Source organism: Sceloporus occidentalis, unplaced genomic scaffold, assembly GCF_023333645.1.
Source record: "Sceloporus occidentalis isolate IW3139 unplaced genomic scaffold, rSceOcc1.0.p SCAF_6, whole genome shotgun sequence".
NCBI lineage: Eukaryota > Metazoa > Chordata > Lepidosauria > Squamata > Phrynosomatidae > Sceloporus > Sceloporus occidentalis.
This window is the reverse complement of record NW_028316986.1, coordinates 7,378,642-7,450,730: the sequence shown is the minus strand read 5'-3', so window position 1 is coordinate 7,450,730 and position 72,089 is coordinate 7,378,642. Positions and strand designations below refer to the sequence as shown.

Here is a 72,089-nt window from a genome sequence, read left to right as displayed (position 1 = left end):
AGAACTTTGGGGGCATACTTATCAAATTTGCAGATGACACCAAATTAGGAGGAATAGCTAATACTCCAGAGGACAGGATCAAAATTCAAAATGACCTGAATAGACTAGAAAGCTGGGCCAAAGCTAACAAAATGAATTTCAACACGGAGATGAAATGCACAGATATAGGATGGGGGACAGTGTCATGGCCAGCCAAGAGCAGGACTCAGAGGATGAGGAGGAGGATGTGGCTCCTCTAGTGCAGGGGGAAATGGAGGCTCCACCAGGTCCTAATCCTGCCCTGCCAGATCCCAGCCCTGACCTCCCAGCCCCAGAGGAGGAAGCTCAGCCAGGTCCTAGCACTGGGGGGATTCCTCCTGAGGCTCAACAGCCTAGTGATGACTCTGGGGAAGAGCCAAGCCTGGAGGTGCTTTCCTTTAGGCAGCGGAGGGCTGAGAGGGCTTGCGTGCGTAGGTCCAGGAGAATTGCTGAGAGACAATTGGCAAACAAGCCTCAGCTGGCACTGGGGAGAGCATCTCCTATTTAACCACCTGGGAGATGCTAACTCAGTGCCAGAGTTTATTGCAATTTCCTTCTGAGTGATTACTGTCAGCACTGGCTTCTTGCTTCCCTGAACCCCTGTTTCCCTCGGACCCTCGACTTTGGAACAGACTGAACTTTTGTTACCTTCTGGCTGCCCTGACCCTGGACCTAACTGACTTCCATGGACTCCGGCATCCTGACCTTGGCTTTGTTTCTGGTGTGCTTCTTTTGGACTAACATAAAGGTCTGTAGACTGTCTTTCAGTTCCTTTCTTGCTGAAACACCCTTATCCGCGTTTGTTTGGATGTGTGCTGGCCGTAGTCCAGGACTGACACCTGGCTGAACAAGACTACATGTGAAAGGGATCTGGGAGTCCAAGTAGACCACAAGTTGAACATGAGTCAACAGTGTGATGCGGCAGCTAACAAGGCCAATGTGATTTTAGGCTGCATCAATAGAAGTATAGTGTCTAGATCAAAGGAAATAATAGTGCCACTCTATTCTGCTCTGGTCAGACTCCACCTGGAATATTGTGTCCAATTCTGGGCACCACAATTTAAAAAGGATGTTGAGAAACTGAAGCATGTTCAAAGGATCACAACTAAAATGGTGAAGGAAACCATGCCCTATGAGGAACGACTTAGGAAGCTGGAGATGTTCAGCCAGGAAAAGAGAAGGTTAAGAGGTGATATGACAATCCTGTTTAAATACCTTAAGGGATGTCATATTGAGGAGGGAGCCAGCTTGTTTTCTGCTGCTCCAGAGAACAGGACCCAGAACAGTGGATGCAAGCTACATGAAAAGAGATTCCACTTGAACATTAGAAGGAACTTCCTGACAGTAAGGGCTGTTTGACAGTGGAACACACTCCTTCCTCAGAGTGTAGTGGAGTCTCCTTGGATTCAAATTGACCTTGGAAAAAGATTTGTGAATTCGCTAGTTCACCGAATTCACCTACATCAGGAGTGACTTTGGACTGAATTAGGATCAGGCTTAGAATGACTCACCATAGAAAGCAATCATATGTGATAATCTGTCACGTAATAACGTGAATTTGCATGGTTGGGTCCGGAATGGCTTCGCATTGGAGTTGCAAAAATCGTCGTGTGATAAGGTCCTATGATTCTATGATTCATTTGCACACATAATTAGTTTTTTTAATACACAAAGAGGATCAATGTTGCAGCTTTTTGGCATTAGAAATAGCCTGATTCTAAGCAGAACTCATTGGTTTCTCATTGTCAACGTGTGTTACTTCTTGTTACTTATCTTCAGGGTGTAAGATGGCTTCAAAGGAGATTCTGTTCTAGTTGCAAGCCAAGAAGTCACTCTAGGCAGCATGTGAAACTACCTTATGCTGAGTCATTTACCACCCATCAGACCTATTGTTGAGCCAATAAAGCCCCTACCCATGACCTTTCATGCCTGGAAGAGAGCAGGAAGGGATAGGCAAAAGTTTCTGCCTCTTTCCCTGTAGCCATATATAAAGTGAATATTTCATCTGCTGAGATCTACAGCTGGGATCTATTAGGTCATCTGAAAGTCTCAGTGGGTGATGTAATTGCTTTGCTATGTCACCATAGCCAGACACACCTGCTCTCCTCCAGGCATGAAGGGATGGGGAGTGGATTCAGGAGCTGGGTGTAGATAAGAGGGAAGTAGGTTACTGTGGAAGGAGGAAAGAAATACTACCCTCTTCAGTGAACAAAGGCAGACATGTGCAGGTGGAGGGTTAACTTATATGTGTGTCTGCCACTAGGAGGATGCCAGGCTATGTGACAAAACATCTCACTTGCTAGGATGATCTGGGAATATGTGGTCCAAAAAAAGAAAGTTTTCCAACCTCTGGGTTGAATACTGCACACATGCTTGTGGACACCCACACAAACATACACACAGATCTACCAACAGATATACTCTGGGTTTTGGTTTCAAGATCCCCTGTGGATAACAAAATCCGTGTATGCTCAAGTCCCATTAAATATAATGACATAGCAAAATGGTGTCCCTTATAAAAAATGGAAAATCAAGGTTTGATATTTGAAATTTATACTTTTTTTAATATTTTCAAAATGTGGATGCTTGAATCCTTGTATAAAAAAAATCTGTGTATAAGAAGGGCCAACTGTACACACATTACATAGACTAGAAGCTTGTTGTTGATACACACAGGTGTAAACTCTGATTACCAGCATATTATTGGAAGGGGGACATTGAGGAAGGTGGTCATCAGGACCTCCTTTTGCAATGTCCCTATCCCCAGAGACTCAACAGCAGCTTGGGGTACCTCATGCAGTGCTATTTCCCTGGCCACTTATTAGTTACGAGGAGGCTCCCAGGTATAAAAGGAGAGTTGGGACAAACCCAGGTGCACCCCAAGCCCATCAATAGCTAGGGAATGGTGCAACACCAAGAGCCCCCTGCCTGATGCTGTTCACATGGGAGAGAAACCAAACAAAATGGTCAGCTTGTTTACATTGGCAGAGACTGATGTTCCACCAGCAGGCTACCCACATCTCCACCATACTCTTCCTCATCCTAATCCAGATCTCATTGTGAGCAGAAGGGGACATTCCATCCTTTCTACATTGCTTGCTGGGACAGGGAGATGGCATCATTGCACAGCCTTCAACATTTCACAGATGAAAACTGGGATGCATGTGGCCAAATAACATTAGTGTGTGGTCAAGATGGCATAAGCTATCAGTGAGGAAGAACACACAAGGTAGAAAGGTTTGCAGCAGTTTGGTTTTGCCTGAGCTGACTGGGAAGGGCAAGATTCTGTTCTCCTCTCCTCTTGCTGATTAAATTAAGGGCAAACTCTTTGAGTGCTTAAACTGAGAGCAAATTCTGAATATCCATTGCAACAATGGAAGCAAGAGTAGAATGAAAGGAGAAAGTAGGAGAAGGAGAGAGAAACTGGGACATTATAAAAGCAGCTGAAAGAGTGGGATGACAGAGGATTAATTGGGACTGTCCCTGCCAAATTGGGACCATTGGAGGGTATGATCTTGAGTCTTCACATCTTTGTCTCTCCAGACCCTTGCTGTTCCTGACAACTCCTATGAAAGATTTTTGTTCCCCATTGCCCAAATTCAACCAAATTTCCACACCCCTCATAACTGTAAATATTAGCAATGTAGTGGCCACTATCTGTAGGTCGTTCCTTTAAAGCATTTAAAACTGGGTATAGTTCCAGAGGTCTACAGCAGGGGTCGGCAACCCCCAGCCCATGGGCCACAAGCGGCCCGCCGAGGCCAGGGGACCGGCCCGAGCCCAGTCCTGCCACCGATTGCCAAAGGCCCCGCGCTGGCGGCAATTGGCGGCAGGACTGGGCCACTCGCGTGGGGCCGCTGGCCTCCTCCCTCTCACGTGAGTGGCCAAATGCCCCACGCCCTTGCGTGAGAGGCCAAAGGTCTCTCGCGCGAGCACACGAGGCCTTTGGGGGGGCGCTGGCCTCCTCCTTCTCGTGCAAGAGGCCACTCGCAAGACAGGTCAAAGGCCCCGCGCCCTCTCGCGAGAGGCCAAAGATATCTCGTGCGAGTGCGCAGGGCCTCTGGGGGGCCACCGGCCTCCTCCCTCTCGCACGAGCGGCCGCTCGCGCGAGAGGTCAATGGCCCCGTGCCCTCTCGCGAGAGGCCAAAGGTCTCTCGTGTGAGCGTGCGGGGCCTTTGGGGGGCCGCCAGCCTCCTCCCTCCTTCTCGGCCTCCGCGGAGGCTGGAAGGAGCCCGTGGGGCCAAGAAAGAGGGTGAGGCCTCCAGCGCTGGCAGCCCCCGCCGGCTCCTTTGCCGGCCTCTGACAGGGCCTGGGGCCCCATCAGGGGCTGGCAAACAGGGGGAGGCCTCCAGCGCTGGCGGCCTTTGCTGGCCTCTGACGGGACCTGGGGCCTGTCAGGGGCCGGCAAAGAGGGGGAGGCCTCCAGTGCTGGCCCCGCCTCTGGAGGGTTGAAGCTCCACCCCTGGCATGCGGCTCCGCCCCCGGAGGGTGGAAGTATGTGGCCCCGCCCCAGAGGGTGGAAGCTCAACCCCCCGGCTTTGGCCCCCCAGTTGTCTGAGGGACAGCAACCCGGCCCCTGGCTCAAAAAGGTTGCCTACCCCTGGTCTACAGCCTTTACTGAGTTCTGTATGTAGAGATGGCATTCACAAATGTGATTGCCTAGTAAGAGTGGCCAAATAAGCAATGACTGATGAAATGCTATGGGCACAAAAGTGTCACAGGATGACCCAACCAGGACCCTAGCCAAAAGAGGTAAGGTATTCATTAGTCCTATATTGTGAATGGCAGTTCAGAAAAAGACAATTTGAAGTGCATATATTTAATCTCCATTTAATTTGCTGATCATTGGTCACTTCTGATATCCTTCTTGTCTGCCTTGGGTTTGCTCTACTTCATTTCCACATGCAAGGAGCCATATCTTAGATTACAAAACTGGTTTGCAGCATTTCCCATTAATGCCACAGTTGGCTGGTAGACTTTTGCCAGAGGGACAGTTTTCACGCTGTGGAACATGGCAGTAGCCTCCCAGGTTTTTACAAGCATTTGTTGTTGGTGGTTTCCCTGGAAAGAAAAGAACCCAAAGATTCTGTTATCGATAGAAAAGAACCTGAATTTTTGGGTTGTTGATCTATTTATGTTTTGTTTAATGTTACTGTGATAGAGCAATCGTCCAGATTTGTTCTGTCCAGGAGTCCTTGCAGCAGGGCTTTCTCGTTGGAGGGAGAATGAAGGCATTGCCCCCATAAAGAATTTTGCTTTCCAAGGACATTTCACTTCAATCCCCAATTTTTAGGCATTGTAGTAATTTAAAGCTTCGGTTGAGCATTTCAAAATACAGTTTAGGCATCCCAAGAAAAGAAGCAGGCAAATTTACCAAGGAAATGTAGACACAGCAAATAGATGGGTTCTAGTTATGAGAGATTTTCAGTGTCATGGTTTCTGCAAGGGTAGAAATTTGGGGACTAAGGGGAAATTGCATTGGGGGAGGGCAGAACTGTTATTTAGGGGGGGCTCATTTTACCACCTCCATCTACACCCCTGCTTTGGAGAGACCTGCACGATGTTTCTGATGCTGAGGGTTTTTTGTTTTTTTTACTTAGCCCTGCTCCAGGGGGCACTTTTGATTAGCCAAGCAAGCCAGATATTTCACAGAAAGTTGCAAAAGAGAGCAAAAAAGTAAGTCTTGTCATTGAATCAGGCTCTTTACAACTGATCTGAAGCATGTCCAAACAATATTGCACAAGTAGGAATTAAATCCAAATTCATCTGGACCAAGTCAGTTGTCTGGGCAGTAAAAGAACACCATCTATCATTTCTCCAAAATGTTGCAGGACAACACCTGCAGCCAGGCTCGTGACATCAACATAGTGGTGACACCTCACACCACAATGACCACTTCCATTGGATACGTGTAGACTAGGATGGAAAATGTGCAGTATATGGGCTCCGGGCAGCATCCAAGTGCTGTATGTACTCACTCTCAAACCTCACTGGGATAGCAATTGGGAGCTACAATCCGAAAACAATTAAAGACATGTGCTAATTTGGAGGCAATGTTTCACTCCAATACTGGCCCAAACAGCCCTAAAACATCTGCAAAGATGGCAGCTTAAGGTGCCCACCCTACCCCCATAATCCCCCCAAAACACCCCTAAAGCAAAACAACCTGTTTTCTTTGGCCAAAAAGCTCATCTGTGCTCCCCCCTGCGCTCCGCCCTGATGTCACAAAAGTCAACAATTTATCCCAAAAATGTGGATTTTACACAAATTGCTTTTTCTGCACAAAGTATGTAGTTTCTTTTTTGTTTTTTTGCACTAAGGAAATCTATAATTTTAGGCAAATTATAAATATAAAATATGAAAATATTTGCAGCAGTTGACCATGTTGACAACTGGATGACTCAATGTGCTGAGACACCATTGATCAGTGTGGATGAAAAAACTGCCAAAAAATCTGGGGAGCAACCCTGTGAGAGAGAGGTGGATGGAGAGGCCCCCTTCTATGTGACAAGTAGTACCTCAATACATACATGTTGGCTCCCATCCTGTTACTGAAATGTAGTATTGCAATATTAGTAAGGCTTGCATGTGTGTGTGTGTGTGTGTGTGTGTGTCCTCAAGTTGCCCATTGACTTATGGCAACTCTATGAATTTCATAGGGTATGCTTAGGCAAGGGATCCTCAGGGGTGGTTGTGCCTGTTCCTTCTTCTGAAATATAGCCTACAGCACCTGGTATACTTTGGTGGTCTCTCATCCAAGTACTAGCCAGTGTGGACCCTGATAAGCTTGCAATACCAGACAGGACTTCATGCCTTTAGGTTAGTCAGACCTACACCATTACAATTCATTTTCATGGTCTTTGCATAGGTCAGAATTCTGTCCCAACCACACAACTACTGAAAACCCACTCCTTCAATAAAACATAGCATGGCCAGTTCTGTGTTGTTGGAGACAGGTGGATGAATGGGTATGTGTCCAGCTATCTTCTTGCAGCTCAATGCACTACAAGGATGTCATCTAGAGAGAGCTCACCCTAGAGGTTTCTGCAGATGCCTGTCACAATGTGTTCAGCTACATGAAGATAGCTGGATGTGTCCCCACTCATCCCCCTGCTCTCCAGCAACACGGAGAAAGCCATGTGGGAGCTGCTGCATTGCTTTGCAAGATGAGTTTTCTTAGTTATAGATGGATTTTTTTTGCTGCTTTTTCAGAAGGCACATACCACACCAACTGAGAAATCTTTAATAATTCTACTGCAAGAACTTAGGAGACTCTTTTGGTTGAATGGAGTCTCCATTTTAAAAGAAACCACAGAATTCAATGCTGTGTTGTCTGCATTTGAATGATTATCAGTCCAAGCTGTTTAATGGCCTCACTTACTTTTACAGCATCTGGCATTAATGCCACAGTTGGCTGGAAGAGATCCATATGGGCATAGTCTACGGAGTGAAGTCTGGCAGAAGCCTCCCAGTGCACGGCAGGACTGAGTGCGCCCTGTACAAAAGGAACAGCAATGGAAAAGGTTTTTATTTGAAAAGGTGCCCATCATGTCAAAAGGGACTGGCAGAACAGACTGCTTGTCATGAAAGAAAGGAAGAGCAGCAGGGTTAGACAGATGGAAAGAGACTAGAAGACAGCAATTGTCTCATTACTGATCTTCATTAGCTATTGTGGGAGCATTTGGTTTTGCATCATTCTTTTTTTAATCGCAGTGTATATCTCCCTCCCTCCCTCCCTCCCTCCCCCCCCCCCTCTCTCTCTCTCTCTCTCTCACACACACACACAGTCCACACACTTTATTTGGATATTTAAATAAATAAATACATGAATATTTCCCTCTTACCTAGAGCAACATGGAAGACAAGTACAGCCACAGCAAAGAAAAAATAAAGCAGTCTCATGGCTCTCACTTTCTCTAAGATCTCTGCAAGTTCTGGTGGGACACTGTGGGAAGGTGATGTTGGATATGGCCTGGAAGCTTCCTCTATTTATAGAGTTGCAGTGTGAAAGGGATGTTGCAATATACATTTGCACAAACATTGCAAGCAGCTTTTTAGCATGCCTTTCCTTTAAAATTTCTTAACTTTCTCACCATCCTTCTGCCAACCGTTTCTTCTAGATCACGGCGTAGTCAAAGTATAGCACCTGGGCAGAGTATGGTTCCCAAGATGTTTTTGTGGCTATAAGAAATCAAAAAATTTAAAAATTGCAACAAAAAAACCAACTCTTTTTGTTGCTTCAGCATGTCCCCAAATGTATTCTGGGCGTTTGGAGACCCCACCCCCCATGGACCCCAAAAGGATTTTAAAATGTCCACTAAGGGTGTGGGTTCCATTTCCACTATAATTTGCTGGGTCCTTAAGCAAATTTAGGTCCAGGAAAGGCATTTTTTGAAACCCAAAGCATGGTGAAACTGTTCCCATCCCTAACCCCAGAGGCATTTTGGGGCGAACAACTACATGAGAATAGGTGTGGTCCTCCAAGTTCACCAAAGGGTCTAGTGTAGCCACCTATCCTTTCACAGTTGCTCACCCTTGTTCTAGATGCAGGGTTGTGCCAATTGAGCTAAAGATGCATAAGTGCATGAATTCTTAAACTTTCTTCTCCAGGCTAAACATACCCAGCTCCCTAAGTCACTCTTCATAGCGCATGGTTTCCAGACACTTCACCATTTTAGTTGCTCTCCTCTGGACATGCTCCAATAATTGAATCCGAGTTCCTTCAGGATCCTGGGGTGGCATGGGTGATCTCAGACCTCAGTAAAACTGCTGTCTACGCCACAGAATTAATGCAATTTGACACTGCTTTATCTTTTTTTTTTAAATAAATTTTATTGAATTAAAAAAAAACAATTTACATACCATACAAACCGTAAATTACACATAATACACACGTACAGTACAAATGATACAAATATTTATACATAAATCCCTAAATAACAAACAGTACACTTGTTCCTTAGACAACAATTTAAAATCAAACAACAATTAACATAAAAATTGACTTCCTAGAGTTTACCAATATACTCATTCTTATCAGTTTGCAGGTATTTAAAGATAATTCAATTTGACACTGCTTTATCTGTCATAGCTCCATCCTTGCACTGACAAGAAAGGCTAAATATCTAAAACTACAAATCCTAGAATTCCATACCATTGAGCCATGGCAGCTAAAAGTAGTATCAAACTGTATTAATTCAGCAGTGTAGCTGCAGCCCCATGCATAACATCATAAACATGATTTGCAGGTTGTTAGGAAGGATCGAATTCGGAGAATTTTAATTAGCTCAAATTTACGAGAGACCTGTCCTAACAACGCACGCAGCGGATCATGTCCCTATGTGTATACCAGAGGTCATCTAGTCCAACCCCAAGAAACAGAGACTCTAATGCCAATGAGTTGCAATTAAAATATAAACATTTATTAAAGCCACACAACAAAAGGGATCACACACGCACACACACACAATCAATGCTAAAGCAAGGGAGGGGGAGAGTTTGGGGGGTAAAGGAGAAAGGATAGAGGCACCATTGAAATAATTACCAAAGCGATGGATGTGAGTGATGGGGGAATGATGAGACACGGCTGCGGAGAACAGGGAAAGCAAGCAGCGACCGCGGTGGCTAGGAGCTGAGTTCCAGCAGGCAAAGCTAACCTAGAGGCCCGAAAGAGACAGTGAGCATTGGCTTAGCTCAAGTGATTTCAGCGGAGCCCAAGGCTCAGAAAACTCAAGCCTGGAGCAGCAGCTCTGACAAGCAAGGTTTTGAAGTTTGGAACTTCAGCTCAACAAGCCCAAAGAAGTCAGAAACCTAGGTCCTATTTATACTGCGAAACGTATCCTCAGGCTATAGCTACCTGATGAACAAATGTCTTGATGGCTATCTATTTGTAACAGAAATTTCAGGAAACTTAAATTTCTAGGATTGGCATAGCAATAGAATGGCAAGAGGACCTAGTAATTGAAAATCTATAAGTTTATTTCCAATTGTCGACAAAGGAAAACAATGAACTCAGTGGAATTCAAGTTCCAAAAGCTGAGGCCCCGAACAAGACAAAATGGCTCTTTTTATATTATTCAAGACAAAGAAGCTTCTTCTATACACCTGATTGGCTAATTACAATTTAAACATACAGAATTCTTACAATCAGAACAGAAATACATGCATACATTAAAACTGCATCATCACTCCTTATCCCCTCCTGTAGAAATTCAGTGGCTTTCCTCCTAACCTTGCTTCTGAATGTCAACTATGTGTCCTTATCTCAGTAGTTTATGTTATGTCTTTTTACTGGTGCCAGCTTCCATCCAGGTCAAGATGCACTCCTTATTCCTTTGCTCTAGTTTTCTAAACTGCAAGCCTTTATTTCAAAAACCATCTCTCTGGCTGACAAAGGTGACTCCATCTTTCTATAGCTTTTTATTTCAACAAGGAATATTTCCACCACATGGAAAGCAGTGAGGTTCAAGTGCAGGTACCATGCACTGCTAACAAACAATATGTGATAGATTTTGCAGCAATCACATATTGCACATCAAACTATCTAACAGATCCCTTAACTCAGTATGCTGATGTTCTCCTGGGTTTGTTCCTCATGGGAATTTCCATGTTGCTTCTTGGCTGTCTTGTTGGATTTGGGTGGTGCCATGGCAGCCATGAGACATTTCTTGTGTATTCTAGGCCCCAAAACAAAGAGGAATGAGTGGTTTTAGTAATGCTGGAAAAAGATGGGAGAAGGAGAATCAAAGAATCATACAGTTGGAATGGACCTGAGAAACCATCTAGTGCAGAAATCCCATGTGCTATGTGCCAATTTATCAGGGACAGTCCCTATCATCCTATGTCATCTTCTTTCAGCTTATTTTAAAATGTCCCAGTTTCTCTCTTCTCCTCCTCACACTTTCCTACTTGTCCCCCACTTACTTCAATATTTGCAAGGCTCAAAAATGCTTTGCACTCAATTGATACAGAAAGGGGGAGAGAGGAGGAGGAGTCCTGCTCTTCCCAGTAGGCTCAGGGAAAGCAAACTGCTGCAGTATTTCCTAGCTTATGAGTTTATTCTCATTAACAACCTTTGCCATTTTGACCACACTAAGATGCTGCTTGATCATAATAGAAAATGAATTCTCTAGGCTGAGAAGCACTCCTCACAGGGTGAGGCATTTGGACAACGGACCTCCAGAGTTATATAGGGAAAAACTACATAAATGGAATGTCACTGTATAGGCATAGCTAAGTTTGCAAATTCTGGGCATTCTCTATACTTTATAGATACCTAAAATCTCCAGAATATATCTTACTTCCTGGAAACATGAGCTTATTTGTGTTTTCCTTGTTTTCCCTTATTCATTAGCTATGGGAATGATGGTGTAAGGGGAAAATTAAGTCTCCAGATCATTAACTGGAAGGAAAGCTTCATATTCTCTGAAGAAGGGGAAATTGGCTGTGGCTGAGGGACACTCCTGTTTTCCTTCTGGGTGACCGTTGTTAAGAAACAAGGGATGTTGCTAGAGAGCATCTCACAAATGACAGTTTGAATTTGCCACAACCACTCAACGGAACATGTCACAATGAGTCTTTTTCTGAAGACTTGTGTTTCTCCATCCTCAAGCTCCCTCATGCATTGAGTCACAAACTACTCTCCAAACATCTGAATGGCTGTCAGGCAGGAGATGGAACAAGCCTTTTTTTCCCTAATGCTCCAAAGAATAAGATAAAAAAGGTGATTCTGCCTAAGCATTAGGAAGGAAACTTTAGAGATGGATTTTGTTGTTGATGATGTGTGCCTTCAAGTTGTTTCCAACTTTTGGCAACCCTAAGGCAAACCTATCATGGAGTTTTCTTGGCAGAATTTGTTCAGAGGGGTTTGCCTTTGCCTTCTTCCAAGGCTGAGAGAGTGTAATTTGCCCAAGGCCACCCAATGAGTTTCCACAGATGACCAGGGAATCAAACCCTTGTCTCCAGAGTTGTAGTCCAACTCTCAAACCACTACACCATGCTGGTTCTCAGCAGATTCCATACTTTCCAACATTTCACAGATTAAAAAAAAGGGCATACATGGCCAAGCAAGATCAGAGTGGGGTCAAGATGTAAATAGTTATTAATGAAGAAAAACACAGATGCAAGGACAGAGGATATCAAATTAGGACAGATGAATGATGTGCTTTATCTAGACACAAAGATATAGAGTATTGGACCTGGGATAGTCTAGATAGAATTTGTTGCTTTTCTAGCAATTGCTGTTCAGCAATGCTGAAACCCATGAAAGGCAATCCCTTTCCTCCAAAGGATGCTTTTGTGGCCCTCAGCACCACCAAAATCCCCAGATCAACTTTTTCCAGCTCTGAAAAGAACTGTTGCTCCAGGAAGTCTCTAGGCTCAGGTCCAGGCTGTCTGGCAGACCGTATCTGTCCATATAATAATAATTAATAATTTAATTAATAATTTAATTAATAATTAATAATTAATAATAATTAATAATTAATAATTTATTAATAATTAATAATATGAGCCTGCCTGGGCCCTGAGATCATCAGGAGAGGTCTTTCTCTCAGTTGCACCACCATCGCAAGCCCAGCTGGTGGGGATATCAGTGAGGGCCTTCTCAGTGGCTGCTTCTCGGCTGTGTCTGCACTACAAAATTTAATGCAGTTTGATAGCACTTTAATTACCATGGCTCAATGCTATTCTGGGAATAATAGTTTGTTGTGGCTCCAGAGCTCTCAGACATAGAAGACTAAATGTCTTTCAAAACTAAAATTCACAGAGTTCCATAACATTGAGCCATGGCGGTTAAGGCGGTGTCAAACTGCATTACTTCTAATATATACTAGTACTGTGAATACTTTAATTCTAATTTAATATTTACTTTTTGTATGTTTTTAATTGAGGAAAGTTTATCCAGCTCAAAATCGACTCCTTTCTTGGTGTGTGTCTCTGTCTGGGTATATGCCAACAAGTTGCCTGTCAACTTATGGTAACCTCATAAATTTCGTAAGATTTTCTTGGGCAAGGACTACTCGGAAGTGGTTTTGCCAGTTCCTTCCTCTGTAATATAGCCTACAGCACCTGGGACTTGCTGGCAGTCCCCCACCCAAGTACTAACCAGGGCTAACCCTGCTTTGCTTCCAAGATAATACAAGAGCTGGTGTCTTTAAGGTATTTAGACTTTCTACCTTGGTTCTCTCTTAGAAGTCTGGAATGTCTTCATAGAGATTAAATGCATTCCTCCTCCAGTGGAGGAGAAAGAGAAATAGGCATACAACACAGAGAAACTAAAGGAAGAATAATAAATAATGTAGATTGCAATATCATATATATATATATATATATATATATATATATATATATTTATATATGTTTCTTCAAGTCATTTCCTATTTATGGTGACCCTAAGGAAAATGTATCATGTGGTTTTCATGGCAAGATTTGTTCAGAGGAAGTTTGCCATTGCCTACAACAGAGGCTAAACCACTATGCCACACTGGCAACTACATGGAAAAGAAGTATCTGAAATATATCATAGAATCACAGAGTTGGAAGAGATCACAAGGGCCATCCAGTCCAAGCCCCTGCCATGCAGGAACACACAATCAAATCATCCCCGACAGATGGTCATCCAGCCTCTGATTAAAGACCTCCAAAGAAGGAGACTCCACATGAGGGTGTGTGTTCCACTGCTGAATAGCTCTTACTGTCAGGAAGGTCCTCCTAATGTTGAGGTGGAATCTCTTTTCCTGTAGTTTGCATCCATTGCTCCCTTATTCTTATTCTTATTCTCTCGGGCAACAGAAATAAAGCTTGCTCTATCTTCAATATGACACCTCTTCAAATATTTAAACAGGGATATCATATAACCTCTTAACCATTTCTTCTCCAGGCTAAATATACCCACTCCCTCATAAGACATGGTTTCCAGACACTTCATCATTTGAGTCACCCTCATCTGCACACACTCCAGCTTCTCAACATCCTTTTTGGACTGTGGCATTTAGAAATGGACACAGTATTCCAGGTGAGGCCTCACCAAACAGAATAGACTGGCGTTATTACTTCCCTTGATCTAGCAACTATACTTCTATTGATGCAGCCAAGAATTGCATTGGCCTTTTTAGCTGATGCATCACACTGTTGACTCATGTTCAAAGCAGTATCAGAAATGTATAAAACAGATAGGTTTAATGACAAATATAGTTATTTCTTTTAGATACAATTCAAGATATAAAATCTTAGTAAAACAATGTATGAATGAATTTGAAAGTAGTGGTAAGATATTGTAATAGATATAGAAACAAACAGTGTTTATTTTATTATTCTTTGTAATTTTATTTTCAGTAAAAAATAAAGTTTTAAAAATACTTTGGAAAAAACAGCAGTACTAGGAAAGGTGGAGAGAAGGAAAAAAAGAGGAAAACTGCATGTTAGATGGACAGAGTACAGTATTAGGGAGGCCATGGGTATGGATTTGGAGGAACTAAGCAGAACCATGTCCCAAAGAGGGAGTCTTGGAGATGTCTCATTCCAAGGGTCACCATGAATTGATATAGACTCAAGAAGTATCAGAAATGTAAAATGTGTAAAATCGTGTAAAATGATACAGTTTTTTTCTTGTAGATACAAATTCCTTTTATGAAAGAAACAATTCAAGATATAGATGAACACCTTGTATAAATATCAATAAACAATGTATGAATGAATTTGAAAGAAGCAATAAGACACTGGAATAGAAATAGAAAGATACAGTATGTTTTTAAAAAGGCATTTTATGTGGCCTATTAGGCTCAGGGTGCTGAAGTTAAACATAAAGTCCTGTGAATTGGTTCCTCTGGGGCATGGCCTAATTTAGCATTGAACGGAAAGGTGGCTGTGAAATGGGAAGGGCCCACCTAGAAGGGAGGTTGGGTAGGGGTGTCCATAAGTCATCCCCAGCCTCTCAGATGCAATGAAGAGGTGCTTGTTTGGTGTGTAGATCCAACAAAAAGCCAGAGTGAGCACCTCTCCTAGCAAAGATGAAAGTCCTTTGTGATGCGGGAATGACTCTAGAAGGGGAGCCCAATCTGAACCCAGGAACTGGTACAATTGCTCTTGGACTTCTGATGACGTGGTTGCTGTTTCCCAAGCTCCTTGTGAACATGGTTTGGGGTGATTGGACCATGGAGCTGTTACAACTCTTGCTTCTCTTCATTTTCATCTGGGTCTGTCGGATGACATCACCCTGCCCGGTAAGAAAGAGGACTTGATGGGAAAATCCAGACAACTCCTGGGCACCAGTGAGACCACATACGTATCACATGTGGATGGAACAACTGCCATGGCTCCATCCTCTGGAATTGTGGGATCTGTGATTCACTACCTTGTGTGTTAGTGTTAATGCAGTTCAGTATTCAGTTGGTTTTACTTTAATTATATATGCACATGTCTATCTCTATGTCTATGTACAATGGACTCTTGGTATCCACTGGGTTTGGTTCCAGGAAACACCCCACCCCTGTGGATACTTAAGGCCATGGATGCTCAAGTCCTATTAAACAGAATTGCATCATAAAATGATGTTGCTTGGCCCATGGTGACTATGCACTTTGTTCTATAGAAGAATTGTGGTTCCATGGTTTTACTGGGAGGATGCAGCCATTTTTATATTTCTTTGTCTGTTTATTTATTTATTATTTTGCCATTCTGCCACCATAAGGTGGTATTGGTGGAAATGAACCACAAGAAGCTATGAAAGAGGGCAGAGAAGGGAGCACGTGTGGGCTTTATGGTACCCATCCAGCTCTAACAGCAGCCCCCCCCCCCCCCAGAAGGTTGACTTGAATGTATGGATTAGTACCAGATCTGTAAATCCCCACATGTATATGTCAGCCTTTCAGCAAGTCCAGTAAAGTCTGTCAAGAGCCAGTTCAGGGCGGAATCAGGGTGATGGTGTGTATCATAGAATCATAGAATCATGTAGGAGCAAAGGAGCAGGGTTTGTCAGAGCAGGGCAGAGCCGGATGGCATAACATGCCATTTGGAACAGACGGAAAATGTGATGGCCATCTTGCTCTGTCTCTCTTCTCTCTCCTCCAGTCTCTCTCCAACTAATCAATGCTTTCTTCTGCTGCTTCTTTTTCCCCTTTGTTGTGACAGGTTTGCCATCACAGGACAGGATTTTTCAACATCCAGGAGACATGGACTGGTGAGCAGATGATTTCTTATTTCCGGGGGAAGTTTGGGAATATTCTTGTATTCTTGGCCTCCACCACTCAGGCTGTTGTGATTCTTTGTCCCTTGCTTTACAGCCTCCTTCTCCTTACCCAAGGAAGATGAAGGCACACACCTCAACAAAAGGTAACTAGCTAACAGTCAACCCTTCTTTCTTCCCACATCCCTCTTTCTTCCCACATTTGCCTGCCACATCCAAGTTCTATCATCTGACCCACCAAATGTGGAGAAGGAAGGGCAACCATCATCAGACCAGGGGTGGACAATTCTGCAAGTGATATAGTTTTGGCTAAAAGTTACAATTGGAAACAACTGCCTGGTTTTTCAAGTGGTTTTCTTGAAGGAGGGATTGGGTGTGGCTTAAGGAAATCCACCATCCTTGGAGACCTTCAGAAGTGTGGATTGACCATTTGGGGCACCCACCAACTCAAAGAAGTAGGGGAGAAGAAGACATGAAGCCACATCAATGGGTTGGGGCCACATTTTTCCCACTCGTATGCAAAATGATTGGGCACCAGAACCTTTTCTGACCTGCAAACCATCCAGAGAATTATTGAAGCTGCCTAGTAAAATATACCACTTAATTATATTGGGAAGACAAGAGGTTAGAAATGTAATGTTGGCAGCTTAATGATGCATTAAACTCCATACAAAAAGCATCCATGACTGTTGTTCAGCATCCAAAGGAAAGAAAGGAAAGCTACTCTGGCTTCATCCATTATCCAGAAGACTAAGGACCATTGGAATATTGTATGGCCTTCCTAGGGAGAACAGAGCGAACCCCTTCATTGGAGCATGAATCCCCTCTGCTGGCCAAGAAGAATCCTGCCCTTCTTCATCCTGGGACTGCAGGAAGACTGGAGGCCCCAGTGTTAGTAGGGTAGTGAATCTGCTCCATGTTTCAGTCCAGTTTTAAAAAGTTTATCTACAAAAGCGAACTTATTGGGAGGATAGGGATTGAGAGCTTCTGTTCACCCAGAGTTAGATCAGACCAAAGGCCGATTCAGTCTGAGATTCTGGTCTCATAGTGGCCAACTAGATGCCCATGAAAAGCTGAAAAGCAAGACAGGAGCACCATTTGTTGATTTCCCCCACGTTCAAATTTAAGTCAAAATAACATTAAAATGGAGAAGCATATAGTTCCCAGAGGCTTCTGGGACGATGATCACAATTTGAGGGACAAGGTTTCAGTGATGGAAGGGAACTCAGAGCTGGGTGTTTTGCATGGCTGTATGAGCCCTGCAGCCCACATAATTAACAACCCTGTTGTTGTTGTTGTTTATTGTATTTATACTCTGCTCTTTAGAAATACTCTCAAGGCAGCTGACAAATTGTTAATTAGACAGTTCCCTGCACTCAGCAGGGTAGTTAAATTGGTGCCTCCATATATTTTGGACTACAATTCCCACCAGCCCCAGCCAGCATGGGAAGGTTCAAGGAACAGAAAGATAGTGGGCCCTTGGTATCTCCTGGGGCTTCCTTCCAGGACCCCTGTGGATGCCAAAATACATATATGCTCAAGTCACATTAAATTCAATGGCATAGTAAAATAATATCCCTTATATGAAATGGCAAAATCAAAATTTGCTTTTGATATTTATATATTTAAAAAAAAACATTTTAAGCTGTGGATGATTGAATCTGTAGATAAAAAATCCATGGCTCTAGAGGACCAACTATATTGTAATAAGTGGGGGAGGGAATCATCTTGCAAGTAACAGACTATCACTATCATAGAAGAATACGGTCAATTTGTTGCCACTTCAGACTGCCAGGCCCCATATACAGTTGATGTTTAGTTAGAAGGATATTAAGAGAAATGTACTGGCTGGACATTTCTACGAAGCATAATCATATCCTTGAAATAAGGTTTACATTCCCTGTGTGCTTCGTTTTAGAGCTTGGCAACTCTACAGGAGCCAGAGAACACCATCTCATTCAAGAGCAATGGAAATAGCATCACTTCTGGGCACTATTTTGGGCAGTTTTCAGCTAATTTTCTTGCTTTTTGGTTTCAGAGAATATAGGAGTTTCTGGAGGCCAGTTTGGTTGCTTTCAGGACAAAAAAGAATCACACCCAAATCAGTAGGGGTGTTGTTGTTGTCGTTGGGTGGGTTGGAGAGGCTTGGTGGCCAAAAAGGGAGCCTCAAAATTAATTGATGAGACGTTCAAGTCTAGGGTCACATGACACCCATAGGCCTCACCACTTTCCAACCCTGTTTTAGAGGAAAATTTAATTTGTTTTGCCACCAGACCACTGTCTCATGGAAAATCTGAGGGCAACAAAAATGGCTGGAGGATGCATGTGACCAGTAGGCCATTTGTGATCTAATCCATGCATTACATCTTCTCTTAGCCAGATGTAATACTTTTTTTGGCTCTCTCTTTTTGGAAAGAATCACTCTGCTTTTTTCTTCTTTTTGGCTGTCTTTTACTGCCGCACCACAATTCTTCTTCCTTGTTTTGTCTTTCTCCATCCCCAGCCTGTCTAGCATTTCCCTACCAACCCTCTCCTCCCTGGACAGTACTTGGTCTTCATCTTTTTCGGATGATGAGACATCAAGCTCACCAGTGGAAGATTTTTCCCTTGGTGAAACTGACACCAGCACCATTGCCAACAGTGCTGGATGGATGGAAGCTCAGTCTGAGAGACAGGAACCTGGGAGTGTTTCTGAGGATAGTCAAGACAGCAACTCCTGGGTACTGTTAAGCTTTGTGCCCAAAGCCAAGTTCCAGAGCTGTGAGTAACAAATCGTGTTTGTTATCCTAAAAAGTGGGGGGGGGGGGGCAATAGCCATGGGAAATTAGAATTTTGAGGAAATTGTAGCTGAAAAGGAGGCCTGCGAGAAGAGGGTAACTTTGGGGATCGTTTCACCTATGTATACCAGTACTAACTGCAGAGAAACTCCGGTTTCAATACATGAGAGAGTTTTATTTCAAAATGTGCAAAGGTGCATGCAAATTTACCAAATGAATCCAACCTTATGAATTATGCAAGGCTAACAGAAGGGGAAAAAAGGCATGAAAGGTTGGATAGTGAGAGATCAGGTATTAGAAGAGGGATAATTACCAGTCCTGAAGATAGATCCATGAAAAATGTGTTTCCCTCTCTGGGCACACATACAACTAGATCTGGGACTGATATTTATTTCTTATTTCATAATCTTGAGGGATACGTGATGCTACCACATGGTGTAACAAAGGCTTGATAGGTTTTTCATGGAATTGACAAAAGCAACCAAATTGGCTGGTGGCTTTAACTTTCGAGTGACCTAAACCATGATTGGTTCTGGGACCACCCCAAGCTAGTTGGACAGGAAGGATGAATAGGAACACAGCTTGGGGTGAGATAGAAGGTGGTCTTTAGCTGTTTTTGCAATGGGACTTGCTTTGTCTCCATTGCAAGAGGATATGCGAAGAGCTGGGAAATTGGATTGTGGATCCGCAAATTCATTCAGTATTTATTTTAGTACTATCCAGGACTTCCACATGTACTTAGGTCAACAGGACCCATTACCTAGGCCTGTTACAGACAGGCCAAAATAAAGCTGCTTCGAGTCACTTTGGAGGTATGGTATTTCAATGATGCATGTGTCCTAAGAGTCGAAAAGCCACACCAAAGCCACGCGCCAGTTCTAAGGACTAGAGTGCAGATTTGGTGCGGCTTTTGGACTCTTAGGACGCATGCATCATTGAAATACCATATCTCCAAAGTGACTCGAAGCAGCTTTATTTTGGCCTGTCTGTAACAGGCCCTAGTTTCCTCAAGTCATAATGACCTCTCAAAATCTTGCCTGATGTTAAATATCAAACATAAAACCCCATATTAAATAAAAGGGATGAAAGGTATGCTAAGAAGTTCTTCTTGCCTAAGGTGGTCAGGTTGTATCATATTATATTGCTGGTTGTGGCTCACATCACTGAAAAATTCTCAACACAAAGACAAAATCCCTTTTGACAGAAGAGAGGAGGTGGGCTTCCAGGAAACCAAGGTTGCAATCCTTGTTTAGTTATGGTAACCCGCTGGGTGGCCTTGAGCAAGTCACACTCTCAAAGAAAAGCAGTGACAAACCTCCTCAGAATAAAGCTTACCAAAACCAAACAAACAAAAAAACCTAGAAAGCCATCACTATAAGTTGAGCTAGCATGGTATAGTGGTTTGAGAGTTAGACTATGGGAGACCAAGGTTTGAATCCCTGCTCAGCTATGGAAACTCACTGGATGGCCTTGGACAAGTCAAAATTTCTTAGCCTCAGAGGAAGATCATGGAAAATCCTTCTCTGTATAATGTGGCCAGGAAAACCCTGAGCCAGTGTGGTGTCATGATTTGAGTGTTCGACTAGGACTCCCAGAGGCTAGGGTCCAAATCTCTCCTCAGCCATGGAAACCCACTGGGTGGCCTTAGGCAAGTCACTCTCTCTCAGCCTTTGAGAAAGGCAGTAGCAAGCTCCTCTGAGTAAATCTTGCCCCAATCCTTCCCCTAGGATAGGGCTGCCATGAGTCAGTCAATTTAATGTTACTCTGGGACGTTTTCAGAACTCTTTGAGGGCTGGACTAGGACTCCTGCTCAGTCATAGAAACCCACCGGCAAACCTTGGACAGACTCACTCTTACCCCACTGCTTCTTCCTTTGGGTATAAAGCCAAAGCTGCTTTTTCTTTTGGGTGTAAATCCTCAACTATTTCATCAGAGACAAATAGTTATGATACTTTTCTCCCCAGTGCAGGCAAAAACAAACATTCCTCCACCGTATTCTCCCTGTATTAAACCATTCATACGTGTTAAGACTTTAACTGACTTGTATTTTGGATTTACTATATGTGTGGGTGTTTTTTTAAAATGGATTTTGGGAGTCAGTGCATCCTGTGCTGGATTCTAAAGCCAAACTTTTCCCCAGAGGTGAGCAGGTATCACATCCTATTTTTAAATCAAGGTCTCTCTGGTTGAAATTGGCCAAAAAGGCAAAAGTGTGGCAAAATATAGCAAAAGATTAAAAAATGGGTATCTATGGGCATTTTGGAACAAAAAGAACATAATCCTTGGGGGGAGTTGCTTTTATTTCCACCAGCACCAGGTCTTTTGTACAGCTGATGGATCTAAATTCCCCATCCAAGACCAAGTTACCCCAACATGCTTTGTATAATAACAGAAATAACTCAATGTCTCTGGGAAAATTCATCCTATTCCCTGCCATCACTTGCAGTGACTGTAAGGAATGCCACGGGTGTATATGAAGTTACATTGTAGCTGTACCAAGTAAATTTAAGTTACTTTTCAAATGATCTTTTAAGGACATTTTCAGGAATTTAAGTTCCTGTTAAAGAGAAATTTTCAGAAATCATTCCCATTTTATCCTGTGGAATCCTAAGGCATCTTTGTGTAATGAAATATATTTTACAACAAACAATAGAGTTGATTACTTTTTAAATACTGTAATGAGTAACAGGAATGATATGCTTTCAAAATAACTTACTAAACTCTACAAAAACACCCCTGCTAACCCAGTAGTCTCTAAACTGGGAGCTCCCCCTGGATCCTTTATACCACTGCTGCAGTACAGTACTTGGAAAAGTTACCATTTGAACTAGTTCTCAGAAACTCCACCAGCCAGCATGTCCATGGCCCCAGTGGCTGGAGAATTCTGGGACCTTTAATCCAAAAAGGAATTCCCTAGTATATGCATGCCATGTCCTGCCAGTTAAAGAATTAACCACTATATCTCTCCTTTTTTCTCTTCTCAGGTTCTTTCAGGAGTCATCCAGAGCCTCAGGAGCCTTCTGATTATTCCCAATCACCTCTTACAACCCAGATGCCTTCTGCTTTGTCTCTTATGCCCACAGCTGCACCAGCTACAACTAGCTCCTCACCATCCACAACCTCGGTGCCTATCACTCATTCTCAATCACTTGCTACAAGTCTGGAGCCTTCTACTTATTCCTCATCTCCTCCCACAGTCTGCATTTCTTCTGCTTATTCCTTATCACCTGCCATGGCTGAGTCGTCATCTACTACTTTCTTATCACGATCCACAGCCCAAGTGATTCCTGCTCACTCCCAATCACCTCCCACAGTCGAGAATCCTAGTCATTCTCATTCATCTTGCATGGCTGAGGTGCCTCCTGCTGTTCAGGAGATCTCTGCTGGCTCCCATTCATCTCGCACCGCCCTGATGTCTTCTACAGTGCGAGGTACCTCTGTTGACTCCCAATCAACTCACAAAGCCAAGATGCCTTCTAGTGCTCAGGAGATCTCTGCTGACTCCCTATCACATCACAAAGTGAAGATGCCTTCTACTCCTCGGAAGACCTCTGCTGACTCCCTATCACTTCACACAGCCAGGATGCCTTCTAATGTTCAGGAGACCTCTACTTACTCCCTATTGCATCTCAAAGCCAGAATGCCTTCTATGGCTCAGGAGACCTCTGCTCACTTCCTGTCACCTCACACAGCTGTGATAACATCTAGCAATTGGGAGACCACTGCACACTCCCCATCTTCTCACACAACCAAGATGCCTTCTATGACTCAGGAGACCTCTGCTCGCTCCCTGTTGCCTCATACAGCCACAATGCCTTCTACAGCTCAGAAGGCCCCTGCTGATTCCCTATCATCTCACATAACTAAAATGCCTTCTACACCGCATTCTCAATCTCCTCTGGTGACTCAGGTGCCATATGATCACCCCCCATTGTCTCCAACAGCCAAGATGCCTTCAGCTCATTCCCTAAGGCCATCTAGAGCCCAGAAGTCTTCTGCTTGCTCCTCGTCTCCTCCCACCGCCAAGATGCCTTCTAGTCGCTCCCAATCACCACCCACAACCTTGATGCCTTCTATTCACTCCTTATCATTTCCAAAAGGTGAGAGGGCTTCTGACAGCTCCAGATCATCTCCCACAACATGGACACCTTCTCCATCCGTAACACCTCCTGCATCCTATATGTCTTCTACTTACTCCTTATCACTTCCAACCACCAAGGGGGCCTCCGATAGCTCCAAATCACCTCCTGGAATGTGGTCACCTTCTACTCCATCAATAACACCTCCTACACCCAGGAAGCCTTCTGCTAACTCCTTTTCACTTTCAACAGCCAAGAGGGCCTCTAATAGCCCCAAATCACCTTCTGCAATGTGGATCCCTTCTACTCCATCTGTAACACCTCCTCCATCCTGGATGCCTTCTGCTCACTCCTCATCAACTCCCACAGACCATATGCCTTCTCCTTTCCCCCTATCAGCTCCTGCAGCCCAGATGCCTCCTCCTCCTCATGCCCAATCACCTTCCAGGACAAAAAGCAGTCACTCAGCCAAGCTGTCCCCATTGCCAGTCAGTCAGATTGGTGTGAAAGCGACTGCCCGGCTTCTGGAGGCCATGGCATCAGAGGGAGACACCTACCAAAAGAAGAAGCTGGCCTTGCCCAAACCAGCTCTGCAGGTATTCTGTTACCGCCGCCGTGTCCCCTGCCAAGCTGTTGATCCAGTGACCAGACAGCGCTTGGAAATGGATATAAAGAGGAAACAGGTTCAGCTCTTGGGGGTTCCCACTTCTTTTACTCAGGCCCTTGACAAGTTGGCAGGAGATGGAAGAAGGCAGACAGGCCCTTTCCTCATCCAAGATGCAGGCTCAGCAAAGCCTGACTCAGACAATCAAGTGACCAAAGCCACTTCTGTTGGTGTCAGGAAACAGGAAGTTCCCCAACAGTTGTTGGAGGGGCCTGTCCCTGCCAAACACCTCCTGCCTTCTGAGGCAGAAAGTCAGGTACAGAAGGAAATGAAGGCCGCCTCTCAGAGAACGTCATCCCAAACCTTGAGGGAGGAACCTCCTCAACCTGTGTCCCTATTTTCCTCAGAGGAACAAAGTGTTTTCCAGGCCACACTGGTAGGAAGAGGAGAGGAAAATAGGTTGACTAAAACAGCACCAGGCAGCCTCTGCCCTGTAACATCTCCAAAGGACACTCTGGGGGTGACCATAGATGATAAGCCTAGTAGCCTGAGAGACACACAGACAGTCAACTACAGCAGTTTTAGGATAGGAAGCTCCTTGCAGGATGAAAGCAAAGCCAGCCCTTTCCCTGACATTCCAGGAGAGAGCCCAGAAAGAGTACAAGACTACAAATCAAGAAAGGAGAGTACCACCAAGGGTGCCCACAAGGAAAAGGACGTTGCAACCCAGCGGCGCCTGAAGTGCCGTAGAGTAAGCTGGGAGGACTCCCTGCCTAACCAAACTATCCGCTTACCAAGGCCTGGTGCTGCCACACATGCACCTTCTACCCTGCCCCTGCTGCCTCAACCTGCTTCACAAGAGGCAAGGGAAGAGCCAACCATTTATCAAACCCTCATATTCCCTGAGAAGGAAAGTGGGTCACAGCAAGGGAAGGTCTTCTCTCAGGAATCAGCACCACAAGCTGGGGCAGAGGTGCTCCCCCAACCTACTCCTCTAATTTGTCCTAGTAGGGAAACTGCTGTCCTAGACACACCAAAGGGCAGAGCAGAGGATGGCAAGGTAATGGTGCAGGAGATAAAGAAACCAGAAGTTCCTCATCCCATTAGACAAGTTCCTTCCTCCCAGACAGTGGAGCCACTGCAAGGTGGCATTCAGATGGGAAGCATAGTAGAGCCACCCTCTGGTATCCAGGAGCCTCCTGGCATTCTTTCCCGTCAGCAACTGGAACAATCCATCTTTTCCTCACTAAGCCTGAAGCAAGTGGTGAAAGACCTGCAGCTGCGTGTTGTGCAAAGTCTGGAGATGGTCGATGGTGTGCTGAGGGCAGAGTATCCTGTGTGTCGTTCATGTGGCAGCTGCAGCCCCAATTGCCCTCACCCCCGTTCCCAGAAAGACCCTCTCTTGCTTGTCTACCCACGGCTTATTGAGCACAATGAGCAGGTACATTTTACCCTGAACTTCCACCTGAAAATGAAGAAGAGCCATGCCCAAGAATGGGGACTGGTGGAGGCTGTGCAGGTGAATGAGGTAAAGAGGCATCCACCACAACTATACAACAGGCATGCAAGGGGGAGCACCCTACCTGACATGAGCCCCAAGGCCCCTTGTAACCTGGCCAAATTGATGGCTCAACCTTGTGAAATGGGGGCCAAAGTTCAGGATGCCTTCTCCCTGACCCAAGGTGCTTTAACCAACAAGGCCAGGAACCAAGAAGAGTGTCCTGGGACCTCTGGTGTGCATCACCAATCCCAACATGTCATGGTGACCAGGAAGCATCATCAGGCCAAGGGTCCTCCAGCCTTCGAGGGTTTTCTTGAAGCCCAGCCCTGCCAGAAGCTGGAGAGGTCACTTGTCACACCCACAAATGTGGAGCAAATGATGAAGGGGCTCTGCTCGAGTGTGGTGCAAGATCTGGAAATGGGCCATCAGGAGCTGAGGTCAGAGTATTCCGTGTGTTGGCTGTGTGGCAGCTGCCGGCCACATTGTCACCACCCTTGTGATCAGAAAGATGCTCTTCTCCTTGTCTACCCTCGGTTGATTGTGGAGGATAGGCAGGTGCAAATGGACCTGGACTTCTATGTAAAGATGAAGAAGACCCATGCCAAGAAATGGGGGCTGGTGAAGACCAGTGGGATGGATAAGGCAAAGGCACATCCTCCAAAGCAATGTAGCAGCAATGGACAAACCAGAGGCCCAGGTGCTCAGGAGCTCAGAGGCTTCTGTAAATCATCTGGAAGGATGGAGCAGCCTAGTCAAATGACTGTCCAGATCCACAATTCCCCCCCTTTACCCCAAAGGGAGATAACAAAAAAAGGGAACTTGCAAAAATTCAAAAAGGAGTCCCCCTTCCCATCTGGCAGGCACCCCCAGTTCCAGGAGGCAAAAGAACTTCAGACTGGTTGCTCTGAGCATGATCCTAATACAACGATGCTGTCTCGAAACCCCATGAAAAGGATGCTGTGTGCTATCAAGCAGGCCTGGGCTCGGATCCGTGGACACAAAAAAACAAAGAAGCTTCTCAAGAAGCAGGGTCCAAGAAAATTGGAGATTGAATTTACAGTGGCTTCTTCCCTCCAGGCTTCTACCTTGCCTGGGAATGCTACTTCAATAACCTCCAAGAGATTGGAGATTGTACCCACCAAAAAACCTATAGCCACAACTAAACTGCAGTCTCCTCTAGTTCAGCAATCCAGTTCCAACAGCCCAGACATCATCAAGAGGCCTATTATCCTACTTCCACCCAGACCTTCTGAGCGAGTGCCCTGCAAGCTAGATAGAGTGTCTAGCAATGAAACAAGCCCCAAGAATACTGGTGCAGCTCTGGCCAACCAAGACTCTAGTGTCTTCCAAAAAGCACGGATTATTGTCAACCCAGATGTCTCATTGAGCCCCCCTAGGAAGGAGGGTGCTACTCCATCAAAACAAAAGACCACTCAGGTAAAGAAGCAATTTAGTCACAGTTCAGAAAAGCCACTATCTCCTCAATGTCCCAGAAAACCAAGGAGGGACCACACCAAGAAAGATTCCCCTGGTACCACCAGGAAAGTGCGAGGTCTCTTTACAAAGAGGACCTCCCCAAAGAGTCCAAGGAAACTAGGTTTCCCCATTAGACAATAAGTAGTTTCACCCACCCACCCCTTCCCCCTTTGTGCAATCCATTGCTAAGATGTCTGAGATGATTTATTGGAAATATATATTCTTGTTGCATAAGACAGGACAATATTATTCTAATTATAGAAATAGATGTATCGTGTTTGAGTAAGAGTGTGAAAATCTCTCTGTTGCAACTGAGTTTCATTTCTCCCATCCCCACATTCATTTGTGTTTTATGTTGGACTGTGAGATTTTGGGCTTCTCCAAGTAGAGTAAATGTTACTGTTGGTTACGGTAGTTATAGATGTAGTTCTCAAAGGGGTGTGTGGTTAAAATAACCTCATTCATTCATTCATTCATTCATTCATTCATTCATTCAATATGCCACCTTTCTCCTAAATTAGACTCAAGGTGGCTCACAAAATATGATGTTTCTGTTGTCCTGGACCATTCGGTGACAATTCCTGGTACCAGCAGCCACATTTTCTTCCTCCCAGAAGAAGTTTTATTTCTCTCAGTTCCTGAATATTTTTTAATTAATTTTTTTTTCATTTCTTTACAAACACCAAACCATTGTAACATGACAACATTACACCATAAAAGAACATTTGACATTTAACACAAAAACGACAATTCCCTCTACCCCTGACATAACTAAAATTACATATAACATACATATCACTTCCGACTGATCAGCTCTCTACTTTGAATGTTATCATAATGTTGTTTAATCTTATTCTGTTTTCGAATTTATGCCTTTACACAGTTAATGTAGTTTCTATTTTTGTCCATGTAACAGATAAAGAAAAAATATTGTAGTTATTTTTCAAAATCTAGAAACTGTATGTCCCATCTTTTCAATCTTATGAGCAAATCTTAGTCCTTTCCTATTCATAGCATTAAGTCAGTCCTAAAGTTACTAAATATTCCCTGCATTCCCCCCTTTCCCCTTACAAATAGATCCTTCTATAATCAACAATACTTTTTCAAGAAAATGAGAATGACAGGCCTGTTTTTAAACAGTACATTTGTTCCTTTCTCAACATCTTTCCTGGATATTTTAGAACACTGAAAGTCCCATGGGACTTGCATGCAAAGGGCTCTTGTAGCTCCTTTGAGACTAACTGGGCAAAAGAAGTGGTGGCATAAGCTTTTGTAGACTTGATCTACTACTGTCTTGGGTACATAGAATAAACTGGTGTCCAGGAAGGATTTTTATAACCAGACTGTATGAATAGCCATAGGCCCACAAAGCATGTGGGTATGGTGATGGGGTGGTAAATTCAGTTTTAACTATCGTCATTGAGAGACAATGGCAGGAGGAAAGATGTTGCCTAAGGCCAGGGTGGGTGCATGGCCATATATGAATGGTGAAAGTAGTTTTAGAATGTGGTATGTGCTGGCTGGGAACCAGAAAGAAGCCAAAAACATCCTTGTAAGATTGGGGTTTTATATATGTAGTGTGCCAGGAAGCTACTGTCTTGTTCAACACACTCTGATCTCTGTTGAGCAGAGGCAGTAGCTTCCTGGCACACACTGGCAGACTAATACAGCTGTGGCTCTGAATTCTGCCCACATAGGACTTTTGTGATTCACAGAATCATAGAGCTGATAGGGGCTGCATAGGGCATTGAGTGTAAATCTGCACCCTCCTCTCTGTCACATCTTTTAGATATTTAAAGATATTTAGACATTTCCAATGTGGTGTAGTGGTTTGAGCACTGGACTATGACTCTAGAGACCATAGTTCAAATCCCAGCTCAGGCATGGAAATCCACTAGGTGACCTTGGGCAAGTCACACCTTCTCAGTCTCAAGGGATCGTGATATCATATAGTTGGAAGAGATGATCCCAAAGGCTATCCAGTCCAACCCCATTATACAGGAAGACACACAGCATCCCCAACTGATGGCCATCCAGCTTCTGTTTAAAGTCCTCCAAGGAGGGAGTGTCTTCTACTGCCAAACAGTTCTTATTGTCAAGAAGTTCTTCCTAATATTGAGGTGGAATCTCTTTTCCTGTAGTTTGAATCCATTTCTCCAAGTCCTATTCTCTGGAGCAACAGAAACCAAGAAATAGCAAACCTTCTCTGAAAAATTTGTCAGGACAACCCCATAGTAGGTTCATCTTAGGGTTGTCATAAGTCAGATTTCTGTAGATTTCTTATCCACAGAGGTAACTAACTATGGCTTGAAAATATTCCAAAAAATTATAAATTCTAAAAAGCAAAACTTGATTTTGCTGTTTTGTATAAGGGTCACCATTTCACTATGCCATTGTATTTAATGGGACTTGAGCATCCATGGATTTTGGTATCCACAGTGAAACCAAACTGTTGGGGATACCAAGAGCCATTATAATCATCTGGCTCAAAATGTCCCTTTGCTGTCCACTATAGCTCACTCAGCCCAAGTACTGCAATATTTCTATGTTCTGTACTTTTTTTTTTTGTCTGAGTGTACTATCTTACATTTCGCCTTGTTAGTTTGGACAAAATAAATTTCAACAAGGAGAAACATGTTGAGCCTGATGAAGAGAAGACTAAAGTGACACCGCTTTAACGATCATAGTAATTCTGGCCTTTTAGGGAGAGAAGACCAACCAGACACTGCTCCATCATATCTTGGCCCAGGAACTGGTAATAAAAGGACCTTGGGAGTATTGTTGAACATGAACATGAGCCAGCACTGTGATGCTACAGCCATCAAGTCCAATCCCTTGCCATGCACAATCTAACTTGATTTATTAGGACTATGGAAACAGAAAACATAGTCACCTATACCCAACTCGTTGCACAACATCATCATTTACCCAAAGAGAAGTGTAGCACAACTACCTCTTAATTACTTGAGTGCAAATTTACATTATGCAAGCACAATGTGGGATCTCAGCTTAGATTTACTTACACAAGTGCTTGCTCAATGAAACCTGTCTCTAAGGATAAACTATGAATTGAAACAATGGAACATTCCAGATATATCACATGACTTGTATTGACCAATAGCGAGACTGGACATATATTCTCTGCCATGTTCTATCTGTTGGGAGAACAATGGGATTTTTCTCTGTCTGTGTATGTATGTTGATGGCCAAAGAACACCATGAGCAGAATTTACATTATCCAGCCTGTTTCTTCTCCAGCCTTGCCAGCCATTGAAAAGCGATTAGTCTCATATTCATTTGGGGGGTTTGCCTCTCTAGTTTCTTGGCGATCACAGGTCGACTCCCTGCCATGAGGGTCTATAAACTCTTGGTCGGTGCCATTTTTGCTGTTGTCTTCATCTCTTTAGGTAAGAGGATAACTTGAGTCAGGTTATCACTTGTATACTCAGAGTCTGAAAGTAACTGTCACTGCTATGAGCAAACCTTCAGTCATGCTCAGGAGCCAGTTCAGTGACTGAATTCAAATTCAGCTCATTGCAACATGATCTGGTCCAAGCCATCCACAAATCTGAACTGAAAATACAAAATCTAGCCTTTCATGCTGCTCATGGCTTTACACTGGAACACCAAAATGACGATAAATTGGGGGGGGGGGGGGGGGTTGTCATATCATGGATTATTTAGCCACAGATTCAACCATACACAGCTTGAATGTGTGTGTGTGTGTGTGTGTGTGTGTGTGTGTGTGTGTGTGTGTTCCAAAAAGTAAACCTTGATTTTGCCATTTTATATAAAGGACACCATTTTACTTTATTTAGTGTGCCTTCAAGCCAGAGTTCAAATTCCTGGTCAACTTTGCAAACTCATCAGGTGACCTTGGTAAATCCCACTCTCCCAGCTTTAGAAGAAGGCAATGGCAAACCCCCTCTGAAAAAATTCTGCCTAGAAAACTTAATGATAGGGTCATCATAGGCAAAATATAGACCGCCCAAAAATGGCAGTCTGCAGGTGCTCCTTTTAACTCCAGAGGGACACCACCGCCACCAGACCACATGACGTCCCTCCCGAGTTAAAAGAACCCATTTTTTCCAGGTTCTTTTAGCTGCACCCAGGTTACATTGCGAGTGCACCGTTGGTGCACTTGTGACATCATGAACACGCACCGACGTGCAGATGCTGTGTGTCCCTTACCTCAAGGAAGATTTTCACACTTGCCTGCATTGCTGGTAAATGGCCCTCCAAAAGTTGCTAAAAGGGAAAATAAGCCTCTCTGTCTGAACGCTGGGAGCGCTCATTACACATCATGGAAATGGAGCTCTCTGTAGCATTCCTCAATCATCGCAAGGAAAGCTGGGAATCAGGGAGATTCTTCTTAACGCACACTTTGCGTTTAGAAGAAAAAGAAGAAATTTCATAGCATTGAGCCATGGCAGTTAAAGCACTGTAAAACTGCATTAATTCTGCTGTGTGAAGCAGCTATGACTTATTCTCTGTCTATAACTTACACACACAGGACTGAATCTTATTGTTCTTCCTAGTTAGAGTAAACCTACTAAATGAATGGTTTTCTATCCAATCACATGAGAATTTTGCACAAAATAAGACTGCAGTTACAGCATTTTCTGTGCAGGAAGCAGCTTTTTCCATACAAGAAATAATAATTCTGCATCAAAATATTATTTTCTGCACAGAAATGCTGCTTTCTGTACAGAAAATGCAGTTTCTTGCACAAAACAACCACATGCACATTTTGCATAGAAAAAGTCCTAAACAGCAAAAGATCTCATAGGTCCAGGATTCTTTTCATCATGGTTTCTCAGCACTTTAAATTCATCATTTTTGACATGCTTCTGGTAAATATTGTTTCCATCCCTAACAAAGAATATGTTTTTTACACTCTCCTAATAGTATTTCCTGTGCAGGAGATTGCTTGTTTTGCATAGACAACACTATTTCCTGAACAAAACATGTCGGGTTTGTGCAGAAATTAACACGTCTCAATTCTGCATAGAATAATTCTCCAAAGACTTCTCAAAGGGTGAATATTGAGAGAATACTGCACAGAAGTCTTCATGTTTTTCTACAGGAGTCCTCACATGTGAAGATGAAAAGTACCCCCAAAAAAACCCAACGCTGCCTCAGGCGCAAAAAAAAGTGACGTGGCTTTCATGACTCATAGCCATTGCTAATTTTTTCTTTCACAAATTTCATAAACTGTGTAATCCATGCATGCGGAGAAAAAGGAACCAGTGGCTTCCCTGGCCAAAACCCCATCAGTGACATACACAGACTTAAGTGGCAGCTGGGAATGTTTAGCCTGGAGAAGAGAAGGCTAAGAGATGACATGATAGCAATTTTTAAATATTTGAAGGGGTGTCATATTGAGGATGGAGCACACTTATTTTCTGCTGTTCCAGAGACTAGGATATGGAGCAATGGATGCAAACTACAGGAAAAGAGATTCTGCCTAAACATTAGGAAGGACTTCCTGACAGTAAGAATTGTTTGACACTTCCTCAGAGGTCCATCCAGTCCAACCCTCTGCCATCCAGGAACTCTCAATCAAAGCATCCCCGAGAGATGGCCATCCAGCTTCTGTTTAAACATCTCCAAAGAAGAAGACTCCATCACACTCCAAGGAAGAATGTTCCACTGCTGAACAGTTTAGGTGGAATCTCTTTTCCTGTTACTTGCATCCTAGTCTCTGGAGCAGCAGAAAACAAGCTTGCTCCCTCCTCAATATGACATCCCTTCAAATATTTAAACAGGGCTATCATGTCACCTCTTAACCTTCTCTTCTAAAGTGGTATCAAACTGCTCTATTTACTCAGTGCAGATCAGACCTCAGTCATCTTGTATGGAGGATGAGTTATTATGAATCTCCATTTTCCTTTCTTAAGGAACCAGTTTGAGCTTACCCACCAGACTCTGCTGGCTAAGAGGCGGAAGATGCCGGGGCATGCAGTGTCTTTACAATGAAGTTGAGATCAGCACCTGTCACAATGTGAGACTGAAATGTTGTCGAGAGAAGGCATAAGAGACGCAGCTAAGGGGATCTGGCCTTTAGGAAATCGGCTTTCTTCCTATTCTCTGCTCCACCATGAAATGAGATGGAAAATGCAAATGTGACTACTTTGCTGTACATGTAATGTGCATTACAATCCATGTAATATGGATTGTCTATCACCAACAGCGATAGAAGAATGTGGCTTTTTTTGTTTTTGTTTTAATTACCTAATTTTTTAAACAAAAATGTGCATGCAGCGCCTGGTGTCAAGTTGTTGGAGCACCTCGGAGTCTGGAAAAAGAAACAAAAGGCATGGACTGGAATGAGAAACAAATGGCTATGTTTTTAGAAAAATGAGCTTGGCTTTGGAACATGTGACTTCCAATTTCCAAAACATGTTGACTCTCAGCTTAGGGGTTTCTTTTCTTTCCTTTTTTTCTTTAAAGGTTATTTACTTAGTAGTAAAGTACTGAGAGAGATTTGGGTTAATATAAAATATCAGTATGCACAAGGACCTTGTACATTCGTCCCTTGGTATCTACAGACTTGTCATCTGCAGGTCTAAGCATCTGTGGATGACAAGCCCACTTTGTCTCCAGTGGTGGTGCATGCCCATGGCTGCACCACCATTAGGGACAGCCCACATTGTCACATTGCAGCACATGCACACAGCCATGCAGGGACGTAGCCAAGGGGGGTGGTCCGAGGGGCCCGGACCCCCCCCCCCTCGATTAGAAAAATGAATGGCATGCGCTGCTGTGCCGCTGCAGCCAAGCCCCATTATAATGGTGGCACTTAGTCTGGAACCCCCCCTTCCTAAAATCCTGGCTACGTCCCTGGGCCATGCAGCCATTAGGTTCAGTTGTCCCCAATGGCAGTGCAGCCACATGTACATGCCACCACAGGACAATGGGGGCTGTCCTTAATGGCAGCATGGCCATAGGCAGGTGTGGCCATTGGGGACAATGTGGGCTTGATCATCCACAAATTTTGGTATTCCAGAACAGTTGTAGCACCTTTGAAACTAACTGAGCAAAAGTAGCATAAGGTTTTGCAAATTTGGGAGTTGTCCGCACGTGCCAAATAAAATGTCCTTCTCTGGTTCCCATGGTAATCAATCCAGATGATGCAGGGCCCAATCCCTGTTTCTGGTATGAACAGCCCAGATAATGTTCAGCCAGTTCAGCACCAAACCTGCCATAGCCCCCCCCCCCCCCCTTAAAACATTTTTAGGGAAGATTCGGAGCTCTCCATTGCAATGCTGGATAGCTGTTAAAATGCATCTTGCCATGCCACCCGGCACAGCTGCCATCAATGCTGGGCACCTCAATCTGACCTTAAGAGTGAGTGACTTGCCATTGCAGCAGCCATTCCAGATGGCACAGTGGGATATGCAGGTGAACAGCCACACAACTTCATAAAAAAGAGCCCCAAGTAATGAGAGACGTCAGGGTAGGTCTGAGGCCAGAATATTCCAGGCAAAGTCCTGAAACAAGCGACCATCTTAATTGTTTTTATTGTGATCCCTGACCCTTCTTCAGATGCACTTACTCAGTTAGGGGCTGAACAGACCACCCCTAAGGAACAGCCTGTCTCTTTCTTGGTCAGATTGGGGCTCCAGCAACTACATGTCATGATCCTGATCTTGTCTTTCCGCAGTGCAAAAAGTGGCTCCTTTTTACGCCACGAAAAGGGCGCCATAGCCGCCAGCACAGTAGCTTTTTGGCACTTATTTGGTGCTGTGTTATCTGGATGCAGCACCAGAGGAGCGCCATGATGCTGCCTGCTATGTGGTGGGATGTGCGGTGTCATGCTGACATGGGGGTGGAGTCAGGGTGTGCATCATGAGGACGCCACACCCCCACTCTGCCCCCATGCCAGCCTTTGATGCCAGTCTGTACAGCCTCTGAGTCTCAAAGTCCATACAAGATCCCTTTGCATGCTAGTAAAATACTTGTTCATTTAAGGCTGAACGCTGCTTACTATTCATTACATTTTGGGAGAAAACACAATAATCCTGTTGGGGACTTTTATTTATTTTTATTATTATTATTGTTTCATTTTTATAATGCCATTCTCCCAGAAAAGGGTCCAAGGTGGCTCACAAGATAAAAACAATTTAAAAACTTTTACAATAAAAATTTAAAGACAATAAAAATCATGTAATTAAAACAGTATAAAACTAACATAAAACCTACAAAAGTTTAAAACATAACTATCACACACACACACATTCCATATAAAAGCCATTATTAACATGCATTAAAAAGCCTGCCTGAATAAAAACATTTTTGCTTGGCAGTGAAAGGAAAGTAGGGAGGGGGCATATGTAGGCATGATTCAGTGGAAGCAGATATCTCTGTTGTAGTTGCTGGAGCCCCAATCTGTTCCAGCTATGTTCCTACAGAACAACAAAGATGACAGCCTCTGGACCTTCAGAGGTCCAAAGTGTTTTTAATCTTGTTTTGTTTTTGTTTTTGTTTTTGAAGGATAGATAGTTATTGAGGTTCCCTCAAGAGTGCAGTAGTGGTTTGAGTGTTGGACTACAACTCAAGAGACCAGGGTTCAATTATGGCCACTCGACCATAAAACCCACTGAGTGACCTTGGGCAAGTCACATGCTCTCAGCTTCAGCAGAAAGCAATGGCAAACCTCCTCTGAGCAACTCTTGCTAAGAAAACCCCTTAAGATCACCATAAGTCAGAAATGACTTGAAGGCACACAACAAACACACACACAAAAAGGTTCGCACTACCACACAGTTATTTAAGGAGCATGTACACATTTACTTTATTTTTGTCAAAATTAGATCAGACATTTAAACTGTGCAAAGAAATGCTTCCTTTTCTACATTGTGGGTCTCCCACCATTAAGCTTCAATGACATCAGGTTCTCATATTATTGGAAAGCTTTTATATCAACTTTCTCTGCACCGTGCTTACATTTTTACACTACTGAGATATTGCTCTTCCTTCACTCTTTGTACCAGGTTAAATAGCCCAAAACAACATAATCTTCATAGAGGAATGGTTCCTGCTCCTTGATCATTTTGGTCATCTTTTTCTGCACCGCTGACGTCTAGATCTTGCCACAAAGAACATGTGGCAAGGCTCTGGGGTCTTAGTATATGGTGCGCCTGCACTGTACATGGGTGCACCATATGTGGCTTCCAGCTACACAAAAGCTGCAAGGGAAGGAAACAATGGCACACACATTCATGGTATGTGCATTGCACTGTGCTGCAGGCTCGCACCTCATAATATTCAATGGTGTGTGCGCATATACACTTTTTCCGTTATGCAGGGGGCGAGGCAGAATGGATCCCCTATGTAAGGGAAGTGTCCACTGTACTATAAGCTGAACATGAGTTAAGAATATGATGTAGCATACAAATATGCTAATGCAATTCTAGGATGCATCAATTGAAGTACAGTATTCACTCTGAGGGAGGTAGTAGTGCCACTCTATTGTATTTTGGCCAAACCTCACTTGGAAAATTGTGTCCAGTTCTAGACACCACAGTTCAAGAAGCTGAAGCATGTCCAGAGAAGATGCTCAAAGGTTTGGAAACTATGCCTTATAAGAAATTATTTAGGATGTTGGGTATGCCTGACTGCCACGGAGTGGGGGAACCATTGCCACTGTGTGCCCCTTTCTGCCACAATTGTATCTTCCCTAAAGACCACAGCCCATAAGGACAGAAATGGGGTGTATGGCTACTCCCATGTGTCACCCTGATGTCATAGGCCACAACAGGGGCCTTCAGAGAAGACACAATGTCAGCGGCTGGTAAGGAGTGTGCAGGCCTGTGTGGTGTGCTGGCTGCTGCCACAGAGTTTCATGGAAACTGCAGCAAACAGCAAGTATTTTTGCGATATGCTAAGGCAGTGATGGCGAACCTGTGGCACACGTGCCAGAGGTGGCACTCAGAGCCTTCTCTGTGGGCACATGTGCTGTCGCCCCAGCACAGAGTTTGCCAGAGTTTATTACTAGAAAGCCAAATGGACACGGCACTTTGCAGTAAATAAGTGGGTTTTGGGTTGCAGTTTGGGCACTCGGCCTCTAAAAGGTTCACCATCACTGTGCTAAGGGAATAAAGCTAAAGCCCCTTTGGGCTGGGATCAGTTCAAAACTGCTGGATGGGCATCTGGACTGGCCAATTCTGGCCTGAAACTATTAACCTGTGTTATCTGTACAGGACATCAGCAGGCTGGGGAGAACACAGGCCTTTTGTCCCATGTGTACTACAGACCCTGAGAGGCAATATGATAGCCATCTATAAATATCTGGAGAGATGCTGTGGAGAAGGTGGAGCAAGCTTGCTCTCTGTTGCTCCAAGGAACAGAGCACAAATCGATGGATTCCAATGACACGAAAAGAAATCCCATCGATACAATAGGAAGAACTTTACTGTATTGAACTTTATTTCTTTGACAGTACAATGGGCTGTCTTGGGGGAAGGGTGGACTCTCCTTTCTTCAAGGTCTTTAAACAGTGGTTAGATGGCCATCTTTTGAGTACTTTAGTTGTAAGAAGAAGACCACATTCCAGATGGATAGACTCATTCAAAGAAGCCTCAGCCTTGATACTGCAAGACCTGAGCAAGGGCAGTGGAAGACAATGAGACTTGCAGGTCTCTCATTCCTAAGGTTGTCATAAGTTGAAGTTGACTTCACAGCAGTTAATGACAACAACATTAGTTGTATATTCCTGCATGGCAGGAGGTTGGACCTGAAAGCCCTTATGATGGTCCCTTCCAACTCTATGATGCAATTCTATGGTTCTGTTTTTCCACTTGAGGGTTTAAAGTCTTACTCAAACACATTGTTAAACATTCCAACAGGGTAACTGGTTTTCTGATAATAAAGATTACATTAGACATTAATGACTATTAATGTATGCCCCCTACTCTTACACAATTAAATTAGTTAACTCCACAGCAATGAGACATGGTAATTAATTCCATATGAGCAAAGGAAAGAACATGCTAGGCAAGGGCTATCACATCGTATAACAAACAGACGTCTTTCACCATTTGGGGAACACTTCTGCAAAAGAAAATTATCATCACCCACAGTGATAATCCAGTTCAAATATGGGTTTTATGTGCTTCTGAAAAAAAAGTCAACAAGAGAAAAAGGCACAGATTCATGGCCAATTGAAAAGAAATCATCTGTATATGCAATCTAACTGGCTAATGTTGCTCTGGAATGGAACCTTTCCAGAGAGAAGAGGCTGCTAGACAAACAATGGATTGGCTTCCATGACACTTTTTTTCAGCCAATGGCAAAAGAGGATTGCATTATCTTATGTCACACTGTGTGTTCCACCTTTGCGTTGGTTAGAAGAACAGTGTGAGGGAAGTACTACAGGGAGACAAGGGTAAGCGTTGTCTAATGGATTTTAAATGCCTGTTAGGTGTTGATAACCGTTTCCCCCCAAAACCTATGTGTTGAAATGGCAAGTCATTCTCGGTAGTCCCAAGGTTTGGATCCATCCATCCCTGCCCCATTTATATAGAGACTTGTCAAAGCTATAAAAAGGCAGAGTGAATCTAGGCAGTGGTGCCTGGTGGCTCCAATGCAAACAGAAAGTTAATCTTTGAATTTTCACTGTCTAGTTTCAGCACCTTGGATAATTCCTTTAGCAGTCACATTTAAACCTCCAAAAGCCAGAAAACAGTGATACCTTTATTGGACCAACCAAATTGCATAAAATATTTGTCACACAGGCTTTCAAAGCAACAGTGGCTTCTCAAAAGCTTGTGGCATATAGTTTATACATTTTGGTTGGTCCAATAAACGTATCACTGTTTTCTGAATTTGGGATGTTATTGTACCTTACCATGTGGCCAACATAGCTGCCTCTGGATACATTTAAACCTGGGACAGATTCGCTATCCCACTGGCATCAGAGCTATCAGATACCACTGGTCTGATGTAAAGGGTAAGTTAAGGATTGGATAAATATTTTAGCTCTGAGCCAGAACCAATAATTCTCTTTTATATAGCTTTAAACAGGTCCAAGATTTTGGGAAAAACTGGTGCCTCTCTGGATTTGTTTTTCCCTTCTACTTGTAAAGGCAAACTAAATAATCCACAGCCAACATCACTCCTGCTGCTCTTTGTTCACTTCTTGTAAAAGAAATGGTTGTATAAAAGAACTATTCTCTCAATTCTTTTATAGCTATATAAATATTTATCCATGAAGAAGCATGGATACAAACATTCAAAAGAAGATGAATCCAGATGCCTTTGGATTCCTACAAATACCAAAATAACTTAAATTTGAACACATGATCAGCAATCCAAAATTGGCCATTTTTTTTTAAAAAAAATCAATATAATGTGTTTATATGTGTTTTAACTATTGGGATTATATTTGCATTCTGTCTTCTCTGTCAACCTGATTCTATTACATTTTTCAGCCCAGTCATAATCATTTAGGGTGCATTTACACTGTAGAAATAATGTAGTTTGAAGTGCTGTAGCTCTTTCCTCTCATATTCTGGGATTTGTAGTTTTAAAAGGTCTTTAGCCATCTCTACCATCTCACAAAACTACCAATCCCAGGATCCTGTAGGATGGAGCCATGGCTGTTAAAAATGTATCAAACTCCATTATTTCTACAGGGTAGATACACCCAAAGACAAAATGAAGGATGGAGACAGGTAACACCTGCCCTTTAAGAAATAGTCCCTGAAGAAGGAAAATGGGAAGCAATTAGTTTTTGTTGTGGTTTCCAGCCTGAAACCACAGGGTCCTTTTGCTCAAGGATTAAACCTATATCATGTTCCATGGGCATTGTGTATATGTATCTCTTCTAGAAAGTTCAGAAAAATGTAGAGTGGAAATTTTAATTGTTCATGGCCCTGGGATCTGCAGGAGAGAGCCTTCTTTCACTACCTTCACAGATTTGGTTGATAGGAACACAAGACAAGTCCTTCTTGGTGGCTGCCCCTAGATTTTGAAATGTCCTCCTTAAGGAGGCCAGAACAACTCCTTCCCTGGATCTTTCTCTTAGCAAGGGAACAGTGAATTTTTAAATTCAGACAGGATTTAGAACTTAAGGGAAAGGCTGTAATAAGGGCATTGTGTTGTTTTACACTGTCCTGTTTATCCTTTGTAATTGCACTCTCAATTTTAGTATTAGTATATTTATTTTTAACCTGCTTTCCCCCAAAAAACTGTAACTCAAAGCATCTCACAATTTAAAAGAATAATACAATTAAAAACTTATCAAAAATGTTCATTAAGAGAGAATTAAACAACTAATTAATTATTGAATTGAATTGAATTGAATTAAAATGATTCATACCTCAAGTTAAAAGAATAAAAATTAGTAAAAGATTAGAGGATATTAAAATGGTTAATGGTTTTATTCTGATTTAACACTGACCAGTTTTGGTATGTTTTTAATCATATTGGAATCGTTTCAATGTGCAAAAGTAGCCCTGAGTCCCAGCCTTGGAGAAAAGGAAGAAAGAAGATGATGACAACAATAGACAAAGGATGATATGTGGAAAGAAAGACAGAAGGACAGAGAGAGTGATGCCAGGGAAGGGAAGGAGGGAGGGAGGGAGGGAAGAAAGGTCAGAAAAATAAATAGGTCCAGAAGAAAGGTAGGTAGGTAGGTAGGAAGGAAGGAAGGAAGGAAGGAAGGAAGGAAGGAAGGAAGGAAGGTCAGTCCACTCTATTCTGTTTTGGTCAGGCTTCACCTGGAATACTGCATCCAGTTCTGGGTACCACAATTCAAAAAGGATGTTGACAAGCTGGAGTGTGTCCAAAAGAGGGCCACCAAAATGGTGAAAGTTCAAGAAATCATGCCCTATGAGGAGAGACTTAGGGAGCTGGGTACACTTAGCCTGGAGAAGAGACAGTTTAGAGGTATATGATAGCCCTGTTTAAGTATTTGAAGGGGTGTCATATTGAGGAAAGAGCAAGCTTGTTTTCTGCTACTCCAGAGAATAGGACCTGGAACAATGGAAGCAAGCTTCAGGAAAGAGATTCCACCTCAACATTAGGAGGAACTTCCTGACCATGAGAGTGGAACACACTCCCTTGGAGAATGGTGGAGTCTCTTTCTTTGAAGGTTTTTAAGCAGAAGCTGGATGGCCATCTGTTGTGATTTCCTGCATGGCAAGGAGTTGGACTGGATGGCCCTTGTGGCCTCTTCCAATTCTTTGATTCGATGATTCTGTGATTCTATGATCCATCTGTCTTCTCCTGTTCTTTTTGCAGCTCACAGACTTGTTTCCTCTTTTGTGTAATTATCCCATTAATCTGTTTCAGGACATTACTCAGCATACCATCATACCGAGAGCCTTACGGTCGTTCCCTCTTTTCCTGGGTCTTCCCAGTTATCCTAAAGATCTTGGCTGACCAAGCCATGAGGACTGTCTACCTTTTGGTTGCCCTGTTCTTTGTTCTGCTCCTTGTGAGTCCAGGTAAGATGCAGCTCCCACGAGGTGAGAACCCACCTCCCAGCTCCCAGTAGTCAGACCTCATCTCGGGAAGATGTTCATCTCAATCCAGCCTCAAGCAATTTAAAACCATGCATGAGCATCCCAGGGCAGCTGGTGGTTCCAACATCAGCAGGGTGGGGGATCTCTCCAGATTTTAGTACGAACTTTAAGGAGAACCCAATGCTACTCCTTGAGTTCCTTGAAAATTCAGAATAAACCTTATTTGGGGGAGATAAGATTAAGCACTTTGGATAGCCCCTTTACAATTTATGCTAAAAGCTGAAGTTGGCCCACCACTGCATTCACGTGGCCTCAGGCTAGTTAGGAATTACCCTTTCCCCTAAAAAAAATGTACCTCATTTTCAGAGAGGACCAATTTCCAATCTCACCAAACTTCACATCCCAGGATTCCATAGCACTGAGCAATGGGCATTTCAAGCAGTGTCAAACTGCATTAACTCTGCAGTCTATATGCACCCCTAAAAGTGAAATGCTTTCAAAGCTAGCAAAATACTGCTAGCTAGCTGCTTGTGGGTTACAAAAGAGAAACACAGAAACCACGGCTAAAATATACTGTATTTATTTATTGCCCAATAGCTGAAATTGTCAGAGCTCATTTAAAAGAGTGAAATAAATATCTGAAACAAACTTAAACAAAAAAATTTTTGAGTTACAAGAAGACTTTCAAATCAGCTAAAATGTTTTAAGGCAATTTAAAATCATGCATGTGCATATTTCAAATCTCATTTCATTTTATAAAAACAAGGTATTAGTTTTACATTTCCAATGAAAATGGGCTTCTTTTGTTAGAAAATGATATGTCAAGAGATTACGCATTTGGTAGCAATCCAAACCCCATTGGCAAGGATGCACAGAATTTGTGAAGAAACCCACCATGTTTTCTGATAAAAACACACTTTCCTCTAGCTGAAATACTATAACAGAATCAAAGCACATCTCTCTCTCTCTCTTTCTCTCTCTCTCTCTCTCTCTCTCTCTTTTTTTTCTTACTTCTTCCCCAAGGGCCTTCCACATTATGCAGTTATCGCACTTTGATACCACTTCAACTGCCATAGCACCATCCTAAAGAATCCTGAGATTTGTGGTTTGGGGAGACAGTCAAGGGCTTTAGGAAGGGGATTCTAAGTGTTTCACCAAACTACAAATCTCAAAGTCCCATGGATTCTTTGCCATGCCAAATGAAGTGGAACTGCACAGCAGTGTAATGAATACGGAATAACATTTAACCATCTCAGATTCTCAAAATATATTTGTATTAAATAAATACAGTGGGCCCTTGGTATCTGCTGGGGTTTTGGGTTCAAGACCCCCACCCCATGGATACCAAAAAGTATAATGGCATAATAAAATGGTACCCCTTGTATAAAATGGCAAAATCAAGGTTTTTTGGAAATATCTTTTTTCTTTGGCCGGGGGGGGGGGGGGATTTCAAGTTGTTGATGGTTGAACCTGTGGATGCAGAATCTGTAGATATGGAGGATTAACTATAGTACTTTGATATAATTTTAACAATCATTGTTGCATGCTACAGAATTATGGGATTTGTAGTTTGGTGAGAAGGCTTAGAATTCTCTTCTAGAGAACTCTAGTCCTTGCTCCTAAATTATAGCACTAGACAAGTTGTCTAACAGAAAATTCTCCAATAAAGCTATGACAGAGAATTACAAGGATCTCACTGAACTGGCAACCCAAGGATTCTATACAATGGAGTTTGTGACAGTTAAAAGTAGTATCAAATATCTAGACAGGTTAGATGCATCCCTGATTTCAACCTTGCAAATAGGACTTGACATTTTATGACAAGAGAAGCAAAAGGAGGATTGCTTTTCAAAAGTCAAAGTCCTTTGTCAAGTCGGAATTGTGTCCATTTCTGCATGCCACACCTTGAGAAGGATATCCAGAAAGTGGAACAAGTCCAGAGGAGAACAAGCAAGATGGTAAAGGGTCTAGAAACCAAAGCTCTGTGAGGAATGACTGAGGGAACTGAGTATGTTCAGCTTGGAGCAGAAAAAACTGAGAGATAACAACATATCGATGAGAACCATCATAGTGTAGTGATCTGATTGTAGGACTATGATTCTGGGAGACCAGAGTCAAATCCTCGACTGGCCACGGAAATCTTCTGATTGACTCTCTCAGCCTCAGAGGAAGGCAATAGCAAATACTCTCTGAAAAATAAATCTTGCCAAGAAACCCCTGTGTTAAGGTCACCTGAGAGTCACCATGAGGTCACCTGAGAGTCGTCAACTTGTGAAGAAACCCACAATTGCAACAGCATATTTAGATGCCTGAAGGGATGTCACATAGAAGATGGAGAAATTGTCTTTTCTGCTGCTCAGAAAGCCAAACCAGTGGATTCAAATGACAAGGAAAGGTGATTCCAAGCAGTTAGAAAGAACTTCCTGATGAGAGATGGAAAAGATATTTGGAAAATGGTCAGAACTGTGTTTCTTAATTTTATGAGATCCTGAGAAGAAGAATCCTGGAGTGAAAAGAATGTTCACAGTTTGGGATCATTCCCGCACAAAAATTCACATGTGATTTTACAGCATTTTTTGTGCAAGAAACAGCATTTTCAAAAGTATTGTTTTCTATGCAGAAATTTTATTTTTGGTACAAAAACACCAAACGCAAGTTTTGCACAGGATAAGTCTCCATTTTCATAGACGTTCTTGCAGCGAGAAGACAGTTGCTAAAACTACTCATTTCTTCCTTCAATGAGAAAATTAGAAAAGAATCCCATCACTATGCCTGATTGTAAGAGCTGTTTATGGGTATACTGCCTTGGAAAGTGATGGCCTTTCCTTCATTGGAGGTTTATAAGTAGAGGTTGGAAAAACATCTATCAGGGATGCTTTAGCTACAGATTCTGACACTGGCAGAGGAATGTGTTAGAATACATTTGTAGTTTCTAAGTAAAAAAATCCCACTAGAATCGGAATTATATTGGTTAAATATGATTGATAAAATTGAAAAGAATTTGGAAAAAGATGTTTGGAGAACAATCCTGTACAGTGGCCATAAATGGCAAATACAGGACCCGCCTCTGATAGATGAATTGTTGATCAAATTAGCAGACATAATAGAAATGGACAGTATCTCTTTTACTCTGCTTCCCAGGATGTGGCCAGCGTGTGCCTCGATTTGTGAGCCACTGCCTCCGGAGGGGAGGAATCTGCCGGTATGATGACTGCAGCGAGGGTGAAGAACAGATTGGGACCTGCTACCATCACACCATGATCTGCTGCCGGGATGAAGTGATATAGTGCAGAGTGGCAAACTGGCAAGGCGGAATGATCCCCAAAGAAGAGAGAGTGCCCCTGCTCCCTTTACACCCGTCCCCATTATGAATGACCCTTGCTGAAAGTTACACACCCTTGTTAATAAAACCTCTATTCTTGCTCTTGCACCTATGTTTCTTAGCCTCCTGATTCTTTCCAGTTTGGCCCACTGTAATGTCTCCCTTGGCCCAATACAAACCCATTTAAAGAGCCACATGCAACAACAGCAAATTCAAAATGTTGTGGAGGAATTATTCCACTAATAAATGCATGCAGATGTTTGTGTAGTAAAACTGTCTTCTGCATAACAAATGCATTTCCCACTCAGAAAAGACTGCCCCCCAAAAAATGTTTTTCTCCATAGAATAGTTCCTCTGTAACAGTTCAAGATGTCAGGAAGACTGCAGATGAATATTCTTTCTTTTGCCCTTAGCAGGGGAAGATCTTCAACTAGTTGTGCTCACATGTGATTTTCACACTGCCTACCATGAGTTAAAGGCACCAGAATTTTTCACACTAGGCTGCTGGCACAAAGTGCTCCCCTGGAAATCACCTTTCATGGGTATGAATAATGTAATTTGTTATCGGATAATGTTTTTGCCAGCCCTCCTGCATTGTTCCAAGAATCTACTCTGGGTCACAATGACACAGAACGTGTGAGAAACTGGGAAAGGAAAACCTCGTCCATGGATGCTTCCTCTTTCACCCTCTCCAAGCTTTGACCAAGCAGCTCTCAATAAATAAATAGCTTGCCATTTTGGATTTTCCCATTTCATTCTTTTGCATTCATCGCCAGGGTGACTGGTTTACAGCTATGAGGAGCTCTTTCCCACTGTTGTTGGTTCTGATTCTCATCTCCGTTGCACTGGCTGCTCCAGGTAAGTTCTTCCAAAATGCCACTGAAAAAATGATTCCATTTTAACAGAGAGATGGGGGGTGGGTATAACTTTTTTGAGCACTTGGCACTCATTTCAATGAGCCATTTGCTTTGTGGGAGAGTATTTTTAGAAATTTCAGAACCCTTTTAAAAATAGATTATACATGGGGATGCAATTAACAGCAATTTTCTCCTCCCTGAGAAAGAAGGTCTCCACAGAGAGAAGAAGTGGATGAACTGATGGAAGATTTTTCTGCATTTGGGAAGATTTTTGTGAAAATTTTATGTGCAAAAACCAATGTTTTTATGGCTTTTAAAAAAACCCAAGAATTTTGCAAAGAAATCTGTGTATTTTGTAATATACACACACACACACACACACACACACACACACACATACATATGAGAGTCAGAGGCAGCATGGCATAGTAGTTTGAGTCTTGGATTACAATTCTGGAGACCAGAGTTCAATTCCCAGCTCAGCCATAAAACTCACTAGGTGACTGTGGGCAAGTCACACTCTCTCAGCCTTTGAAGAAGGCAATGGCAAACCTCCTCTGAACAAATCTTTCCAAGAAACCCCTGTGAGGTTCACCTTAAGATTGCCTTAAATCAGAAACAACTTGAAGGCAAACAACAATAAGAATATACAGTGCACCCTTTCCTTACACGGGGTATCCGTTCCGGACTCCCCCACCCCCAAATACTGTGTATGCTCAAGCCCCTTTGAAAACAATGGGACTTGTACATGTGGCGCACACACCATTGCCTCTTCAGACATGTGGCTTTCAGAAAAAGATGAAAGCTGCATATGGTGTGCCTGTGTATGACGCGGGCACACTGTATATGACATAGGTATATTTGTTGTTGCTTTGTGCCTTCATGTCATTTCAAAGTTATGGTGACCCTAAGGCAAACCATGGGGGTATCATGAGGTTTTCTTGGCAAGATTTGTTCAGAGGAGGTTTGCCATTGCCTTCCCCTGAGGCTGAGAGCTATGAACATATTCATATATTTGCCACTTTTGCAGAGAAGTATTTTATGTACAAACAGATTTCCCCACAAAAGTCCCACAAAGAGAAAAATATGTTTAAAAAGTGTGCAAATCCTCCTGGATTTGCTCAATGGGGAGGAACTTTTGAAATTTTCTACGTGATAATGAAATAAGCAAATATTTGCATGCCTAATTATGTATCATATCAGGGTAAACACACATGTAGCTTGGAGGGGTACACTGCCTTACACACACACACCACTTCTCAGCAAGCCATGGAAAAATGCATCCAAACAATTGGTCTCTAAAGCTCTCTACCAGTCTCCCCAAGCACCCTTTTTGAAAAATTAAATTTTTGGTACAGTTTTAGGACAATTTTTGTCTTCAAGCAACCCAGGGAGCCCCCAAATGAATGAAAGCATATGAAAATACTTCCATTCCCACAAATGCCCCAATATACCTCCAGTTTCCTCTACAGTCTCTCTCAAAATAGTAACAAGAAGTGACATGATAATCACTTTCTGTCACCATTTTGAGAAGGTTCACAAAGGAAAATATGTCTTTCGGGTGTGGCCCATGCTGAAGTAAAATAATTTGTTGGGGGAAACTGTTCCTTGGTCCCCATACACTTGCCTTTCCCTGCTTTAGTACAGGAGTAAAGTCATCCTCCAAGAATGTCTCGTCCCTGTATGCTCAGCTTTAGGGACATACCCCCTGTACACACCGTCTTGAGAGGCCAGCTGAGGGATGGAGTCGGGGCAGAGTGTCTCCATGACACATGCCCCAGCTCGGCCTCCAGGGTGCCATGATGCCGTGCACTGCACCACATGGTGCGTGGCATCACAGCACTCTTCCGGCACTGCGTACATATGATGCAGTGCCGAAGGAACGCTGCAAAGCTGCAACACTGTGGCTATGGCGCCCTTTCCAGGGCACAAAAAGAAGGCACTTTTGAAACAACCTCTGGACAGTCAGATTGGAAGGGTGAATAGATACAGCTTGTGGTAAGGAGAAAGTATGTTCTTTAACTGCTTTGCGATGGGACTCAGGGACCCTAAGGGGCTGCATCAACTTCACAGTGTGGTCCCAATCTGGCCGTAAGAGGGTGCAAAAAGGAGCCACCAAAAGTGGCTTCCTTTTGCGCCCTCCAAAGGCTGCCATAGCCACTGCGGCGTGGCTGTATGGTGCCCCTTCAGCACTGTGTCATTTGGACGCATCACCAGAAGTGCGCCATGATACATGCGCCATCTGGTGTGGCATGCAGCATCATGGTGCCCTGGGGCGGAGTCAGGGTGTGCATCGTCAGGACGCTGCACTCCAACTCCACCCACAGCCCAGCCTTTCAGGCCAGTCTGTATAGGGCCTCAGTCCCTATTGCGAGAAGATATGAGGAAAGCCTGGGAGAGATTAGAGTGATCAGCAAACCCATTGAACCTTTTATTTAGTACCACCTAGTCTTCCACATGTCTTTGGGCCAGTGTGTTTTTCCTACATGAAACATCCTAGTATTCCAAAGTCAATGTGATGTCTTAAAATATATGCCCGATGCTAGATAAGAAGAAAATATGAAACCCCATATTCAGCAAGAGGGTTGTAAGGTATGCTAACATTCCCTGATCCAGGGTCTCAGACAACATCTTGACTACTCACGCCTGTCATCTAATTCCATACACTGATGCCTGCAATGTGTTTGCTCCTATTTTAATGACTTTGCTGCTTTTGCTGCAACACACTGAACATAGAATGTAATCAGTCCTGCTCAGGAGTCCTTCAGAGAAATGCCCCAAGCTTTTTCCTGGATGTTGTGAGTGATGTACCCTTCTCCCCTTTTCTCTCTGCAGGAATGATCCTAGCAGACAAACCAAGTTGTGACCCTCCAGATCATCACTGCAGAGTGGGCTACTGCTTTGAGGAGGAAATCCCAAGTGGCATGTTTTGTTTTGAGCCTGTGATCCTATGCTGCCAACATTGGCCCAGGCAATATAAGAGGCCTGAAAAGACAAAGGGTGTTGCCCCATTTGGAGAAGTTTTGCATAGCCTCCTCTGATCTGGAGCACACGGCTTCAAAATGACATCTTCAAACAGCTTCAAGATGTTTGAAGATGGGAACTCATGGTGGCTTATTTGCTTTGATTGCTGTATTTTTGGGGCCTCCCAGCTGCAGTTGCCAACTGGGCAGATTGTCCAAGAGCATTGTTTAATTAAAGTGTTTATTTCTCTTCCTTGGGTTACCTGTATTTTTAAAAAGAGTGTCCCTTGACAAGTTCTGCATACAAAATGCCCCCAATATGCTAGTTATGCCTGATAAATGCTCAGCCACAATGATGGAGAATATTTTTCCATATTGACAGGTTTGTCACAGAAGCATGTTGCCAAGAATTGTATGTTTTGTGCATTCAGTTAATGTGGTTTACTGTTGCATTCTGAAACATAGACCCTTGGAGAGTGTTTTGGTGTTTCCTAGGGTGCAAATCCAATGCAAGCAAGACAGTCTTGCAATTACTGAGCCTCAAATTTACTTATTAAACCCAGTAGCACCTGGTGGGTCCAATGTCAGTGGAGTGGTATGTGCACTCTGGTTTTTAATCCCAGAATCATAGGTTGCATCTACACTGCAGAATTAATGCAGTTTGACACTACTTTAACTGCCATGGCTCAATGCTGTGGAATCCTGGGATTTGTAGTTTTGTGAGATATTTAGCCTTCCCTATCCGAGCTCTCCAGTGCCACAACAAACTACAAATCCCAGGATTCCATAGGCTAGAGTCATGACAGTTAAAGCAGTATCAAACTACATTAATTGTGCAGTGTGGCAACAGCCATAGAATCAGAAGGAGCCTCATGGGTCATTAAATCTAATCCCCCTGCCCAATGCAGGAACTCCAGCTACAGCATCCCCAACAAGTAGCTGTCCAGACTCTGGAGATTATCAGATGGGGGATGGGACATCCTTGTCCCATCCTTTCCCCGTTCTTGTCTCATCCTTCCAATGCAATCATAGGAAAGACTTTCAGATGATGTCACACTGATCCTGTCATTGTCCTGTCCAGGAAGCACAAATGACAGTGATCCCTCAAAAGACTTTCAAATGACGTCGTGCTGATCCTGTCATTGTCCCATCAGTGAAATGGAATTGTCCCATCCTTGCCCTTCATTTTGCATTAACAGAAGAACCCTTTTATGCAATTCCACTTCATAGACAGGTTTATGACAGGATCAGCGCATCAAGAGTGATGAAAGTCTTTTGCGCAATCACTGTCACAGATGGAGAAAGGATGGGCTTTACTCCTGTCCCCCATCTGATAATCTCCTCTGTCTGAAGATGTCCAGAGAAAGAGACTGCACCACTTCTCTAGATCATTGGTTCCATTGCCCAGTTACTCTCACTATCAAGAATTCCCTTCTAATGTTCAATCTAAATCTACCCATCTTTAATTTAAAACCATTAAACCTGATTCTACCATCTGGGGCAGCAGAGAACAAACCTGCATCCTATTCTCTAGGACAACCCTTGAGGTATTTTAAAGTGACACCCTTAGTCTTCTCTCGACCAAGCTGAATGTGCCGAACTCCTTAACCTTGCCATATATGTTTTGTTCTCCATATCTCTGACCATCCTTGCTGCCCTCCTCTGAACTTGCTACAAATTTGTCTACATCCTTCTTAAAATAAGGTATCCAAAACTGAACTTCGACCAGTACTTCGAATGAGGCCTGAAAAGTGCAGAGTATAGTGGAACTATTACTTCCCTTGATTTGGAAATTTTGTTTCTATTAATATCAGCTAAGCTATTATTCGCCTTCTTTGCTGAAGCATCACACACCTGGGTCATGTTCAGTTTATGATCAACAATAATCCAAATGTCCTTTTCACCTGTATCACTGTTAAAGCATGTGTTCGCCATCCTAGTCTCAAATTCAAAGCAGTGCAACTCAAAGTGAGAGAGCAAACATGGTGGTTTGAGATTGGACTACAGCTCTGGAGACAAGGGTTCAAAACCTGGCTCTAACATGTAAACCCACTGGGTGACCTTGGGCACATCATACTGTCTCAGCCTCAGAAGATGGCAATGGCAAACCCCCTCTGAAGAAACTTGCTGACAACCCCATGATAGTATCATTTTTGGGTTGCCATAACTCAGAAGTGACTTGAAGGCAAACAACAACAACAACAACTCAAAGTGATGGTGCACAGACTAGAGCTCGTTCCTGAACTATTGGCTAGTGGTCCATGATGAATTTTTCAGGGAAATGTGCAAATATGATAAGATGGTGCCAATTCCTGAGACATCATAGTAAGAGAATGTCGGTCCACCACATCAGACAGCTTGAACATCACTTCCTTAACTGAAATGTCTAGGGTTCTGCCTAGGTCAGTACCTTGGACAGCCTCATTGAAGTTTAGAATAAAACCCAGAGGGAGATTCACTACCTCACTGACATCAGAACCACTACCACCACTGACTATAGATGAAGGACATCCTAGAACATCCCAGGATTCTCCTGTATGGCTGCAAAACTGAGAAAGATATTGAGAATATTATCGCTATCTGTTGCATTTTTAGTTGAAGTGGATAATAGTATGCTGCAGCAGTGTGTGTGCATGTGTCTTCAACCTATGGCGACCCTATTGATAGCATCATTACAGTAAACTACATCCTGGTTTTAAAAAAAAAAAAACTTTGGAAGAGCCCTAATGTAGAGTCAAGGAATCACTACAATGTATGTACAGTATGTGTATGCCCCTTCAATTCATTTATGGTGACCCCCTTAATTGCATAGGGTTTTCTTAGACAAGGAATATTTAGAGGTGGTTTTGCCAGTTCTTTCCTCTAAAAAATAGCCTACAATACCTAGGTTTCATTGGCAATTTCCCATCCCATTCCCATAGCATGTATTAACCAGGGCTGACTCTGCCTAGCTACCATAGGCAAGGAATACTCAAAAGTGGATACCAAGAGCCCACTGTAACTGTGTGTGTGTGTTTGTGCCTTCAAGTCACCTGTTGATTTATAGAGACCCCATGAATTTCATAGAGTTTACATAGGCAGGGCATCGTCAGAGGTGGTTTTGCCAATTTCGTCTTCTGAAATATAGCCTACAGCCTTTGGGATTCATTGCCAGTCTCCCACCAAGTATTAACCAGGACTGAGCCTGCTTAGCTTCCAAGATCAGACCGAATCAGGTGCCCTTTAGGGTATTTAGATGATTTCCATGTCAAGTGGGAAATGGATCCTCTCTGGGTTTCATAATTTGAATTTTAAAAGAGCTATCCTCAAAACAGGCTTAGAATTTCAGGTCAGTCTTTAAAGTTCGAACTAAAACCCAGAGCAGGTTTAGCACTCCCTTGACATGAAAGCCACCACTGGGCTCATCCAATAAAAAGGTCTCCCTTAAGCTTACCCTATCTAGAACATGGGATCTCTTGACCTTCCTATTATGACCTAGTGGTAGAACTCAGAACTGAGAAGAGACCTACAGGCCATGAGGAAACATCAAATCCTCCCTACAGGCATTGACGCTAGTAAGTCCTGTAAAAGATTAGCTTCTCTCAATTCTTCCTCGATACCATTGATTTCTGCCGTTCTTCCTTGCTGCCCCTTATGCTTAAACTCCATCCCCAAATGTCTACATGACCCCTCTACTTTCTTTCTCCACCCCATCAAATTGCTTATTGCTATGAAACTTTCAGCTTTGACTCTCCAGACTTCAGCTCCAGACAAAATGGTAGTTACATTCTTGTAACTTTAACTTTTTAATTATTATATGTTCTCTGCAATTTAGGGGTCCCTTTCTGGGAGAAAGGCAACATATAAATTAAAATAATAAATAATAAGTAAATAAAATATATTTCTTCACAGGCATCTTCCTCCATTTTCTTTGCTTCTCTCCCTCACTCCCATTCCTACATTCCCTGTATTATCTCTTGCTTTTTCAAATTTTCAAACGGAATCTCCTAGTGGGCAAAGACTTGCATTTTTAGTTTTATGTTACTCTAAAGCAGGTGTCCTGCCAACGTTGTGGACATCAGCTCCCATGATTCTTGGCCACAGGCTTCCATAGCTAACATAGGCAAGGAATACTCAAAAGTGAATTCAAACAACCCACTGAAGATGGTGGGAGTTGTAGTGCTCAGTACCTGGAACCTACTCACCCTCTAAAGCTACCTGTGTATTAATGGTACTATATTCAAAATCATAATTACAACTTAATTTTCTCAGATACTTCTATTTCCCAACTTAGGACTGCCAGCTGCACTCAGAACAAAAACTGACTTCAGTAATATACTCCCTCCTTGTGTTACCTAAATAAAAAAGTAAAAACTAAAAGACTAACTATTCACCCCGTCCCTAGCTCCACTGTGGTGTTTAAGTCTGACCACACACTCTCAAATAATAATAAATTATTATTTATTGGGTTTCACGGCTGAGCAGGGAATTGAACCCTGGTCTCCATAGTCCAGCACTCAAACCACTAAACATCACTGGCCACCGGTTACCCAGATCCAAAACTTTTACTTTATATATGTCAAAAGCTGGAACATACAATTCTCTGCCTGTTGGAAAATGCCCTTTTTCCTGCTAAATGCAGACAAGCTATTGCTTCAACCCTTCTTTTCTGCTTTGCTTTAGTTTCCCTTGCAACACTCTTCCTTGTTTCCATTAAATTGGCAAGAAAGGAAACCCAAATCGTGTGTTCATTTCTGAAAAAGCTCCACTCTGCAAGGCTCATTTTTTCTAGGATTACTTAATATTTTGCCGTTGTTGTTACCTACCATCAGGTTGACTTCAACCTATGGCAGTCCTATGAATGAGATACCTCCAAATCCTCCTATTGTGAACAGCCCTGGTCAGGTCTTGCAGACTCAGAGTCGTGCCTTCCTGGAAAATAAGTCTGTCCATCTGTAATGCAGTCTTCCTGTGTTCTTGCTGCTTCTACCTTACCAAGCATTATTGTCTTTTCTAGTAAGTCTTGTCTTCTCACAATATGTCCAAAGTATAACAGTCTCAGTAAAGTTATCTTGTTTTCTAGGAACAGTTTAGGCTTGATTTGCTCTAAGACCCATTTATTTGTCCTTTAGCAGTCCATGGTATCAATAGCAGCACTCTTCACCAGCACCACATTTCAAGTGATTTGATTTTTTCCCCTATGGCATGGACAATTCTAACTTTAACATTCAGTGATATATTTTTACTCTTCAGGATCTTGTTTAGTTCTTCCATAACTGCCCTTAGTATTTTCTGTGTGTGCATATTGTGTGCCTTCAAGTAATTTCCAACTAATGGTAAACCTAAGGCGAACCTTATGGGGTTTTCTTGGCAAGATTTGTTCAGAGGAGGTTTGTCTTCGCCTTCCCCTGAGGCTGAGAGAATGTGATTTGCCCAGTGTCATCCAATGGGTTTTATAGTTGAGCATGAATCAAAACCTGGGCCCCAGAGTTGTAGTCCAATACTCAAACCACTACACCATGCTGGCTCTCTCCCTTATTATTAGTAGTGTTAAATAAACAATGCTGCAAATAGAAAATTCATTAGAAAAAATAGAGAAAAGGACCTTTATGGCTCCGGATCAACTCCAGAATTTCACACTGTGTCAATTATACTCTGATGTCTTGCCTTTTAGGTTACCATACTAAGAGCCATGAAGATATTTTGCCTTCTCTGTGCCAGTCTCTTCTTGGCCTTCCTGCCCAGTTCAGGTAAAGAAAACACCCACCAACTAACAAATGAATGATATAAATTTGCTCACCATCTCTAATTTGGCCCATGGAAGTTCCTCATGGGACCCATCCTCCATGGGACCCATCACTTCATGAGAGCCCAGCCCCTGGAAAGCCCAGCATTTTCAAAAAGCAACCAGCTGTGGGAGATTGGTGGCAGGAGAAAGATGGTGTTTGGCAGTGTGGAAAACAGATCATGTAACCATGGTTCACCAAAACGCTATTATGGGGGGTAGTGCGATAAGACATTATGCCAAACCAATATGCTTCCATTCTTAAATTTGTGTGATTGTCATGGGACAGCACGCTGGTGTGATAAAGTAGCAAGCCACAGAGTCCACTTGGGCCTTCAGTGACAGAAATGAATACAAGAGTCTTTCCAAGCTATGCATCTGCTTCCTCATGAGGAGTGCAACACCGTCCAGGGCAGGCACCTCCTCTAGCTCCTGGATTCAAGATCCACCAACTGATGCCTCTGTCCATGAGTGTGCTTTCTGAAAGGCACCCTCTACTCATGTCTCTTCCTTCTCCTCATCCCTGCAGGAGGTCCCAGAACAGGGTGCTTTATCAGCATGTTGCAAAGAGTAAAAAAATAAATCCATGTTTGTTCCGCAGACTCTCCCAACATAGATGGGGCTATGGAACAAACATGGGTGGTCTCTACTAGTTGTCTGGGTTACAGGCATGAAGCCACGCCACATGTCCTCCAACATTTCATAGATGAAAAGCTGGCAGCATGTGGCCAAGTAACATCAGAGTGTGGATAAGGTGGCAAAAGGTATGAATGTGGGAAAACAGACAAACTAGGGCTGCACTGCAGAATGCGGTGCTTTAACTGCCATGGGTCAATGCTATGAAATTCTCAGATATGTAGTTTTGTGAGCTATTTAGCTTTCTCTATCAGAGAGTTCTGATGCCACAATAAAATACAAATCCCAGGGTACCATAAGACAGGCTGCTACAGTTTGCTTCTGCCTGAATCTACAGGGAAGGGCAAGAGTTCTACCCCATCCTCTTCTCTTCCCATTGCTGAGTCAAATGAGTACAAGTTACATTCACACTTTCAACTACAGCAATGGAAGTAAGCTGAGGACAAAGGGAGAAGTGGGAGTTGGTGAGAGAAATGGGGACACTTTAGAAGCAGCTGAAAAAGTGGGATGACACAGGATTGATTGGAATTGTCCCTACTGCAACTACTGAAGGATATCACTGCCTAATGCCATTCAGATAGGAACTGAATCCTTTCCATTCTCTACAGTCTTAAGTCAACACACAAAAAGGGGCAACCCATTAGGACAGCTCAAACATTGTCTTTTCCTTTCCTTACAGGCAAAGGGGATTTTGTCACCCTGGGTTGCGTATTCCGAGGAGGGACCTGTGAAAATGATGCTTGCAAGGCTAATGAAGTGCAGATTGGGACCTGTTCCAAGACCAAAAAACTGTGCTGTAAGAAACCAAAATAAAGAGCTGTGTTGGACTGCAGGGAAAATGCAGCTGAAAAAGTAAGAATCAGGAACTGAACGTATGGAAACTGCAAAAGGACTCACTGATCTATGTATCTCACCCAAGAGAAGAAAGCCTGACATGGTCATTATCTTCATATTTCTGGATGTTTGAGGGTTGCTACAATGGATTTGTAAGTGTCTCTGCACTGCACAGTTACCGTTGTTGGGTGTCATTTTATAGTCATGGCTCCATCCTAAGGAATCCAGAGTTTTATAGTTTGGTGAAGTCTTAAATATCCTCCCAGGGAGAGCACTAACCCACTCTCTTGAACTACAATTCCCAAGGCAAATCCCAGGATTTCTTAGGTTAAAGCCATGGTAATTAAAGTGCTTTCAGACTATTACAACATTTTGCTACAGATTTTCTTAGATCTGTCTCTTTAGGAGGGTATGGATGTGCCTGTTATAAAGGGTCAGGCCTTGGAACAATCACATCTTTCCATTTGTGGACCTTCACTGACTATGTCTACTTCTAGTGGGAAGTGACAACAGCTGTGACCTATCCCTATGGACTCTCACTGTAGCATCCACAGTTTATAGCTATGAATTTGGGGTTGCTCAATATGAGGTTGAAAAATCTTAATAAAGATAAGTCCTTGAAGTGAATACAAGATGCTCTTTAGTCACTGATGATGGTGATTCTGGTCTGTTTTGGATATTACTGGGAACAAGAAAGATTTGCTTGTTTGCTTTGAATGTGTACATGCTATAGACTCTGGAGTGGTTTATAGTAAAATAAGCAGCAATAAAGTACATCATAATTAACAAAAAGAATTTCAAGTTTTACAATCCTATTTTTTAAAATAATGTTTATGTTCTCCCTTTCTTTCATAAGAAAGAATTCTGAAATTTCTCTGAGCAAACATTAAGAGCAACGACAATGAGTGGCTTCTAGGTTATTGGGGCAATGAATCTGCTCTGGGTTTTCACCTCAGCCTTAAAGGAACTATCAAAGGAACTGAAAGCTGTTTTGGACAAATAATTGTTTAGGGAGATGGATATGTTTAGCTTGAAGAATAGAAAATAGATAAGTGACATGATACCTATCTTTAAGTATCTGAAGGAACATTATATAGAAAATGAAAAAAAAATCTTGTTTGTGCTGCTGCAGAAACCAAGACATGAACCAGTAAATTTAAATCACAAGCAAAGAGGTTTTGCCTAAATATTAGAAATAACTTATTGATGGTAAGATCTGCTCAACAGAAGGAAAGACTGCCTTAGAGAGTGGCAGACTCTCCTTCATTGGAGGCCTGTGAAAAGAGAGATGGCCATCTTTTGGGAATGCTTTAGTTGTGTATTCCTGCATGGCAGGGGCCTAGACCATGTGGCCAGTGGGATCCCTTCAAATTCTATAATTCTCCAATTTTATGACTATGCCACTGGTCCCTGGCACACTGGGAAAAATGCTCATCTCTCACAGCAGATAGCTATGGAGTATTCTAATGAAAAACTGTACCATAATAAATGGGTTAAGACTGTACAAGATTGCAGCACAGACTCAGCAAAGCACATGCAATTTTAGGCTGCATCCATAGGAAAAGTGTCTAGATCAAGGGAAGTAATAGTACCAATCTATTCTGCTTTGGTCAGACCTCACTTCAAATATTGTGTCCAGTTTTGGGCACCACAATTCAAGAAGGATGTGGACAAGCTGGAGGGTGTTCAGAAGAGGATAACCAAATGGTGAAAGATTTGTAAACCATGCCCTACAAGAAACAGCTTAAGGAGCTGAGTGTGCTTAGCCTGGAGAAGAGAAGGATAAGAGAGGAAATAATAGTCATGTTTAAATATTTGAAGGGATGTCATATTGAAGATGGAACAAGCTTGTTTTGTGCTGCTCCAGAGCAATGGATACAAGCTACAGGAAAAGAGATTCCACCTGAACATTATGAAGAACGTCCTGACAGTAAAAGATGTTCAACAGTGGAACACACTGCCTCAGACAGTGATGGAATCTCCTTCTTTGGAGGTTTTTAAACAGAGCTGGATGGCCATCTGTCAAAAATGCTCTGATTGTGGGTTGGACTGGATGACTCTTAAGGTCCCTTCCAACTCTATGATTCTATGATTCTGTGTTCTGTAGTTATTGGCTTAACCTGCTGAGTAAGTTAAATGGCTCAGCTTTGGGAGAAATTACAAAGCATTAGAACAGCATGCCTGAAATGTTGCCCACTGGCTCTGTTTTGACTTTGTTCTTTGCCAAAGGGAACCCCACCCCCTTGGTACAAGATATGGTAAGAACTGTGACTACTGCTAAGTAAACACAGACTTTGGTAGCTGGAGACCAACAACTATCATGAGTGGCTTGCACAATGAGACACATTTAGAGGCAAATATGTTCAGTATCCCCTTCCTGGTAGATGTCAACTGGGAAACTAGATGAAAGTTGAAAGACAAAGGTAACCAAGGGGAAAAAATCCAAGCATGCAAATACTTTATTAATACCTAGTCCATAGAAGAGAAGGCCAGGAAGATGAAGCAGCTTGTTTTCACTGACCTAAAGGACAAGTCAAATTCTCTCAACCTCAGGAGACCTTGGACAATTTTTCTGTATAGATTCTTAAAAAGTTTGGATAGCCATCTATCTCTCACAGTGTTTTAGTGCTGACAGGAGACTGGATTTCATGACCCTTATAGTCCCTTCTAACTCTACAGTTGTATGATTTTATGAAAGCAGAAGAGCTTTCAAATTCTAACAAATGTTTCATCAAAGTGTGAAATATAAAAGTTAGATAAGCATAATGACTTAATCTTTATTGCACATTTAAAAAACTTACTCGGCTATTACTGTTTGAAGTTTAATTGCTTTCTACGAACTTTTCTGTGAACTGAATTAGGTATTACAGTCCTAACTGAACACCTTAGATCGACACATATATATGCATAGCATCATAGAATCATAGAGTTGGAAAAGACCTCAAGGGCCATCCAGTCCAACCACCTGCCATGCAGGAAATCTAAATTAAAGCATCCCCGACAGATGGTCATCCAGCCTCTGCTTAAAGACCTCCAAAGAAGGAGACTCCACTACACTCTGAGGGAGTGTGTTCCACTGTCGAACAGCCCTTACTGTCAGAAAGTTCTTCCTAAAGTTGAGGTGGAATCTCTTTTCCTCTAGCTTGCATCCATTGTTCCGTGTTCTAATCTCTGGAGCAGCAAAAAACAAGCTTGCTCCCTCCTCCATGTCACACTGCTTCAAATATTTAAACAGGGTTATCATATCACCTCTTAACCTTCTCTTCTCCAGGCTAAACATCCCCAGCTTCCTAAGTCACTCCTCATAGGGAATGATTTCTAGACCCTTCACCATTTTAGTGGCCCTCCTTTGAACACGCTCCAGTTTCTCAATGTCCCTTTTGAATTGTGGTGCCCAGAACTGGACACAATACTCCAGGTGGGGCCTGAAAAGAGCAGAATACAGTGGCACTATTACTTCTCTTGATCTAGACACTATACTTTTATTGATGCAGCCTAAAATTGCATTGGCCTTTTTAGCTGCTGTGTCGCACTGTTGACTCATGTTCAACCTGTGGTCTACTTGGAGTCCTAGATCCCTTTCACATGTAGTTTCATTCAGCCAGGTGTCCCCCATCCTATACCTGTGCATTTCATTTTTCTGCCCTAAGTGCAGTACCTTACATTTCTCTGTGTTGAATTTCATTTTGTTAGATTTGGCCCAGCTTTCTAGTCTATTCAGGTCATTTTGAATTTTGATCCTGTCCTCTGGAGTATTCGCTATTCCTCCTAATTTGGTGTCATCTGCAAATTTGATAAGTATGCTCCCAATTCTGTCATCCAGGTCATTGATAAAGATGTTGAATAACACTGGGCCCAGGACAGAGCCCTGTGGGACCCCACTGGTCACTTCCCTCCAGGATGAAAAGGAGCCATTGCTGAGCACCCTTTGGGTTCAGACAGTCAACCAATTACAGATCCACGTAACAGTTGCCTTGTCTAGCCCACATTTTACAAGCCTGTTTGCAAGAATATCATGGGAAACCTTGTCAAAGGCCTTACTGAAATCAAGATATACTATATCCACAGCATTCCCTTCATCTACCAAGATGGTAATTTTATCAAAGAAAGAGATCAGATTTGTCTGGCATGACTTCGTTCTCTGAAACCCGTGTTGACTTTTTGTGATTATGGCATTGCTTTCTAGATGTTCACAGACTCTCTGTTTAATGATCTGCTCCAGAATCTTTCCTGGTATTGATGTCAGACTAACTGGACGATAACTGTTGGGATCCTCTTTTTTCCCCTTTTTGAAGATGGGGACAACGTTTGCCCTTCTCCAGTCTGCTGGGATTTCTCCTGTTTTCCAGGAGTTCTCAAATATGATTGCCAATGGCTCCAATATTACATTTGCCAGTTCTTTTAATACCCTTGGATGGAGTTCATCTGGTCCCGGAGACTTAAATTCATTTAGATTAATAAGGTGTTCCTCTACTATCTCTTTACTTATTCTGTGCTGAAATTCCCCTATTCTGTCCTCTGCTCCATTATCCTCAGGTTGAGCTCCATTTGCCTTTTCTGAGAAGACTGAGGCAAAGAAGGTGTTGAGTAATTCTGCCTTTTCTCTGTCTTCTGTTAACATTTTGCCATCTTCTCCACGCAGTGGCCCTACCGTTTCCTTCTTCTTCCTTTTGCTGTGGACATATCCAAAAAAATCCCTTTTTATTCTTTTTAACCTCTCTAGCAAGCCTGAGTTCATTCTGTGCTTTCGCTTTTCTGATTTTACCCCTACACATACCTGCTATTTCTTTGAATTCCTTTTTTGTGATTTCCCCATTTTTCCATTTCTTATACATGTCCCTTTTTAATCTTAGCTCGGTTGAAAGTTCCTTAGTCATCCATCCTGGTTTCTTGAGACACTTCCCATTTTTCTTCCTCATTGGAACTGTTTTAATTTGTCCCTTCAGTATCTCCCTTTTGAGAAACTCCCATCCGTCCTGAACTCCCTTCTCTTTTAGTATTTCTGACCATAGGATCACCCCCACTTTTTCTCTAAGAGGATTTTCAGACCTGGATCAATGTTGCTGAAAGGAGCCAAGAACGACCTTAAAAAGTTCAGGAAGGGTCTGTGTTTGAAAGCCAGGAGCACTTCTTCCATCACCATGGAAACGTTTCTCCCTCTTAGCATGCCTGAATCATTCCAGGGGAGTGAGTTTAAGCCAGGTCTGAAAATCCTCAGAGTTTGCTGAAATCAGCTTTCTTAAAGTCTAGAATGCGTGTCTGACTATGCTGGGCTTCTCCTTTCCATTGTATAACAAACTCCAGGAGAACATGGTCACTTCCACCTAATGATCCCACCACTTGCACCCCATTAACCAAGTCATCCTTGTTGGTTAGGATCAGATCTAAAATAGCTGACCCCCTTGTTGCCTCTTCCACCTTTTGGACCATGAAATAGTCTTCCAGGCAAGTGAGGAATTTGCTAGACCTTGAGGATTTTGCTGAGTTTGACTTCCAGCAAATATCAGGGTAGTTGAAGTTGCCCATCACTACCACATCTCTCTTTTCTGACTGTGTGGTCATCTGTTCTAGAAAGATATCATCCAATTCCTCAGTCTGACTTGGGGGTCTGTAGTAGACTCCCACCGTAACATCCTTGTTGTTTCCCTCCCCTTTGATTCTTATCCAGATGCTCTCCACCTGGCTTCCAGGATTGATGTCCTGGATCTCTTCACTGGTGTAAATATCCTTGACATATAGTGCTATTCCTCCTCCTTTCTTGTTTGGCCTGTTTCTCTTAATAAGGTTATACCCCTCTATTTCCACATTCCAATCATGAGACTCATCCCACCAGGTTTCAGTGAGGCCTATTATATCATATTTGCTTTGTTGTACAATGAGTTCGAGTTCATCTTGCTTGTTTCCTATGCTCTGTGAATAAGTGTAGAGACATTGCAGACCATGGGTTCCCCTTTACTTGCTGCCTGTGCAAGACTTTTTACCTCTCACTTTTGGGTCCTTGCACGGTTTGCCTTGTTTCTTCTATGGCAGTCTGGCTATTTTCTCCAGCCCTTTTGCCTTCCAGAATATTGTCTCCCTCTCCCACATAACTCAGTTTAAAGCACTCATATACATTAATGATTTGTAACATTGAATAGAATGGGGTACAGTAATAATTTTGTATGCAATTGTTGATACTGCACAGTTCCAAATGATAAGAGAATTAGCACAATCACATGTCTTCTGTCTGCGTATGCATATTGCCAAATTGCTGTGGGGTATAGCAGTGATATACCTGAAACATCTGCTATGCATGACGAAAAACCAATGAATTGAAGTAAATCAGCAGAAGGGGTTGCCCAGTCTCTCCTCCAGTCTCTTCTGTAGTTGGAGAGAGCTGTACTAACAACTGGTTTCTTTTCCATTCTTAAATCTCCTTATGTACAACTGCAAAAAATTAATGGCCCACTGCACACATTGTAACACTGGACACTCTTATCCATGTGGTCTGATTATAAAATTATTTCCACACATCTGAGGAAGTAGACCAAGTCAACAAAAGCTTATGCTACAACTTCTTTTACACAGTCTCAAAGGTGCCACCAGATCTCATTGCATACTGATATTTCAGACTAACACAACTATGTCTCTGAATTCTGAAACAATAACATTCTAAATTCTATAGACCGGGTAAGCACCTATGGCCCTCCAGATACTGTTGAACTACAACTCCCAGCAGCTCTAGCCATCACAGGCATAATTGTGGGAGTTGCAGTCTAGAAATCTGTAGACTCCATAATAACTATATGGAGAAAGCGGCTAAGCTATTAAAACAAATCTCTCATCATTAATGTTACCCACTTGAGAACTTGTCCATAGGACACTCCAAGACCAATTAATTCTTAGAGGAATTTTATATTTAGATCAAACAGAGTGGCTGGGGGTGGACAGCCCAGGAATCTTTTATCCAATGTCTACGGGGTCAGATTTCATACAGAACTCCAGAGGCAATGTTTTCAAATAACAATAATAACAACTTTATTGAGAGAAATAGACACATACACACTCACAGCTCACACAATATGCTATGCTACTAGTCTTCCAAAATGCAAAATATTTCAAAAATCCAAACTCTGAAACACTTCTGGTTCAAAATTTTGAGACCACTTTGGATAGCGGTGTCAAACTGCATTAATTTTGCCAGTGTGGCAGCAGCCTGGATTAGATGCCCCAGACAGTCTACATGAAGGAAGGAAACAATTGTAGAGTTCAGGAGCTTTGACATTACTACTACCCAATCCCTCATATATGTTGCCTGAGGTGAAACCCTCACTCTGTCTAATGGTAGAGATGGCCAAGAACAGATGGCTAGTAGAGGACCCTAGAAAGTACTATCCCTCACCAAGTTTGCTGTTGCGTTGATCACATGGGTTTCCAAAAGTGGTCACAAGATACTATTGAAGAAGAGGAACCTTTGGCCCAGTTTAGAAGGACTCTTTTTCATGTTCTTATCTAGTCTCAGGTCAGTCACACAAGAATGAGAACAACATGTAACTGGCATCAGGAATATCCATACACTCTGCTAATAATGACTCACCTGGTATCAACCTGAGAACTTTTCAGAAGACCCTACTCTCTATCCAAGAAGCAACACCAATCCAGTTATCCCTTGTGAGGGTGTCTCTTTGGTGGTGGAATGGGAATGAGTTTCTGTGCCCCAGTCTAAAATATAGTTGTGGACATTAAGCACCTCAGGCCAGTTTTCTGCAATCAGGCACCCTCTAAAAGTGTTGTACTGTAGTCCCACACCAGTGTGGCCTTTGGTGATGATGGGAATTATTGTCCAAAACATCTGGAGATCACTAGCTGGTAGATGTCTGCTTTAGATTAGCAGAAAGAGATCCTCATCCCTCTTTTGAGGAGTGGCGGCTTGGATTCAATTATTCATGGATGGGACTAGCATAGCATGAGTGCAGCTACATGAAGCAAGGCAGGCAGCAAAGATATGATACCTGTGTTGTGAGCCAACATGATGTAGCACTTTGAGTACTGGACTGGGATGATGGGAGACCAGGGTTCAAATCTTCATTCAGCCATGGATGCCTGCTGGGTGATCTCAGGCAAGTCACACTCTATCTGACTAAGAGGAAGGCAATAGTGAACCTCTTCAGAATAAATCTTGCCAAGAAAGATTGAACTAAATCTAGAATCAGGTTGCCATAAGGTGGAGTCAACTGGAAGGTATTTAGCAACAACAATTCATATTCATATTTGTTGTTGTTAAATGCCATCAAATTGACTTCAATTCCTGGCAACCCTATGAATGAGAGACCCCCCCAAAGTCCTTCTGTTATCAACTGAACTGCTCAGGTCTTGCAGATACAGAGCCATGGCTTTCTTAATTGAGTCTATCTTTCTGGAATGTGATGTTCATCTTTTCCTCTACTTTACAAAGCATTGAAAACCAATGTTTTCAGAAAGAAAGAGAGAGGCCCAGCTGAGGTAGTTGATGGTGACAAGAGAGGCAGTTCAAGATTTTATTGAGAAATTCCAAACAGACAATCACCTGATCTAGATGGTTTCCATTCCTAAGAAGTCAACACTGAAATCAATTATTAGTAATCAGTCAATTAACAATCAGCTGTTAGCATCATGATAAAGTACTGTAGTAACAATGTCCAGTGGTGTGAAAGTGTTAGCTTTTATCAATGACCTTGCTGGATATTTTTTGCATTCACTTTAGCTGGAGATTCTGCATTTAGCAGGGAACTGGGCCTGATGGTCCACGGGCCCCTTTAAATTGTATAATTCTTCGTCAATGGAGTACTGAATCCCTCCGGGTTTTAGTTGGGACTATTAATGTCTAAGGTGCTAAACATATTTGAAGCTAAGTCTTGGAAATGAATATTGTTTTTTTACAAATTGAATACAATTTTATAAATTATTTTTATCCTCCTACTTCTTCTTCTTCCTTTTTATTTTAAAAAATTAAACGATAGGATCCCCATGTTTTTAAAATAAATCACGGCCATAATCACTCCCATCATGTCATCACTCAGCTGGCGATCAATCTCAATGGAGTTTGACCTGAAGTGGATGAGTATGTAGCAAGGCTTCTTGATTATTTAAGTTTTCCTATAACACACCTTCTTCGGTCTGCAGTCGAACTTGTTTGGCTTTTATGTGACAGCTGTATTACCTCACAAAAAAAAGTTATATTTGCTCAAGCTGCAATGGGGAAAGTCCTACCACCTTGGCTGGCTTCCCAGCCTACTGTTTTCCAACCCCCTGGGGCCTATAAACACAGAGGTTATTCAGCTCAGTTGCTTGTAGGCTTCACTCTGCAAGAGTCCACTCAAATGAGAACTCCACTTGCTCATTTGAAGACACCATGAAATTCCTTCACCTGCTGTGGGCCTTGCTTCTCTTCTTCTACCAGTCTGTGCCAGGTGAGAAATGAAAGCTGAATGAACAGAAGGCAAAGAGATTAGGAGTTCTGTCTAGCAAGGATGAGGGATCTTTGGCTTTTCAGCTATTTTTCTCTCCAGCTCCCAGGAGACCCAAATAGCATGCAATGGCATCAATAAGGCTGGCACCATATAGTGCTGTAACTCATCATGTCAACCCACATTGACTTTCTCCCAGACTGTACTATAAAGAATCCCTAGTAATAGTTTTTTCCCCCTGTACTGATGTTACTTGTAAATTGTAATTCTTGTATATCACTGAATGTACTGGGAATATTAACAACAGAAACAACTATAAAATTAAAATTATACCTTTAAAGTCCCATATTATACGCACTGCCTAAATGTATTTACATGTGCATAGTTTCATGTGGTCAAAGTGAAAGTTTGGTAAGAGGTTATAATTCTTATTCTTATTATATTTATTTATATCCTGCTTTCCCCACCACCAGCACCCAAAATTGGGACACCAAGCGACTTACAAAGTAAAATAACAATACAATTAAAATCATAAATTAAAAGGCATTAGAACAGAATTAAACTTGTACAGTATTTTTTTTAAAAAAATCACTGATTAATAGAATAAAATATTTAAAAAGAATAAAATTAAATTAAAAATATAAAGGCGATTAAAAACAGTACATATTAAAGCAATTAAAAATACTAAAGTGCATTAAAACAATACAAATAAAACTAGGTACAGGCCCTTTAAAAAACTTCAAAACCGCCTTATTGTAACCACATCTGACCTCCGCAGCCAAAATAATCTCACAGTGAGATTTCTCAAACAGGTACTGTTTACTCTCTCCCCAGAGTTGCAAAAGAACTTGAAAGTGATGAACAGTCGAAGCCCAGAATTAACACTGTACAGCCACCTCAATGATCAGTTCCGACACAGGCCTGCAAAACTGAGAGTCGTAATTTTTAATGCGTATTTATTAATATGAAAAACAGCATACAAAAGATACAAGACACAGAACATTAAACAACATACATACATACATAAAATACAATACTTCCTAACTGCTTCATTTCCCCTCATAACCTTAATGTAATCAAATCATACCTCTTACACTATCAATTGATTCAATAATATCCCACAAAGTATTTCTTAATTACTCTTTACTTTCATATTTACAACTATAAAGAAAAAGGATTCCTTTACTCCAAACCCATTATAAAACTTGAGCCTTTATATTTCTCTCTATATTTTATTACCGGATCCCACTCTTTTTTGAAATTCTCTATTGGATTCCTTCTTATCAATTGAATTAATTTATCCATTTTCATATACTCATATAACTTATTTAACCAAAAATTTATATCTGGAGCTTCTTTTAGCTTCTATCTAGGTGGATAAACTACTCTAGCAGTTGTGGTCATATAAAAAAATTAATTTCCCAAATCTCTTACATTGATCTTCATTTACAATCATACTCAGTAAATACAATTTAGGATCTAAGCATTCCTCTATCTGAAGTATTTCTCTTATCTGCATATGTATTTTGTTCCAGAATTCTTTCGCCTTCTCACAACGGCACCAGACATGACAAAAGGTTCCAATTTCTTTATCACACTTCCAGCAGATATTATTCATATTTTTACTCATTTTTGATAACCTATATGGAGTGGTACCATCGAAACTGCATTTTATACCAGTTCTCTTTTAAATCATAATTCAACATATATCTCAAGCCTTTTCCCCATATTTGCTCCCACCATTCCAGTTTTATAGTCTGACCTACATCTTGGCCCCATTTAACCATGAATGTTTTGATAGTCCCCTCCTCCAAATAATATCTTAATAACAACTTGTAAAATTTTGATATTTGATTATTATTTTTTCTCATCTTATAATATTATCTATCTCAGGATCCCATTCTGTACAGCCATATAACCTAACATCAGTCATAAACCTTTCTTTTATCTGCCTATATAAAACCCAACTGCAATCATATCCTTTTTACTAATATTTCATCATATACCCATCTTTCTTTACTCAGTTGTTCATTAGGCCTCGTTTAAAGATACCCAACCTGGTAGCGATTCTTTCCACCTTACTCTTAATAGATTTCAATAGTCATGTAATTAAGTGATCTCTGTTAAGAATACAGAAGAAGATTTAAAAAATTATTGATCTTCTGGTTTTATAAGAATTTGGTATCCCACAATGACTTCAAATTTGCTCCACTGCATACACTTTTTTCACAACTTGTCTTGATGTTACTGCATTACATTATATGACTGTATGAAATGGTCCTGTAAAGGATTATCTTGCAAAGAATAAGAAAGGTGTTAAAGTCTTTGAATAGATTTTCAAAACACTTTAATTGGTTGACATGAAAGACACAAATCTTTTCAAAAGCATGAAAAGAAATTGCACTGGAACATCAGCATCCACACTTACTCAAAGCTGAGTAAGAACTGACTTGATAAAAATATTGAATTTGTAACAGAACTGTTTGTGGTATGAAGTTTTTATTGTGTTTTTTAAAAAAATTCATCAAAGAAAAATACATTAAAATCAGCTACAAAATTGAAAAAAAGTTTTTTTTTTCATCACAACCCTGTGTTATTGCTGCTTCAAGAGGCTTTCCCCCAAAACTAGAGATTCAGACTGATCTCCTTGGAATCCCAATCCACCTCTTTGTGCTTCCTGAGATAGCCATTCTTTCCTTCTGCATGATAGCATTATCATTATAGAGTAGAGAAGAGGGAACAGAACATTTCCCTTCCCAGAAGGCTCAGGCAAGAGCAAACTGCTGCACCCTTTCCTAGCTTGTCTGTTCTTCCTCATTATTAACTTTTGCCATCTTGACCACACTCTAATTTCCTTGGACACACCGTTTCTGATTTTCATCTGCAAAATGTTGGTGGGTATGTAGTCTGAAGTCATGCCTCTAACCCTTTGCTCTGCTGCCTCCATACACCAAGTTTCATTTCCACTCTCACCTGAACCTCTTTTCTCAAAACAGCAATAGGAGACCTTTATGATACTCTGGAGTGCCACAACCGTCATGGACGCTGCCGAAGAGTTTGCTTCTACAACGAAGGGCGGATTGGCACATGCACTGGCCGGCGGCAGCTCTGCTGCAAGTAAAGGAGGCAAACAAGAGTTGTGGAAGAAGCCCCAGGATGATCCAAGATCTGAAAGGAGATCCCGTATAACAACACGAAAACAGAAAAAAGAAATATGGAGAATGCAACTCAAACTGGACACTACCTTGGCTCCTTTCTTCAATCATATATGGCCCTCATGATTTGCCAAGCACCCATGTGTGCTTCGTCCTTCTACCAAACTATTCTTTAGCTCTTTCAAATTATGTATGGCAACTGCAGGATACAAGGAACTTCATCACACGAGGCTAAGAAGTGAAATTTTAACAGGATAAAAGCATCTTTCACTGGTACTTATTGCACAATATCATTTCTGTTTGTTACTGTAATGCACCTTTTCACTGACAGGCAAAACCTGTCAATAAGCTCTCAGTCACACTCTTACTCCATTACTGCCTTTTGTGTGATAGGCCCCTTCTGCTACAGTTCCACTTTTCAGGTAGTCACAGTGTGAGTGGCTGTCCTGTCCCTCTCTTCTCTCCACAATTACAGCCCCTAATAGCTTCCCAAAGCCAGAGCTGGGGATGTTTAGCCTGGAGAAGATAAGGTTAAGAGATAATATGATAGCACTGTTTAAATATTTGAAGGGATGTCATATTGAGGAGGTAGCAAGCTTGTTTTCTGCTGCTCCAGAGAACAGGACCCGGAACAATGGATGCAAGGTACAGGAAAAGAGATTCCACCTCAACATTAAAAGGAACTTCCTGACAGTAAGGGCTGTCCAACAGTGGAACACACTTCCTCAGAGAGTGGTGGGATCTCCTTCCCTAGAGGTCTTTAAGCAGAGGCTGGATGGCCATCTGCCGGGGATGCTTTGATTATGTGTTCCTGCATGGCAGGGAGCTGGACTGGATGGCCCTTGTGGTTTCTTCCAACTCTGAGAGTCTATGAGCCTATGATTCTACTATGTGCACATTCGCACAATAGTCAAGCTTTGGGAGATGGTTGGCAGCCATGATCACTCATTCCCACCCTTCCTTCTAGAAGCAACATTTGTCCATGTGAGAAATAGCTCACACAACCGTGAGTTCCTAAAAGTGCTAACATGGGGGGGGGGGGGGTGATAATAAATGATGCCAAACTGACATTCTTCCATTCTTAACCTAGCTCAATTGTGGAAGTGTGCAAAAGTATGATGGAGTCACATCAGCCCATTGGGGGATCTTGGAGGACCACACACTCCAACACAACCTAACAAGAGGAAAAAAAAATAAAAAAATACCTCCAAATGAGCCCAAAGCATGAGCGTGGTGGGCATTTTTTTGACATTTTCTTAGCCCCCACAACAGAGCATTTTAGATCCAGGAGAGGCTTTTTAAACAAAATAAAACAAAAAAAAAAAAACGCTTGAATTGGCTGGATGGGTTGAGGGCAACAAAAATGTCCCCCATCCCTCTAAGGGATGTTTGGGGCCATTTGGGGGCAAAAAGTAATGGCCCTGGGGGGGCTTAGGGGAAAATAAGATGGCCCAAGGGAATGCATGCCACCAATAGTTTGCCCATCCCAATCTACAGGGGCCTCCAAATGGGTTGGGAAGTTGGTGACATTTTTCACTAGTTCTTAGTTTTGTGTATATGTGTGTGTGTATACACACACAAATTTCAGCTGTCCTCAGACTATTTTCGTACTATTCCAGGCACCAGCTGGTTATTCGTATCCTCAAGAGATGGTTTTGTTTTGTTTCATTTAATTTTGAGTCATATTGAACTAAAATGATCTTCCATGCCTTTCTCTTTTTTCAAAACTGTTTTTTATAGTTATAGTGCATCCATGAAATGACACTTTTGAACAAGAGCACTGTAACTAAAAAAAAAAATCAAGGCTGAAGAAAATTTCCCCTTCAACCCATAGGATGGCCTCAGCAAACTATAGCCTTTTCTAGATAAGTCTAAAGAAATATGACTTCTTTTGATATCATTCCTCAGGTTTTGCCAGTTGTTGTCTCCTCTGCCTACACTCATTCCATTCTTGTTAAGGCTGTTTTGTGCAGTGATTCCTTGGATATACACAAAGTCTGCTACTACACTAAAGAAATAAAGCAGTTTGATACCCTTTTAACTTCCATAGTTCAATGCTATGGAATGCTGGGACGACAACAAAATTTTCTGAGATGGTCCTACTCTATGAAGGCCTCAGTTTATCAAAATCTTTGGAAGAGCCCCAATATAGATCGAAGAAATTGCTACAAAAAACTCTCAAAAGAGAAAGTAACTAGGAGGGGAGAACTGGCAAAAGCCAGCAAACGTGCTATATTGGGATAATTTATGCTATTATTATTATTATTATTATTTACCAACTTTCTCCCACTACAGGGACTCAAGGCGGCTAACAAGTACAGTGCCCCCGGGTCATATGCGGGCACGCTATACGCGAATTTAAGCTTACGCAGGGAAGCCGCATGGGAGCGCACGGGGCAGCGCATCCCATTGGAATGAGTGGGGCGCGTGCCCATGGCAGGCCCGCACCACCACGCCACCGCATGCATGAGCCCCATTCATTCCAATGGGGCTTGAGCATGCACGGAATTCAGATCCCCTGCATAATCCGAGGGCACTCTGTATAAAACAATAGCATTTAAAAACATTACAGCAATATTAAAATACATAAAAACAAACAATTTTAAAAACAAACAATTTTAAGAATCAAAACAGTTATACATTAAAATATAACATGTTGAAATACAAACCTTTAAAATTTGTTTAGTCCAGCATTAAAAACCCAGTCCTTCTCAGTATTATTATGCTTCTTTAGCTGGAAAAGCCCAGTACCTGTGTTTTATTCCAGCAGGTGGCAGCATTCACCCAGTTTACATTATTTAAAGAAAAGGTTTAGGGAAGTCTTAGTTATCCTACTGATGTACAGTTTTCATGTACAGTTCTTTGATGGTTTATGGCCAATGTGATAACTGTCCTTTTCTGTACTCCATTCCACTCTGATTCCACCCCACCATTATGGAATGCATGCATTCAAACCTTGCTGCTGTGTGCCGTCAAGTTGTTTCCTGGCTATGGCTACCCTATGGCACACTTATCATGGGGTTTTCTTGGCAAGATTTGTTTAGATGATGTTTACCATGGCCTCCCACTGAGGTTTAGAAAAGATGACTTGTGCAAGGTCACCCAGCGTTTCCATGTCCAAGGGAGATTTGAACCCTGGTCTCCCAGAATCCAACACCAAGGCCACTATACGGTACCGATTCTCATGCATTTGAACAGCTAGAATATTGTACTCCATCAGTGCAATTGAGGAAATGGAGTATAAGTATGTGTGTATCTTCAAGCTGCCTTTCAATTTATGGCAACCCCATGAATCCCATACAGTTTTCTGACTAATCAGAGGTGGTTTACCAATTCCTTCCTCTGAAATATAGCCTACAGCACCTGGTATTTGTTGGCAGTCTCCCGTCCAAGTACTGACATAGCTGACCCTGTTTAGCTTCCAAAATCAGACAGGATCTGGTGCTTTTAAGGTATCTCAGTCCTTCAGATAAATTAAAATACATAATTATACTCTAGTATCTAATAAATGCAACACCATTTTCTAGCTAAGTCCAGAACACTGCAAGTGGGTCCTCAGCTTTTGTATTTGGTTTTGGTTTCTAGTTTGTTCTTGCTTAAAATTTGGGCAAGTCACACTCTCCCAGCCACTGAGGAACGCAATGGTAAATCCCCTGTGAGCAAATGTTGCTGAGAAACCCTCATTATAGGTTCACCTTATGGTCACCATAAGGTGGAAATGACTTGAAGGCACACAACAGCAGCAAAATAATGTCTGGCAGCTATGGAATTATTTTTTTGAAAATCTGTTTTTGCTATTACCAACTCCATTCAATCTTCCTGGAAAATGTGAAGTGGAAGGCTTTCATGGCTGGCATCCATGGTTTTTTGTGGATTTTAACGTCAGGAAGAAAATCTTGAAGAACATGGCCACATTCCTGGAAAATGTACGCTTCACCAGGAAGAGGTGCCTCTCATGTTGTACATTCACACATTCTCAACTTTGTAGCACCTCTCCCTATTCCCCCATCCCATTGTCTGACAG

General features: G+C 42.4%; 2 protein-coding genes and 1 long non-coding RNA gene across 3 annotated transcripts in view; 2 read left to right on the top strand and 1 right to left on the bottom strand.

The window, feature by feature from the left end:
- The window catches only part of LOC149310382 (uncharacterized), a 23,165-nt gene extending 15,203 nt beyond the window's left edge, over window positions 1–7,962 (bottom strand). Inside the window, exons 1-2 of the long non-coding RNA XR_016281562.1 lie at window positions 7,863–7,962; window positions 7,400–7,513 (exon numbers count right to left, since the gene is read on the bottom strand). This is a non-coding gene — a long non-coding RNA (uncharacterized LOC149310382). The remainder of the gene's footprint in view (window positions 1–7,399; window positions 7,514–7,862) is intronic.
- Window positions 7,963–15,149: 7,187 nt separating this feature from the next.
- Window positions 15,150–44,396, top strand: LOC149310381 (uncharacterized). Its single transcript, XM_089528385.1, has 7 exons — window positions 15,150–15,239; window positions 16,147–16,195; window positions 16,299–16,347; window positions 18,705–18,961; window positions 21,963–26,693; window positions 41,005–41,091; window positions 44,251–44,396. Exons 1-7 carry the CDS (start codon window positions 15,150–15,152, stop codon window positions 44,394–44,396), a joined length of 5,409 nt encoding a protein of 1,802 aa, XP_089384511.1.
- Window positions 44,397–64,802: 20,406 nt separating this feature from the next.
- Window positions 64,803–68,341, top strand: LOC149310380 (beta-defensin 13-like). The gene is made up of 2 exons (XM_089528813.1): window positions 64,803–64,913; window positions 67,907–68,341. The coding sequence occupies exons 1-2, from the start codon at window positions 64,856–64,858 to the stop codon at window positions 68,029–68,031; spliced, it is 183 nt and encodes a 60-aa protein (XP_089384939.1). The 5' UTR covers window positions 64,803–64,855; the 3' UTR covers window positions 68,032–68,341.
- The last annotated feature ends 3,748 nt before the right edge of the window (window positions 68,342–72,089 follow it).

Coding starts and splice junctions, on each gene's coding strand:
- LOC149310381 (XM_089528385.1), top strand. CDS start 15,150: ATGGTTTGGGGTGATTGGACCATGGAGCTGTTACAACTCTTGCTTCTC. Junction 15,240..16,146: donor GGATGACATCACCCTGCCCG/GTAAGAAAGAGG, acceptor TTGTTGTGACAG/GTTTGCCATCACAGGACAGG. Junction 18,962..21,962: donor CAAAGCCAAGTTCCAGAGCT/GTGAGTAACAAA, acceptor TTCTCTTCTCAG/GTTCTTTCAGGAGTCATCCA.
- LOC149310380 (XM_089528813.1), top strand. CDS start 64,856: ATGAAATTCCTTCACCTGCTGTGGGCCTTGCTTCTCTTCTTCTACCAG. Junction 64,914..67,906: donor CTTCTACCAGTCTGTGCCAG/GTGAGAAATGAA, acceptor TTCTCAAAACAG/CAATAGGAGACCTTTATGAT.